Below are 72,089 nucleotides of genomic sequence, written 5' to 3'. Positions count from 1 at the left end.
ACGACTAAAGTGACTAGACTGAAAACTTTTTTCAATGCAGCGCCATATTTTTTTTTTCTTTTTATACCTCTTATCCCCCTTAAAAAATGTTGATGATGATTATCTCACCTACGATCCAATAATTTCACCCTGAGTCAAACAAACATTTCTTTAAAGATAGCATTTCTACTCTTCGCAGTAAAGAAATCATTTAATTATTAAAACAGCAGCTTCGTGGATGCAATGCTTACAACATTTCACTCAAAAAATGGCATACATGTATAATGACAGTCACCAGCCATAACTGAATAAAGATATTTTGCTACAAAGATGTCTAGAAGTTACTAAATGTTGGAATAACTAAATCAGCATGAGGTCAAATTCATAGGCTTTTAATTGGTTTAGTTGCAACATGTTCTGAAGTATGTTTATATACATATATACATGTACTTCTAAAAGTGTTGCAATATAATTCATGGACAATTTCATCAGAATATTCAGATGTAAAGATTGCCATAAATACTAGAGTTCTTTCATGGAATAAATTTTTAGACCATCATGTAGCACAGGAGGAGTTTTATTTTGAATATTTTGGCCAATTTATGCCTAAAAACAATATCAAAAATAACATTTAGTCTTTAACATTCACCATGACAAGGTGATATCAATGTTGTCTTTAAAAGTGTAGAAAAAGCCTGATTTTTATGTTCCGAACCCATAATATAGCCCATGTTTCCATGGAAATAATATACGGGGACATACATATTTTTTTAGTTCAAATTAATGAAAATGATCAAATTAATAACTTCATGGATTTTGATGGAATCGGTAGATATGTAAAACGTTAATTTTTATATTTTTGTTGCCATGGCAACGGTTTCACTTTATCAAGGAAAATTGAAAAATCTTCTTTTTTACCCATATTTTCACATTTTTGATAACGGAAAATTAAAAGTTTAAATAATAGAAGCATGAATTATACTAATTCAGGTCATTTTAATCATAAAAGTTTGATAATTTATAAAATAAATCAATTTTTTCAATGAAAATAATATTCGAGGTGAAATATGAAATACGCTAAATTTGTCGTCTTTTACTAAAAAAATGGGACGGGCAATATCTTTGAAAATCATATTAAATGATGAAGCTAATCTCCCTGAATAAATTGATATATAGCATGTGTGCATATTAAAAAAAATATGAGTTGGAGGGAGACGCAAACCTTACCTTAATCCCTGGACAGTTTTTAAAGGTTGATATGCTTGTTAAAAGTAATGCTCAATAATATGAGAACATAAGCTGTGGGTGTATGGAGGACCCTTAAATAATTAATTTCTGCTTAGTAAATAAAATTTTTGAAAATTTCTCTTGGTAAATCCCTTTCTCCTCTTAAATGCTTTAAAATATAATTGATATTTAAGGTTAGAAATTTTGATCCTAATATGGGTCGGATACCTTAAATTAATAGAATGATACTTAAATTAATAGAATGAACCTGCTCCAAGATTTTGAACCTTCTTCAAAATCATCCCCCTGATCATTTACCTCTGCAGAGTAAATGGACAGAATTTAAACTGCAAATAAATAGAATTTTCCAAGGGACACGATTCTGTCAAAAATTGTTGGATCAAAACAGAACTTGATCTGCATATTCAGATCTAATGATACATCTGAAAATGAATGGAAATGGTTGCACGACTGAGTGGCAGACCAACAAAATGATAGTAGCAAAGCAATATATGCCCCCCATTTGTCAAAGGGGGGCATAATAAGAATAACTTTGATGATGACCTTTGAATTACAATGGGCAAAACAGACCTGTTTACCCATTTTGTCATCTTTCAGTATTTTCGATTAGAATTATCCGTGAGATTTGGAATAGGCAGTAAGATTTAACTTTCCATCGATTTTACAATTATTTTAAAAGTCAGAACAACTGCTTTTCTGATTACAAAAAAATTGGTTTAACAACATGGTCTTTGTAATTTTATAATACCACAGCATTACGTTAAAGTGGTTCAGAATCAAAAGTCATACTCTAATTTGATTTCAGCTCCAGAAAAATAAAACCTTGTAAATTTATTAAATCTTGAGTTGTGTTTAATATCATATGTAATTACATAATAATTTTATCACTGATATACTGTATACAGGGAAATTTTCACCCTCGTTTTATTTTTGCCCCTTTCGCCCTCTCCTTGAGTAGGCGAATTTAAAACGGGGTTAATTCAAATTGCACAGCATAATTTCTTAAACAGAACTATATCTGGGCGAATTTAAAATGGGGCAAATTTATTCGCAAGTGGAAAAAGGCGAAAATAATACGGGGAGAAAATAACCCTGTATACAGTATTATATTCAATTTGATGGATCTACATGCAGTAGTTTGTGACTTACTCATGAGTCTCTCTCCAAAACACGTCAATAAGGATGGACCAGTCAGCTGAGTCCTCGTCCGATGAACAACTGCAAGAAAAATAAAACATTATTACATTCAGTTTTCAAAAATAATTCACAGATGGACGGACAGACAGATGCTAAATGGGCATATAAACAAAGACTGTGTCCTAACTATCTCATTAGCTCTTATGGTCTCTGATCGACAACAAGCTGACAATGCTGAACTTTTTTTAAATGCATACCGAATATGTCTTCAAAATTTTTTAACATGAAATCAAAAATTCAAACTTAAAGTTCCTTCAATTAAAATGTGAACACAATTAAGCAGTATATACTTACTCTCCATCCTCATGCCAGATGTAGTCGTACAGGGCATCCAAGTCATCCATCTCTGATGTACAAAGGAAAGACAGGCAAAACATGTTAAATAAAAACAACTGAGAGAGTCTGCGTAATAAATAATTAATTCAATCAACTGGAAGTAATGTTGTAAACCAACTATTATTCCCGTCATCTTTTATTCGTGATTCATCAGTTTGAAATCAATCCGCAGCAATTAATTTTCATGAATAAGGAAACATTTATATTCCCTGATTCTCATCCCCGCCCGCCCCAATTTTTTTTTTACCCCTACCTCGACATTTTTATGCGTCCGGATCGATAGATCTGAGGCGTATATTTTTTTTGTCCTGTCTGTCTGTTTGTTTGTTTGTTTGTTTGTCCCCAAACTTTAACCTTTGCCATAACTTTTGAACCATGAAAGGTAGAAACTTCATATTTGGTATGCATACTTCACTAACTAGGTGCTTTCAAACGACACCAAGGTCAATGACCTTGTGACCTTGACTGTGACCTACATGCTAAAAATAGCTTTTTCGTACCTTTCTCCATAACTTTTGAACCATAAAAGATAAAGACTTCATATTTGGTGTGCATACTCCACTAATCAAGGTCTTTCAAATGACACCAAGGTCAATGACCTTGTGACCTTGACTGTTACCTATGCTAGTATGCTAGAAATAGCTTTTTCGATTTTTGTTGCCGCCGGGCGCATAGTGTTTCACAAACACATCTTGTTTATATCCGTTTTTCTTAATTATGATCAGGATCTGTATTCAACTACATGTACCACTCAACTAAATCCAATCGCATCATCTCGGGTCTTTCCGTCAGAGGTCGGAAAAACAACCTCGAATGTATTAAGATAACCGCATGTTAAAAATTTATACATTTCCTGTTCATTCAAATATAGGATACACGGACTTAGAAGTCCCTTGTATATTATATTTTAGGTAATATCATTACATTGAAAAAAGTTGAACTCCATATTCCACAGATAAAAGGTCTCCATGCATTTATTTCAAAATCGTGAAAAAGGAGGGTTGTCATGGCGGCTACCATATACATTCGAGGTTGTTTTTCCGCTAGACGGAAAGGCCCGAGAAGTTGTGATTGCCACTCAACTCTTGTTGTAAATCTCGTGAATGTCGGCATGAATTTTACAACGGAAAAGACAATGGTGTGAAAGATTGGTGATTATGTGAGTAAGAGATAAATGGACCTCTACTATGACTTTTATTCGGATTTTCTAGATAAATCTGCACCTATTGACCAAGTCAATAATGAATAAAAAAAATCTGCACAATGGAAAAAAATAAATAATAAAAGCAGCCTGCTCGCCTCAATTTTTCAAAAAAATCAAATGAGAATCTAGGAATTTTTTTATGGCCTAATCAGTGATATTAATTTCATCTTGTTACCGGCCGCCAGGAGGCGGTCGGTTATATGATATGAAAGTTTGAAGTCGCTGTGCGTTTCTGCGGAGTGAAAACAATTTAAATAAAAATATTTAACATTAATATAATAGTATATTAAAAAGAGCATCTAAATGTTTAACAAGAATGCACAATAAACATAAGATTTTTTAAAATAAAGAATGAGGTAAATATTTCATCCAATCCTGATTGAAAACTTAGACATGTTCGAGGTGCGGAGAAAATTAAGACATGTGTTGGGTATAGTCTAAAGCAGAGACCACGTTATGTATATTGCACAATTTTACTTTCTCTATTTAAACAGGATTTGTTGTACGTATATATTTTAAAATGACGTGTACACATTCAAATATAAAACATTTACAAAAAATATAGTAAAATGTTAATTGTTAATTCATCAAAAGACCTACTGCTCAAGCTACAGAATAATACAAGATTTTGCCTAGCAGACGAGGATAGTGCGCATTTTACAATGTGCCAAGAATTTTCCCGCTACAACTCAAAGGAAATATAGTGGCGGATCTAGAGGGAGTTTAGTTTTTTCCTCTAAAAGACAGCAAGGAGCCCCACATATTTATTGCGATTTTATTAAATTAAAACTACACTGCATATCTAGTGTAGATAACATTAAACTTTAGTTTTAAACTTTTAGTAACGTAAATGCCTCTTAATTATACAGGCCCATCGTGACGGTTTGTTGACAAAGAGGACCAGGGGTACTTTGCTAATATATACATGTAATACTGAACATGCATTATATAATTAAGAAAATCATGCAATGTCGTGCACAAGCGTTTAATGTCACGAGGATATATATTAACAGATAAATATAAGATATTTTAAAACAGATCACCATTTCAGTCTTTAGTTGCTTCATAAAAGGAACAATTAATTGGTTTGCGGCGGATTTTTGATGCTTGCGTCAATATATGTTTCTTGTATTTATATATAGAGGAAGTCTTCTAGAGTGAATCAGAAAATTGATTGATGGGAGGGGGTCCATTTGCATTAATTAAGTTGGCGGATCCAGGAATTTTATAAAGGGGGGGGGGAGCAGAAGGTAGGTGGTCTGGGGCTGCACTGAAGCCCCCAGTAGGTCTAGGGCAAAGCCATAATGGGCAGTTGGGGGTCGAAGCCCCTGGCAGCTGACAAAGTTTTACAAGTAAGAGATGTTTTTCCTTGATTATAGGATAATAGACATAGTTTTATATACAAAAAAATGGGGGGGGGAGTAGGAAGAAACATGCAATCTTATGGAAACTGAAGATGTAATACATGTATTTGATAAATTATCATCTTATCCTCGTACGGCCATAATGAGTTCTTCAATATTTGATAAATTATTGTCTTATTCTCGAACGGTCATAATGAGTTCAGAATATATTTTGATGTTTAAAAACCACTGATTCATCAAGAGCCCCCCTTCGTCGCCCGCGTGGCGCAGTGGTTGGAGCGTCTGCTCTAAAGTAGCAAAGTAAGGAGTCAATCCTTACGTCGCGGGTTCGAATCCTGGCACTGTGGGGCGTGGAGACCAGTCCTTTGGATGAGACTGTATAAACCGAGGTTCCATGTCGCAGAAGGTGCTGGCACGAAAAAGATCCCAATGGCCCTAAGTGCCGAGTATAGGAAAAAATTTGCAGCTCTCCACCGGCAAGAAGTCGCGTCTCCATATGAGTGAAAATTTTGGGAGGGACGTTAAACAATACACAATCAATCAATTAATCTTTCCGCCTAATTTTGTTTGAATCATACAAAGGCTTTCATATATATCCTTGCCTTCATATTGTGACTTTCTGATTTGTGCATGCACATATTTATCTCAAATTTTCTTAAAATACATTTGAGAACACCAGATTAAAACAGTCATGATTTAAGTCTGCTTAAAAGTCTAACTTGTTATTATATCTCTGCAACGCCTCGTGAGCTAAATTGTGATGAATCTTGTATCTATATGTACACTGAATCAAGTGAGTCACCTGTGATGGTATCGCCGATATTACTGAACATCACTGTTGTCTTGGCTCAATGACATTTTTTTTATTCAAAAGAGAGACTGGATTATCCCCCTCCTGAAATACATTTTATTTGTGTTTTTTTTTAATTAAATATTTAAATCTTGCTCCCCCTCCCAGATCCGTGCATGCATGTTGTATATACTACTTGTTAATTCTAGCTATCGGTATTTATTTCTAATAAACTTCATAATAATTTTTGTAAGAAATAAAAAAAAATATATTCAAATGGGAAATAAGTATTTAATCTCTCAGATAAAATTTCAAGGAGATAATTATTTTTTAAAAAATATTTTAAGTATAGTATCGCTTTATTTATTTGTATATTAATTTTGTAATTAGAAGCAGATATGTACATCATGCACGTACATGAAGTATTGTACGTCCGGGAGGGGGGAAATTATTTCCATATATAACATTTGTTAAATTAGTCTGAAGATGTTTTCTAAAGAACCAGCTGTCCCAACCCCCTTATATAGCGTCAATGTCTCTATTCAAAAAATATGGCCGTTTTTTTTATTTGAAGCATTTCTTTCTTTTTTAGGGGGGGGGGGGGATATCAAAGATTTTTTTCATTTATATTCCCAACTCTCCCTGCTACATTAAAAAAAATGGAACAATGTGTCTGTGATGTCAAATAATTTTGTACTTAAATACAATGTTGACTGATGTCAATTTGGCTGTGACGGAGGCAAATCATCATATATGATGTTTACACAGACAAAATATATACGTCTCAGATGTTTACCTTGTTATCGATTGCATCTGCTTTACAAAGAATTGATCATCAAATTTTTTCAAATTCCTCGGCCTTGCTAGACCTCAGCAAAATATCAATCGTGAATGTGAACAAAGCTGAATGTTAATTAATTGTGGTAAAAGAATTTCTCTTGAAAAAAAATTCACTTGGAAAGGAAGTGTATATGATACGCGGAATTACATGCAGGTGCAACTTCTATCAAAACATAGACATGGAATAAGGCTAACACTAAAAAAGTTTTTGTTTGATGTACTCCGACCGACCCGACAAAATCGCCCCCCACCCAATCATTTTTTTTTCAGCACTTTGAATTTTTTTTTTCAGTTTCCAAAGTATAATTTCTCTAGGATGTTTTTTATTGAAATTTTTAAAGCAATAAATGATAAATCTGTATATCTATCCAGTGTGTATGAAAAATATCAATAAATTTCTAAGTCTGTGAGGTTTATGAAAGTTATCATTTTGTTCAATACTGTGAAGCAAAGAATATATATATGGTGTTATACTAGCTTGCACCCATATAACTTTTACTTGGTCCATTATCAGTGAACATCTCTAGATGTATCATCCATGCAAGTTTGGTCATCATAGGGAACATTAACCTGTTCACTCATCTAGAAAATGTAGGTCAGTTTCAGCATCCAAAGCAAGCCTGGTATAGTGTGCATCTTCCAATTACAAGTTTCAGGTCTTCATAGGGCTCATAGTTACTTGGAAATGAGAACTGCACCAAAACTAAAACCTGTTCACTCATCTGGAAAATGAAGGTCAGATCCGGCATCTGAAGCAAGTCTGGTTGTATGCATCCCTAGATATATCATCCATGCAAGTTTGGTCATCATATTAGGCTTATGTTTACTTCGAAATATTTTACCTATGTACACCATTAACTGCACCAAAAGTGTTAACCTGCTCCAAAAACATTAACCTGGTCATTCCTTTGCTGAAATTGCAGCATCTGAAATCTCATCTGGCAGTCAATGAAACACACTAGATTAAAGCTGAACAGGATTTGTAAAAGGAATGTGTCCACCATTTTTGTTTGGAGAATCGCTTATATACTTGCAAACCCTTATATAAAGGGCATACAGGACTTGGTCACTGTTCTGTGTAATCAGTCGACACTGGTTAAGACAGATCGACGTATGCTATACAGCATTCAGTAGCGACAATAATATTACATAATAGTCTTCATCTACTGCAGATACCAAATAAACTTACAATTAAAGTTGTACAGGTCAGTGCAGTATACAAACAAACACAGATACGGGTCACCATTCCACGCCAATTTCCATGACAATAAAGCAGTCAGGTGTGACAAATCTGAAGAGTATACCCTGGTGTTGATTTTTAGTAGATAATGATATTGAAAATGGCGTATGCTTATTTATGAGTCATGTTCAGCTTTAAGCATATGTTCCCTGCATGTATGATCAATATAGGGCATAGAACTGCTTACAAAGAAAAAAGCTCCAAAAACCTTATTCTTGGACGCTGAGGGTACCACATAAGTTCCTCCCCCAACTTTGTTGAGGTGAGCTAAAAATCAAAATGTTAATGTATTGAGAAAGATCTTGTCACAGGCTTTATACACATGCTTTATATAAAAGCTTTATCTCTTTTCATTCAAAAGTTACGTCTGATTCAAAGTAATTAATGCTTTAATTTTTAAAAAGTAGGTCAAACTTCAAGGTCTTGATATCAAAGATCATAGTGAATTTAGAAAGGTCTTGTCACAGGTAATTTATTTGTGTAATATGAAAGACCTATCTTTTTTCATTCAAAAGATATGGCCAATTCAAAGTAATGTTTAAATTATTAAAAGTAGGTAAAACTTTAAGGTCAAAGAGTCAAAAATCATAGTGTATTGAGGAAGGTCTCATCAAAGGTAATACACTGTTAAACATGTGTAATATGAAAGCCCTATCTTGTCTCATTCAAAAACTATTAGCAAGGTTAAAGTTTTTGTGACGTACCAACAGAACAACAGACTTGAGGACTGACAGACAGACAGACAAACGAGATCACTAGCGGGGGACAGATACAGGAATTGTGATCCTCCACTTTCAAGGTCTCATTGGTTTAGGGGTCAATAATTGTTATGCAACCCTGCCTTGGAGGTCAGGTGCATGCGCATTTAGATTAAGGAGGAGTGCCAAACCAAAATTTTATTGAAGAGCTCCTCAAGACCTGCATTTTCAACTATGCAAGGTTTCAGCCTTGTAAATCACCAATTTCAGCTCTAAATTAATTTATAACATTTTTTTGTATTTTTTTTAAGAGAAAGTAAAAAAAATGTTTTCTTTTCATAAAATATTTTTTATGGTTACAATTTTGATATAAGTTGCATTAAGAGGCTAAATAAAGCTACATGTTACTATATAGCTAAACATGTTAATTTTAAAAAATCTACACAGTGGTCAGGTGCATGCTACTGGACCTGTTGAAAACACTTGACATTTTAAATCAAGATTCTGGCAATTTCAGACGAGATACTATAATTTAAAAGAGTGGTCACAAAAAAGTAAACTTCTCTTCCAAACAGGATTTTTAAAAAACTTATTTCGTTTGGGGGGGGGGGGACTCTCCCCTGGCACCATGACCTCACTTCCCCACCCAACCTCTAACCCCACCACAAACACCTCGAGACATGAATCATCACATTTTAATCAAATGTCATGATATACGAGATACTTTAAAGTTAAGCTTCATGGTAAACAAAGGCTATCAGTGACTTGGCCATTTTGGCTTCATTTTTTATGATTTTAATATTGAGATGTTCTGGTAATTCTATTTATAATATTTACCTGTGTCGTCCATCTGCTGAGCTGCTGAAGAATCCAAGGATCCGTTCATAGAACAGCAAAATCAGAAGAAATCTCAAAGTCTCAATAAATCGCCAGGAAAATATGTCAATACTCGCCAAGTCTCTATATCTAAGTGATTACCAGTTCACGTGGTCAAAAACACGCACCAAGCATGGCGTGGTCACTGGGGCATGAAACTTGTGAATATAGCGAGGTAGAGGTTCTACATGTCTTGATATGGATTTCTCACGTTTACGGCAGTGGGGTGATATATATGTTGCAGTTATTGAACAGGATAGAATAGAATAGAATTTATTACCAAATCAGGGCCCATTGTTAATATAATATGCATTCTGAATTTTATCGCTCATGTAAAAGAAAATAGCATCTAGCTCATTGGCGGATCCAGAGGGGGGGTTCCGGGGGTTGGAACCCCCCCTTTATTTTTTTGCCAAGTGGAGAGAGAGAGAGAGAGAGAGAGAGAGAGAGAGAGGATAAAACGTTTTCCGAGATTATATGTTTGTACGTCTTATTTATTGGTTGAATAGATAGATTCTCACATATTTAGTAATAGTTTCCTCCAATCACCTCCTCTATAATATTTTGTATGAGAGAATGGTAGAAAATATTCTACTTATTTTTATATATCTTGTATATGATATGCAGGGGCGGATCCAGCAATTTTTGAAAGGGGGGGGGTTACAGGGCTGTGTCCCTCTAACCCCCCCTTACACACTCTCAAGCAAAGATTCAAACACACGTATTGAAAGATCTTATGTTGTGATGAATAACATCTTTGTTTACATCCCTTTTTTTCTTGAAAAGGTACCCCAAGTCAGAAAAAAAATCATTTCAAAAACTAATGAAGCCTCATAAAATTGAATGGATCTGCATTTCTGAAAAGAATTTTCTTTTAGAATTTGAAAAAAAAAATTTAGAGTAAAATGCGGATGGGGTTTAAAACAAAGATTTTTATATTTAGTTCATTCAAAAGATATGCTTAGAAAGGGTACATATACAGTGTATATAGCCAACACAGCCAAAGATCGCGGGAATATCATATCGAATTAAACGTTGCATGTTACATATCATATATAAGATATCGTGTACAGGTATAAAAATAAGTAGAATATTTTCTACCATTCGCTCATAAAAAGGTAATAATGAAGATAAATGGAGGAAACTAAATGTGTGGGAATCTATCTATTCAATACATAAGTTAGATGTACAAATATTTCTTCTCATGCAGATAACGTCTTATCTCTCTCTCTCTCTCTCTCTCTCTCTCCACTTGGCAAAAAATAAAGGGGGGGGGGTTCCAACCCCCGGAACCCCCCCTCTGGATCCGCCAATGAACTAGAAGTTCAGGCAATTTCCTATTTTTTTAATTGTCAAATTCTTTTCTCATAACTTCAAAATTTTCAATAATCTACTTTAAAAAACGATACTCTGCATAAGCATAAATTATATTGCTCATAATAAATAATAATAATAATTAAAAATTGACATTTCTTTAGGTATAAGAGGACATATCTCCTGTACCTCGTGAGTCATAACGAACGTCCACTGCTAGGCTCAAGGGCTTGCCCGCTAAATTTTTATGTACATAAGTCAGGTGTTTTTCAAAAAAAAAAAACTGTTAATTGCCTCCTGCAAAGAGAGTAATATATAGTTGGTCTTCTTTGATTTTTTTTGTATTAATTCCAAATATGATTTGTTTAAAAACAATTATACCTTATGCAGAAGTTGATGGTGGTAAAATGCACGGGAACAGCCTGTTACTAAGTTTATAAACTTGGCTCCTGCGGCAAACTTACTCCAAGATGCCCCAGATAACAGCACCATCAGTTGTATTAGCAATGCCACCAGACTCTTTCCACCATAAAATGGGGTTGAAATCCATTTGTTTTTGTGTGCATTCTGTGTTTTTTCCAGAAATTTATAAAATCAACTTTCCACCAAAATAATTTTGAAATCATTCTCGTCATGTATATTCACTTTACACCCCCCCCCCCACTTTCAATTTGCTTCCGACGCCAATGGCACTTGATAAAGCATGACTTTTTAAAAAACTGTACATGTATTATTTTTCATACAAATCTTATACATTTTATATTTTAAAGTCGAGATAAATGTAAAAATTCATTCATTTGCACTTTTCTTATTTTTCTTCCTTTTTATACAAATATCACTCAGGGAAAAATACCATGAAAACTTGCTCATATCTTGTATACGTACGATGCAGAGGTACTGGTATTTTACACCAGCCGCAACCTTCTCCCCCTCCTGTATGGTATAGAACTGTCAATGCGCTCTCCACACTCAGAACACCTGGATCTTTCTATAAGGTACAGCAATTCCTTTTCACCGACTATAAATCTCCTGTCTTTTACCAGATGAATTTCCTCGTCATCCTCTTTCACGCTTCAAACAATTTAAATAAGTAATGTAGCGTATATAAATACAATTAAAGTTTTTATCAATATTAGCTCTCTTGGAGAGAGAGAGAGAGAGAGAGAGAGAGAGAGAGAGAGAGAGAGAGCATACTTATGCCACATTGATTCATCGGTGTCATTTTCTCCCTCTGTATTTTCTTCTTCTGGATTTATGATTTCATTGGCATCATCATCTCTAGTTAGAATGATCTAACTGTGTCTCGGTACAAGCCCTAAACCGGGTCCGTAGGACAATATCATTTTAACGATAGAGCGTTCTATCTACATCATCTCCAAATATATCTCGGAGTAATTTGTCTACAGTACTTTCACTTTCCTATATTTTATTGAGGAAATTAGAATTATAAACGATGAAAGAAAATGATTTGAGAGATTATTCACCTTTAATTAATCAAAAATTGAATATGAATACATGTTTATTGTAACATGAATATTTTATTATTTGGCACAATTTTCTCGTAAGGCATAAAGCATATGTATTGTTCCAATAATTTATTAAATCTAAAAAAAAAATTCTGGTTTCGTATTACAATTATAGAAAAGGGGCTATTTTTCATTGATATTTAAAAAAAATAATTATAGTATATGCATGAACGTGAGATGTTAATAATATACCGGTAGATATGAATTATAGTCACTTAAATCAATCAGATACATGAGATTTTTTGTTTGTTCCTTTGTTTTGTTTTACCCTACTCCGTACATGTACCATTAGAACGTTACATTTATTACTTCTCTTTTTCAAAGGGGTTTGGGGTCGCCTTAAAAAAAAACAGAATTATCACCTCTGTATCTGTAGTCTCTTCCTCAGATTCCATCATGTTTCCAGAATGCTGTATAAAAAAGCGATATAAATTGTATACAAATTTCTGTGTCAAAATTTATATTTCATTTTGATTATTTGATTTTTGTACATTCTAAATTAATATAAGCATGTTATGTAACTATATTTATAATTTATATGTGTGTATGTGTGTTGATGCACATTATCATCAATAAGTTCAATTGCATCAAATTTGCGGACTTATTTTTGCCTATTAATCAAACCAAGAATTAAAAAGGCAAGAATTTATCACATTCGTGTAATATACCCCCCCCCCCCCCCCCAGTTCTTCAGAATGTCATACAGACCACTCAACATGAGTAAAACATATCAGAAATATAGATAATTTTGTGTTTGTTTTTTAATACTTCTAGAATTTTTTTAAAATGATACGTTGGAGGTTTACAGGTATTTGAGCTATTGAATAGATACAAATAGATTTTATTGAATAAAAATAATAACTGATCCTTTCCAGAGGCATGCGCGCAAAAATGGAAAATTTGCCATCTATTTTTAGAAAACTGGATTGTCAAGTGACTTTTCAACATGTCGGAAGGGCGTGAATGTACTCTGTGTGTATTTCGTAAAAGACTTTGGATACTTTATTCTGTTTGTTTTTATATTTATTTCTACTTACCGTGGGATCCATCAATCCTGTACTGTCTGCAAAAAAGTCCCTTTTGAAGCGTTCGAAGTGTTGCACTCACTGCAGTTTGATTGTAATAACGTGTAAGTTACAAGTATTTGTCAAAACATTTATTTACTCAATCGATTATGTTTTATTTTTCATTTTTATTATTTTTATTATTTTTATTTATTTCTGATTTACGATTAGTGTGAATTTTTTTTTGTATGGATAATCCCATAGACAGTACAGGTTTGACATACCTATCGATGTAAGCACTAGGCCTTTCAGATGATTGTGCAACAGCCCGTGACGGTGACCAATCGTCTTATATATGGAATAGGAACATTAGTAGAGAAGAGAAATAGTACCGACACCGTATTGAATTTAATACGCATAGCGCTTTATATTCTTGCGCGATAGCTTTAACGCTACAGATCTGCAGCTATAATCATATCATACTTTAACAAGCAAATTCAAAAAATTGTGGTCCCCCGCTTTCGGTGTCTTTGTGGATGGGATGCCATTTTTATGACATATTGTGTCAAATCTTGTCAAAGACAAAGGTACTGCACATGTCAGATACGAAAGCCCTACCTCTTCTCAATCAAAAGTTATAAGGAAGTGAACCTGATGATCCCGTATGACAAAATAGATTATATATATTGGTAGTTTTTTCTTAAGAAAAGTCTTGCCACAAGTATTACATACTTGAAGTATGAAAGCCCTTGCCCGAACCGTTCAAAAGTTATGGCCAAGGTTAAAGTTTTTTAAAAAAGTAAGTCAAACTTCAAGGTCAAGGTCAAAGGGTCAAAGTTCTTGGTATTCAATGAAAGGTCTCCTCACAATGATTACACATGTGAAGTATGAAAGCCCTAGCCCTTACCATTCAAAAGTTATGGCCAAGGTTAAAATTTTTTCATAAGTACGGAAATCTCCAAAGGTCAAATTTGTTGGTATCCAATGAGAGGTCTTGCCACAAAAAATATATATGTGAAATATGAAAGCCCTAGTGTCAACCGTTCAGAGGTTATGGCCAAAGTAAAAATTTGGAATTTTTGTGTAAAAGTAGGTCAAACTCCAAGGTCAAGGTCAAAAGGTCAAATTTGGTGGTACCCAAAGAAAGGTCTTGTCACTAGGAATACACTTGTGAAATATGAAAGTCATAGCTCCACTAAATCAAAAGTTATGAGCAAGGTTAAAGTTTTTGTGACGGACAAACAGACTGACTGACAGACTGACAGACGGACAGACTGACAGACGAATGAGATTTAATGTCCCCTCGCTTTCGCGAAAGCGGGGGACAAAAATTTTAAGTGTGTGCGTCCCTCACGTCCCCTTAAATCAGCTAGCCAAAGTGTTATCAAACCCCTGTCTAAGCTGAATGAGAGGATTTCAAATAGTGTTTTTGAAGTTGATTGACATTCATCACAGGTATACCGAAATCAGAATCTCCAATAAGCACAGCTATCTTGTAGAAATTACTTATTTTGATGAGATTTGGATTGACTAGAATTCTATAGTACATATATGTAAAAATAAAAGAGTGCTAATGAATCAGCAAAATTAAATAATTAAAAATCCGGAAGTTTGAAAAAACTTACTTTGTGACTATGTGTTATACACGAAATGGGATACAACAAATATACTCTTCAAAAAAGAAACGCATCGTAGAATTTTAGTGATACATTGAACATAAAGATTATTTAGTAAAATGATGCACTGATAAAACAGAAATGTGGTAAGCAACAGGAATACCATCTAAATGTCATAATTACTCAACAATTTTAAAATTATAGTCAGTTTAAGACCATTAAAGCTCAATATCTGGTATGCCCCCCGCAGACACTAATGATAGCCACAAACGGCATCAAATGGAAGCAAATGTGTGTAATAAAACTGTATAGGAATACTCTCCCACTCCAAATGCAGAACTTTAGTCAGGTGTTGCTGAGTCTGGGGATGCGATTGTCTTTGGCAAATCATGTCAATCCATTTTGTCCAATGCTGCTTAATTTGGATTAAATCTAGCGATTTAGATGACTGTGACTGAAACAGGTTGTTGTTTCTTTGCAAGAATAGGTGTGTCAAACGAGCCATATGTGGCTGTGTATTGTGAGATTGCAATACAACTCTAGGATGCTGCAAAATTGATTGGGTATGTGTTGGTGGAACATGGTTAGAATACCTTTTTCCATCAAAGTCCATTGAATTCGAATCAAATCAATCTTACTTTCTTCTATTACCATTTTCCATATCATTACACAACCACCACCAACTTTTTTAACGTCCTGGAGGCAGTTATCAATCTAACATTCATTAAAAAGCATTAGCACCCTTAAACTTATAAGAGGCTTTCAGATAAACATTCTGGACTAGTCGATTAACCAAAATGTTCAGCAGTGATGCTGTGGTCATACTCTATTCATGTGAGATCATTGAAGTCGATATTTGGGGTGTTGTGGAGTCGGAACAATGGCATGAATAATCCTCTTGCAATAATCTGTAGTCAACTGAAAACGGTCTTGTTAGATGATCTGTGCAGTTCAGGGATAGCTTATGCTTTAGATGACGTCCTTGTATAACTTTCATGCAATTTACGTAATCCTCGGAAGTGATGATGTGCTGCTGATGTCACACGTAGTCTACCAAATTTTTTGCGAACATTGGGTGTTCAATGTTAATGGTTTATGTTTTATCATATAGGTTAGATATGGTCTGTGTGTAACATTAAAACCTCTTGCAAATGTAGATTAAAGTACCCCTGCTTCCAGTCGCCCATTTTCCTTTTTGTGCCACGCAACATTCAGATGCAGCAATTTTATAAAGCGTCATTTTTCAGATAAAACCAGATTCAAAATATCGAGAACCCCCGCTTTTGATAGCCCCTTTGTACCTGAAGGAATTGCATCGGAATTCAACAAATGAAAATTGTGATCAAAATTTTGGGGGAAATTTTGCAAAACCAGGTCTTTTTGTCTGTGAGACTTGTAGAATAGCTGTAAAGTTAACAATTGCATAAAAAAATCATTCATTTCAATACATCGTGTCCATACAAAAATAAAAGGTATGGCAAAACTATCATACATTTTTCAGGACATTGTTTCTACTATGCGTTTCTTTTTTTGAAGAGTATAAATAATGACTTTCAGATGTCAACCCAAGGGGTAACTTGTGATTCTCATTTAATTTTGTAAGATAACAGATGCTGAGTGAAACAGAAACGTCAAACTTAAATTTATGACCCGCACTCCCTATCCCAATCTAGCGAACACAAGAGGTCTTGACAGATTTAATTACTATATTACATTACTACATGTATATTTATACAACTACCGGTATTACTTCAAGAGAAATGCATAGTCAGTTGTTGAAAATAAAAAAAAAATTGCCATAAAACGAGGTTTAATATTATTTCAACAAAGCTGTGATTTATTTCTTCATTAAAAAAGGGGGGGGGCACAGACATACGCTTGCCCACCCAGATCTGAAAGGGGGGGGGCTACGCTGCCCCCCCCCCCCCCCCCTCGTGACTACGCCTATGTTGTGAAAAGCTGCTTTATTGGCGACCAAGAACCTTGACCCATTGACTATGATCTTGGAGTTTGACTTACTCTAAAAATACAACCTTGACCATAATTTTTGAAGGGTTAGTACTAGGGCTTTCATACTTCACATATTTATTTCTTGTGACAAGACCTTTCATTTGATACCAGAAACCTTGACCTTTTGACCTCGACCTTGGACCCACTTTTACACAAAAATTGCAAACTTTTACTTTGGCCCTAATTTTTAAACGGTAGATACTAGGAATTACGTTTTTTAAATATCACTTCTTTTAAGCAAGACCTTTCATTTGAAACCAAGAATTTTGACCTTGACCTTGGAGATTTCCATACTTACGGAAAAACTTTATTCTTGGTCATAACTTTTAAACGGTAAGGGCTAGGGCTTTCATACTTCAAATATATAATCCTTGTGAGAAGACCTTTTATTGGATATCAACAACTTAATTAGACCTTGACCTTGGAATTTGACCTTCTTTTTACAAACTTTAACCTTGGCCATAACTTTTGAACAGTAAGGGCCAGCGTTTACTTACTTACCATATGTAATCTTTGAGACAAGGCCTTTCTTTAGAAACCAACAATCCTGACTCTTTGAGACTGACCCAAAGTTTGTCCTTCCTTTAAAAATGTTAACCTTGGTCATAACCCTGGAACAGGTGGTGCTAGGGTTTTTTATTTCACATATATACAGTGTATATTTCTTCTGAAAAGGCCTTACTTAAGGTACCAACATATTTGATCAGCATTAGAGAATGCTTAACCTTCACTATGTTGCCATACGGGGGCATCAGTGTTTCACAAACACATCTTGTTTTTTAAATGTATTCTTGTTGTTATTGGTAGTTGGGTGGGGGCGGGGCGAGGTGGGTGTGGTGTTAGGTATGCCCACGTAAATTATATACGTTAATAAATGAAGATCGATGCAACTATATAACCTTTTAGAGGCGTTGCATTTAACTAATATAAGTAAAAGTTAAATCATATTAAGTGAAATTTTAGTGATTAAGAAGGGGCGGAGGGAGCGAAGAGTATTTTACTTAATATGATCTAACTTACTTAGAACCTATCGCGCTTTTTCATTGGCTAATAAATCAGCCCTCGGAGTTACTGCATAGACATAAAATCTTAAGATCAACTTAATAGGAAATTTAGCAGTTGGCTAAGGCAGAGTTCAAACTTCATACGCTGAAAGTTAGTCAATGACATGGTCTTAGGAACCAAAAGGGGGAGGGAATAGGGGGCCGTGCTCCCAAGAACTTTGCCGATATATAGCATTACATAAAACAGGACTCACATACACATGTGTCTTGTTAATATGAACTTTTGATGACCTTCTTCCTTTTCGCTTAAGTTGTCAAGTAATTTTAGTTAGTTGATTGTGCCCCAACTAAAAATGTATAACCCCCCCCCCCATCACATGAAAGGGAGACTGTCACCCATCCCCTTTTTTCAAGAAAGATTTTTATGCCCCCGTAAACGAAGTTTCGGGGGCATATATTGTTTTTGTCGTGTCCGTCTGTCTTTCTTCTCTCTGTTTGTCTGTTTGTTCGCAAAAACTTTAACCTTATCCATAACTTTTGATTTAGTGGAGCTGTGACTTTCATATTTCACATGTGTATTCCTTGTGACAAGACATTTCTTCGAGTACCACCAAATTTGACCTTTTGACCTTGACCTTGGTATTTGACCCACTTTAAGACAAAAAATTTACAGTTATACTTTGGCCATAACTTTTGAACAATAGATATCAGGACATTTATACTTCACATATAATTATATTCTTTTTGGCAAGACCTTTTACCGGATACCACCGACCTTGACCTTTTGACCTTGACTTTGGAGATTTACGTACTAATGAAAAAACTTTAACCTTGGCAATAACTTTTGAACAGTAAGGGCCAGAGTTTTCATACTTCACATATGTAATTCTTGTAAGAAGACGCTTTATTGGATATCAAGAGCTTTGACATTTTGACCTTGACCTTGGAGTTTGAACTTCTTTCAAAAAATAAACCTTGACCATATTTATCAAAATTAAGCGCTAGTGCTTTCATACTTAAAATATTTTATCCTTGTGACAAGACCTTTTATTTGATTCCAACAACCTTGACTCTTTGACCTTGACCTTAGAGTTTGACCTACTTTTAAAAAATCTTAACCTTGGCCATAACTTTTGAACGGTAAGGACTAGAGCTTTCATACTTCACATATGTATTCTTTGTAGCCAGAGCATTCATTGGATAATAACCTTGACCTTTTGACCTTGACCTTGGAGATTTCCGGACTTAAAAACATTAATCTTGGCAATAACTTTTGAAGAGTAAGGGCTAGGGCTTTCATACTTCACATATGTAATTCTTGTGACAAGACCTTTCATTCAATAATAACAACCTTGACCTTCTGACCTTGATCTGGGAGTTTTTGTTTAACCTTTGCCATCAGTTTTGAATGATTAGGGCTAGGGATTCCATACTTAAAATATGTGATCTTTGTGGAAAAACCTTTTCATTGGATACCAATAACCGTTACCTTGACTTTATGACTTTGATCTTGAAGATTTATGTACTTATGAAAAAACTTTAGCTTGGCCATAACTTGGGAACAGATGGTGATAGGGTTTTCATGTTTTACAATTGTATTTCCAGTTAGTAGACCCTACTTTGGGTACCAAAATATTAACTTTGCATCTAAGAAAAGTTTAATCTTCACTATGTTGCCATACAGGGGCATCAGTCAGTCACAAACACATCTTGTTTACACTAACTTTAGTATGACAACTTTTTTTTAAAAGGCAGAAAGAGAAAAGCCCCCGATTCGCTTTGCTTTGAAAAATATGATGCTTCATCTTTGTAGTTCTAAAAGTTAGCCCACTTCCGAAATAAGATAAGATTTTTGAGTTTTGGACACATTTAAGTACATTTTCATTTTGGTTATCAATATGATTTATCATGCAGGAGGAAAGTTTTTTTTTTCAAATCCCCCCGCCCCCTTTATTTAAAATTTTACGTGTCTGTCTTAGAGAACAAACTGTGGATTCTAAGGAAGCAAACATAAATCTATGTTAATGTTGTTGTTGTTTCTAATCCTGTCAAATTAAAGTAAATATAGTTTAAAATTTTGAAAACTAACGAACTGACTCGTTTTTGTAAATAGTCGAGATACATGTACTAAATAAACAGTTGTTTGACCAGTTCCGAATAAGAAATAGATTCGGCGGTTTTGTAAATATACGAGGCATTATTTCAAAATGAGTTTTTTGTTAAGGTAGTTCAATAATTTGTGGAATTAAATATTGTTACATAAAAGTTCAAACCCACCCCCATATAATTTTTTTCAAAAGTTAACGTAGGTATTCATTTTACCACACATTATCCATGCCTAAGGAAAGTGAAACTACAGGTACTGTGGGCAATGAGCTCACTAAATGATACCCCCGCCTCCCATAATGTCCATGTTTTGCTACATATTGTTTTACGGTAATGTGTAAAGAGGAATAACTCGTCCTATCAAATGTTATTCAGAAGCCGGCATATGTGATATTAGAAAGAATGACTTGTTTTGCTTAGGGAGCCCAAATTGTGTGCCAGATCAAAAAATAAAATAGAACGTCTCTTTGGCACTATTTTACAAAGATTTTGTGAAGCCTCGTCAAATTCTGTGAAGCCCCATTAAATTTTATCCAGTTGTAGAAGAGGAGTTGCGGATAAGAAATGGGTACCCCAAAGCGTATCAGACGGTACAGACAGCTAGACGGGCGTACAGACGGATGGATGGAAAAACATTCCATCACTATATACCCCTTCCCAATGTTTTTTTTTCAAGTCGGGTATAATGACTCACGTTTACAACGAAGAAAACAACGAAGAATGAATTAATAATATTGTTTATAATGGGTATTCGGAACTAGTAAAATGACAACACGAAAATATTTCGATATCTTCCAGTGTTCTGAATATTTATTTTAGACAAGTTTTTAGTATTTGTCAGAGTACATATCAAACTTACTTTTGATACCTGTAATGTTGTTTTATATGCAGGGGCGTAGCAACAGAGGGGGGGGGGGGGGGGGGGGCCTGCCCCCCCCCCCCCCCCACTTTTTTTCCGAACCTTACTTATACTATAGGAAATGTTAATCGAAAACCTGGTTGCCCCCCCCCCCCACTTTTAGTGATGTACCGAAAATGTTGTATTGGAATTGGTACTGAAAGTAGTTGGGACTGAAAAAAAGGCAGCCTACTTACCACAGGTATCAATTAATTATTTTTACAACTTTGAATCAATTATCAGCTCTTAGATTAATAATTATTCGAAACTGGTCAAAATCCGGAACTGGCCAAACGACTGTAGTAAAGGAAAATCACAACAAAGTTTTAGAAAGATTATTGTCACAAAGTAATCAGTATGCACATGCACGTGCCACGAGAAATGTGAAGTTTATATTCCTCTTAACCGCCATCTTGTAGGGCTAAGTAGTGAATTTAAAGTAAAACATGCATTCAAGAAATATATGGAGGAAAATATTTACAATCTTAAAATTATGAATTAATAGAGGCTATAAGAAACGTATATTCATAAGAAAAATATTAAATCACTTGAAAGGAAGACACTTAATATGTAAAATAAATTATTTCGATAACGTATACCTCTGGACTAAAATTGGAGTATGAAAAAGAGTATTATGAAAAAGAAAAAAATACAAAAAGTAAATAAATGAAATTTACTAATAAAATTAATACAACATACCGTAAATAAATGAAATTAAAAAATAAAAAGGCTACAACAATGTGAGAGTCCCCTCCCAAAGAGAATATCTATAAATCAAGATGGCATTCGATCCCGACGCAATTACCTTTACTTCCGTTTCGCACAAGGACATCCAAAATTATAACACACACAAACATATTGCTACTTCTGGGAGGAGATAAAAATTCAATCCGGGAATTGGGACGCATGTGAACCCTTTTCTCTTCAAATTAAAAAAAACTCAGTTATTTCAATCTGGATTCTATTTGCATTCAATACCTTTATATCTATCGTACGATCGCAATGAACAGAAAAACATATGGAATGATGATCCGAATCATATCGCAAGAATTTTACGAATGATTATTGCTGCAGAGCAAACTATACATATCCGCTGTTTCGTAGATGTATTTTGTTTGTGTGTTTTACACCTTTGTCATGAAAGAACTGGGGCGTTTTAATGTGTATTAGGCAGGAATCTTGACGCACTTGAAAATTTACCATATATTATATGGGGGGAAATTTTCACAATCTTATAATCATGAATTAACAGAGGCTTTAAGGTCAAGATCTAGTAAATGAAAGGTGCCTACAGATTTATCAAACTTGAGAAATAAATTCCTTTATTGATGCCTTACAACTTTAGCTTGGTCAAATAAGGTGTTTCGGGGCATAATTTGTAGATAAACAAGATGAAAAACTGTATTTTGAACTGTTATTTTCAATGAAAAATTAAGAAAACCAGTCATGAATATGGGAGTTTTTTTCGTATTCAGCAAAGGAGATGTATCCAGATTGCCTACAGTCTCTCAGAAAACGCTAATTAGTATGTTCATGGCCTCTTCTTTAAATCAATATCAAATTTAATATAGGTATCCAGTTTACTTTTCATATGATTTCAAATTGAATGACATGTAAATACCCTATTTTCTACATAATTCTGCTAAAGCCGTAAAGTACGGGAAAAAGAAAGTTGAAATTGATTATGACGTCATAATGGATCTAGCACCAAAATATTAGTCTCAAGTTATTTACTACATCTTGACCTTAACAAACATATATTCATAAGAAAAATAGCATTATCTTTACCACAGTAACCAGTATAACAAGTTAAACTTGGTTGAATAATGAAGGAATCTGGGAATGTTGCCCTACAATATGGCGGCTAAGGGGAATAATAATAATTGCCGTCGGCGTGCGTCGACCGTCGTCCGTCCGCTAATGGGATGTACGTACCACGGACTAAAGAACTGTACAAACTGAACTTGTCATTTGAACATTTTTGGATTTTCCTTAGGAACTGCTCAACTATTTTCAACATAATAAACACCAGTGAATAAAGGGGAGATTTTTTTTTATTTTATGGCCCATGCCCCCCCTTCCCCCGAGTTCTAAGAGGAGGGGGCTAAAAGTGTCAAAATAAATGGAATGTTTAAAAACCTTCTTTACTCGCGGACATCAATTGCAAGCAGTCGAACTGTTGGCATGATTGCAGTTACCATTGAGAACTGGTGACCACAGTGTCTGAACTTATGGTACGATGGCGGGACTCATTTATAATTAGAATATATACTAGTAACAATGCACTGTTCTTTTAAATGATATCATATGCTCCTTGTTGTAAAACCGATAAACTTAATCAGTGTTAGAGTAACTACCAGGGGTCTTTTAATTATTTTTTTCCTCTGCTTCTCTGTATTGTATTAAGCAAACGAACTTAATGCAAAATTTAGAATTGTGAATTTTATATTTACCGCTGGGTCAGATTGATTGATTGATTGTATACTGTTTAACGTCCCTCTCCAGAATATTTCACTGATATGGAGAAGTCACCATTGCCGGTGAAGGGCTGCAAATTTAGGCCTATGCTCGGGACTTACGGCCTTTGAGCAGGGAGGGATCTTTATCGCGCCACACCTGCTGTGATACGGTCATTACGGAGCCTCGGTTTAAATACGGTCTCATCCGAAGGGGCTAAACCTAGGCCCGATCCCTAACGTTCAATGACTATATTATGTCTATGCAAAAAGTGGGCTAAGCCCCTAACAATCATCCCCATCCCCTCTAAAAACTCTAATGACTTACGTACATCACTAATCTGTTTCGTTTATACATGTATTCTCTATGACATCACTATATATTTGACGTCATAAAACGTCACAATAGATTATTCGTATACTTAGCGACAGTGTACAGCGTGATTAGCGATAAAATAATATTTAGCATTGGAAACAGTTAGAAAGGCCATGTAAGTAAGCTAAATTGTATACATGTAACTGTTTAGCTGTGTGGTGTGCAGACGTTTTCAATAATTTTACTGTTTATGAAATGAAATTCTATTCTCGCTGGAATTCGGTCATTTCAACACAATATAACAGAATTATATGCAATACTAGTACATCCTGAAAGTTATTTGTATTATATCTAATTTTCTGAACAAGATTTCTCCATTTGGTGGTAGTAATGGAATTATAGTCCCTCTAGGACAGACAGCTAGCATTAATATTGTGGGTGGGGGGCTACCCCCTTTTCTAAAATTAACTTTTTACTAGGGCTACCGATATTGTTCACAGAACAGATAGGTGTCCCCAGGTTTTGTTGCCGTATAGTCAAATAAGAGTAGTAAAGTAGGGCATGAATCAAATTTGGTCAATACCTTTTTTAAGCTTGTTGTTTTTTTTTTTTTGGGGGGGGGGGGGGGCTAATAGTTTGTTAAAAAATATACATATTTATTTACAAACCCTACGCATCGAATCCTTGATACACTGTCAGTGAACCTGTTCATTTTCTTTCCTTTTATTCTGTTTTTTTTTTCCATTTCAGTGCCACTGATCACTGCTCGAGCCGATTTCAACCATCCTTAAGTGCTAATAACGTAGTTTTCTGCTTCAAATTCAAATCAAGTTTGAAGAACTTTTAAAAATTCCAATTCAAAGGGGAGATATGAAAAATATATATATAAAATAAGAGAGACAATCACTGAACCGTTCAAAATAATGAAAGTCTAAGAAAAATTATAAATATATATTTTTTATGCTCCCGTTATCGCAGATTCGTTGGTATATACCACAGGCCTATAGATCGCTTAGAAAAAAAAAATTGATTTGTTGAAAAAAAAAATAAAGGTATGGAACTCTTTTCATGGGGTACCTACGTTCGCCAATAAAATTCTTTTAAATCAAATGCTTTACAATTTTACTTTCTATCCATATCTATTCAAATATAAACAATCTTCATTACTACCAAAGTTCATTCCGTAATTCCTTATACTTCTCGAGATATTCTGAAATCAATTCCCAAATTGACAATAATTTTTTTACTCGACGTCAGCTTGGGCCTTCACTAATTGTAAAGCGGGAACGACGGGACAAATTTTCCCCGGAATTTATTCTAAACTCAATGAATATTTGCTCATTTGCATTCAAGCTTTACAAGGTTTTTCTTTAATTTGAACATATGGTGTAACTGAGTCATAAACAACATTTTAGCGGTCTAATTGTTTTGAAAATCGAAAGGTATATAATGCATTCCGGGAAAAATTCGTTCTACCATGGCTTCATTCACATTTATAATCAACATGGCGGTAGTTGTTGATGTAGACGTTTTCAAATTAATTTTTCTCGAAAGGAATATTATTACGGACTTAACATTACAATCTGGAGTAAGAAATCAACTTTAAATTGTTGAAAGATATTGCGAATACTATGCAACTCTTCGCCGCACTTCAAACACCATCTGTTTACATGTGAATGGCCAGGGGCCCAAGCTAATGTCGAGTAAAAGAAAGAAGGTCATTTTTGAAATTGATTTCAGAATATCTCAAGAAATATACGGAATTTCGGAATGAGCTTTGGTAGAATTAAAGAATGTTTAACTATGAATAGATTTAAATAAAAAGTAGAATTTTAGAGCATTCGAATAAAAAATATTTTATTAGCGAAATTAGGTACCCAGTGTAAGAGTTCAGTACCTTTATTTTTTTTTTTACACACACAATTTTTTTTAAGCGATCCAAAGGCCTGTGGTATATACTAATAGTTTTTGTCATGTCCGTCTGTCTGTCTATCTTATTCTTTCTGTCTGTATGTTTGTCCGCAAAAACGTTGACCTTTCTTATAACTTTTGATTTAGTGAAGCTATGACTTTCATATTTCAAATGTGTATTTCTTGTGACAAGTCCTTTCTTGGTAACACCAACCTGGGTTGACCTTGGAGTTTGACACATTTTTACACAAAAATTCATTTTTTTTTTATTTTAGCCATAAACTTTTGAACGGTATATATTAGGACTTTCATACTTCGCATATGTATTCTTTGTAACAAGACCTATCATTGGATACCAACATCTTGGACCTTTTGCCCTTGGAGATTTTAGTACTTTAAAAATTTTTAACATTGGCCATAACTTTTGAACGGTTATGGCTTGGGCTTTCATACTTCACGTATTTAATCCACGTGACAAGACAATTTACTGGATAGCAGGAACTTTGACCTTTTGAACTCGGAGTTTGACCTACTTTTTTAAAAGTTTAACCTTGGCCATACCCTATGAACGGTTAGGGCTATGGCTTTCTTACTTCACATGTATAATTCTCGTGACAAGACCTTTCTTTAGAAAACAACAACTTTACCCTTTGACCTTGACCCTGGAATTTGACCTTCCTTTCAAAAACTTATCGTTGGCCATGACTTTTGAACAGCAGGCTCTAGGACCTTCATATTTCACAATTGTATTTCAATATTTCAAAAACACATCTTGTTTATCTACTTTACTTAATTTGAACTTGTATACAGCTGATTCTATATGGGAAAATAAATTTAACTTGACCCATAAGATTTTTCTACAGTTGTAGCTTGTAAATATTATACAAAATAACATTGCGTAAACATATATTTTATAAAATTATATTATTTTCTCTTTTTCAGATAATGGACCAAAACTATGTTAAAGTTTTCGACGGGGTCCTAAGGGAACTTATGGCAATAATGAAAGTGGTAATATTTTAATCAGCGCATAAGTTATGATTTTTCTATTTATTTGTTTGTTTATTAATTCATTCATCAATTTATCATTTGTTTAGTTTAGTTTTTGTAAACTTAATGTTCAGTATGATATAATACAAGGATACATTAAACAGTGAAACCTGCCTAAATCAATTCTTTTTGGGAAGCAAAAAAAGGAATGGGATTTTTACACGGTGTGAAAAAAAAGGGAGGGGGGTCAAAATGCTAATAGGGGACCATTATTTACAATATACATGTAAGTAAAAGTAAAGGTCGTTATTTTTTGTGATGGCGAAGCGGATTACACAGGTATTAAATTAAACAAGTTTCGTTAAATGTACAGTCAAATCTCATTCACCAGGATTCCTGTGAAATCCGTATCAAAATGTCTGGATTAAAAAGGAATCCAATTAATTTTTAAAAAATGCTGTTTTTCATAATTTTGCCTGGAAGATGGATTATCCAGATTATTGGTATCCTGGATAATCCAAATCACCAAGGGTCGACCAAATCTTAAAATTTATAGTATTGTAGGCGTTCGTATTTACGTTAAAAAGGAGATAGAAATTATATATACATGTATATATTCGTATTTAAGTTAAAAAGGAGATAGAAATTATATATATGTATAATATAATTCTTATTTCTCACCAATTTAAATTTTTATTTAATCACTTTTAATTTATTTTTATTTTTATCTGACTTAGCTAAAGGATGAACAGATGGATATCTTGTTCCAGGTGTGTAAACAATCAAAGAATTTATCAGAATTTATTACTATTTGTTACTTTACCAGTTAACTATGATTAATTAGGAAGTAATCAAATAATCTTCATGTAGAGGCCTTGTCTCTCATCTCTTGTGGTATTTTTAGAACATAGTCCTGGACATTTTCGCCCAGGAAATTAAGGCTGAGGAAGCGATTATAGGGGATGATATCAAACGATCAATATATGGGATATTATTGGTAAGTATAAATGAAAGCATGCAAATAATTATACCCTCGCTCCAAAGGTGAGGGGGATAAACTGTTTTACCCTTGCGTGTCTGTCTAGCTGTCTGTCCGTCTGTTTAGGTAGCTGTCTGTGTGTCTTCGTAAGTTTTGATCGCACTTTTCTCAATAACTTATCGCAGAAGTTGATTGAATTTTTAGCAAACTCTTTGCTGAGGCATGCTATTTATATGATGTGATTTATTTTTGTTCAAAGCCGATGTCAACTTAATGTTTATCCGTGCGTCTGTCCGTACCATACATAACACATGCGTGGACCTAGAGGTGGGTCGGGGGGGGATTTGCAAGGTTATTAAATTTATATACTGCAGCAAGAAAAAAGTGACCTTGGACCTCCCTTGGAAAACGCGAGCCCTCCCTGGTAAACGCGAATTTGTGTTAAATTGGTTTGAAAAGTCTTTTTTGCTTGTCAAGAAACTTCTGGGTTGGATATTTTTTTGAACTGAGGTGGAACCCCCCACCCCCTCCCCCCTTTGGAAAAAAAATTCTGGATCCGCGCCTGCAAATACATTTTTGTCGCAGATTTTTTTTTACAACTTATTGCAGATGGTTGAAATCTTAGCAAATACTTTGTTTAGGCATTCCAACCATTACAAAATACTATTGTAAATTATAGTTTACTATAGTTAACTAAAGTAAACAACTGTCAAAGGTTTCGCCAAAGTTTATCAAAATCTCAAAGTTTATCAAAGTTCAAAGTTTTCAATTAAGTTTTTCAAAGTGTGAAAGTTTTCGCCAAAGTTTTTCAAAGTGTCAAAGTTTTCGATAAAGTTTTTCAAAGTGTCAAAGTTTTCGCCAAAGTTTATCAAAGTGTCAAAGTTTTCGCCAAAGTTTATCAAAGAGTCAAAATTTTCGCCAAAGTTTATGAAAGTGTCAAAGTTCTTTAAAGTGTCAAAGTTTTCGTTAAAGTTATTCAAAGTGTCAAAGTTTTCGATTATGTTTTTCAAACATGTCAAGTTTTCGCCAAAGTTTTTCAAAGTGTCAAGTTTCTGATAAAGTTAATTAAAGTGTCAAAGAGATCACTAAAGTAAACAAAAGTTTTAAAAGTGTCAAAGTTATAACTATAGATAACTATAGTAAACTATAGTTAACTATATAGTTTATTATAGCTAACTATCGTTAACTAGTTTTTAGCTCACCTGAGCAAAAGGCTCAAGTGAGCTTTTCTGATCAAAATTTGTCCGTTGTCTGTCGTTGTCGTCGTTGTCGTTGTAAACTTTTCACATTTTCATCTTCTTCTCAAGAACCACTGGGCCAATTTCAACCAAAGTTGCTACAAAGTATCCTTGGGTAAAGGGGATTCAAGTTTGTTCAAATGAAGGGCCACGCCCTTTTCCAACGGGAGATACTTATGAATTAGAGAAAAATTAATGGCATTTTTAAAGTATCTTCTTCTCAAGAACCACTAGGCCAGGAAAGATGAAACTCATGTGGAATCATCCTCAAGTAGTGTATATTCAAGTTTGTTCAAATCATGACCCCCTGGGGAAGGGTGGGGCCAAAATGGCCAATCAAAGTTTTACATAGGAATATATAGGAAAAATCTTTAAAAATATTCTTCTCAAGAACCACTGGGCCAGGAAAGATGAAACTCATGTGGAATTATCTTCAGGTAGTGTAGATTCAAGTTTGTTTAAACCATGACCCCCGGGGGTAGGGTGGGGCCACAATGGCATATCAAAGTTTTACATAGGAATATATAGGAGAAATCTTCTTCTCAGGAACCATTGAGACATGAAAGATGAAACTCATGTGGAATCATCCTCAGGTAGTGTAGATTCAAGTTTTATCAAATCATGACCCCCGGGGGTAGGGTGGGGCCAAAATGGCCGATCAAAGTTTCACATAGGAATATATATTAAAACCTTTTAAAATCTTTTTTTCAAGTACTTCAAAGCCGTGCTTAGTGATATTTATAGGGAATCTTCCTCAGGTAGTGTAGATTCTAGTTTGTTCAAATCATGATCCCTGGGGGGTTAAAATTCAAGCCCCCCCCCTCAGTAAACTTTCAGGTCTGATCTCATATGTGCTTTTTCCTAGCCACTTGCTCAGATGAGCGATGTGGCCCCTGCTCCTCTTGTTTTTGTTAGGGATATAAGATGAGATTTATTTTTGAATGAATCTGATGTCAATTTTCTATTTATCCATGCAACTGCCCATAACTTAACTTGTGCATATTAACATGTATAGTGTATATTCACATCAGAGCAGGGGTATCAGACTTTTTGTTTGTGATTTTTCTAAAATAACATTTATTATTATGAATTATTCTCCATGATTTACCCAAAATAAAAGACGAGAGGCGTTTATTCAAAACGAAGCTCACAAATATTTGAGCTATAAAGCTTAATAAAATAGTAAGTAAAATAATAAAAAAAAAATGTCTGGCTTTGATTTATTGTCCATTATTTTTCCCAGAAGAAAAATAAAGAGCCTTTTAACATGGAGCAAATGCTATTTCAAGAAAGAGCTATAGTAAGTGAAATTTTCCTACCAATATTTGGAAATTAACTATTTATACATTGATGTTAAATAACAATGAGTCAGGAGTAAAATTTTTCTCTATTATAACTCCGTACACATGTATTCCCTTTCACGTCATTAATAATTTCTTTATCATATGTAAAACGTGACATTAATATTTGAAGTTACTGGTAATCTAATTTTACATTTTTCTAATCAATCTGTAAATTAACTTTTCTGCTAGATGATGTTGCAAAATGTGAAAAGAAAATGTAAAGAAGAACTAAAAAAGCATATTGAATTGCGGCGATTTATTGTAAACAGAATGAAGGTAACTTGACGGATTTTGATTTCACTGAAAAAAAAGTTTTAAAACGAAAGTTAGCAATTGTACTAAATACATATGTAAAAGTCTTTGAGATAACATTTTTTACAGTGCAATTTTGTCAAAAGTTATCTCAACTTATTTGGATTATTACTTAAAATCTAAAAAGGAAATTTGATTTTTTTTTAATTTGACAGAAAGAGGAGTTCATCTATGAAAGAAAAGAAGTAAGTTTTTTTAATCTTGACCTCTTTAAGAAAATATAATAATGAAAAGTAAGAAGGATATGGAGAAAACGAACAGTATTCAATCTCAAAGTCCATAAAACAATACAAAATAAGAGCAGCCGTGTGCTCCTTGTCATGAAAATGTGAAAATTTTGTTGTGTTTATAAGAAATAAGTATTTTGAAACAATGAATCACTTAATTGTATTTTACACAATGTATTTGTCCCAGAGACATGTTCATAACTCGGATTAGATTTGAACCTCGGACCACTGGTATGCCAGTCCAAGGCATAAACATGTCTACATTGTACATAATTTACTGGTTAGCAAATCTGCATTTGATTTTCATACCTAATTTATAAAAAGCATTTTTTATTTGTTGAATTAGGAAAAAGAAAGACAAGAGAACTTTGAACAGAAAGAACCTTTCAGAATACAGGTGAAGGTTACAAATTGTATAAAAATGTCTTTATCGAGTATCATAGATTAGGAGATAAAGAATGCATGCATGTTGTTTAAAATACGGTGCCAAAATACTGTGGTCAAAGACCAGAAATGTTTCTGTGATAGTAAGGCGTCCAGCGTCTTTCTGTCTGTCTGTCTGTCTGTAAACAATTTTTCAAAATGCTACTCCTACCACAGTTTTGGTCTGATTTCAATATAACTTGGCACACAGATAGATAGACTACACTTATCCTGAGGATATAACTCATTGGGTATTGATTTGCATCCAACATTTAAGTACAAATTATGACGTCACAATGGTTTTTGCGTTAACGTGATGAAGTAAAAAAGTGGAGCCCGTTATAAAAACAGCGTAAAACATCTGTTCACTAGGGCACCTTACCCACACTGCTTCTACTTTACAAATAAAATTACAATTTTTGCGTTTTTATGACACGTGAACGTAGCATTTTTTGTATTATGATTTGTATGTAATTATACATGTATAAAGAAAACAACACTAAAGCTCTAGCTGGGATATTAAGTACAAATGTAGTTCTTACACATAATTTTTGTTTCTTTTTAGTATGAACCATTTCGTGATAATCAAGATATCTATCTTGGTCAGGATCAGGGTGTGAGGAATAATGCACAAGGCAGACATCTAACAATAACGGCAGAAAAGGAATGTCGAAAACTTCACTGCTCCCTACGAGATTTTCCCTCACTGTTTCAGGCACAAGAAAGATTGGCTGAACATTTTATAGGAGAGATTCTCACTGCTTCAGGCTCTAGGAAGATTGGCTGAACAATTTATAGGAGAGAGATTGTTACTGCTTCAAGCTGTAGGAAGATTGGCTGAACATTTTATAGGAGAGAGATTCTCACTGCTTCAGGCTCTAGGAAGATTGGCTGAACAATGTATAGGAGAGAAATTCTTACTGCTTCAGGCTCTAGGAAGATTGGCTGAACATTTTATAGGAGAGAGATTCTTACTGCTTCAGGCTCTAGAAAGATTGGCTGAACAATTTATAGGAGAGAAATTCTTAGTGCTTTAGGCTCTAAGAAGATTGGCTGAACATTTTATAGGACAGATATTCTTACCAGAACGAATCAATGATGGCACAATGCTCTTAGAAAGGTAAAAATATACAATTGCTGCTGTAAGGCAAAACAAAAATATGCGATTATTGTAAACGTATTACACTTGGCTGTGTATTCTTTTTAGCACTGTTTTGGTTAGTTTAATTCTTTGTAAGGATTTTATATTTAAAGCTATGAAAATTACTAGCATGGATGCTGAAATTTTAAATGTTTACATTTAAATAACAGCAGCTTTTTCTTTGATTTTTTTAGATCAGTAAAAACAGATGCTTATGTCTCCAAATCACAGTTGTTTAGTGTTACATCAACTATACAAAATGTTCTTCATAGAGATTCTGTTGAAGTGTAAGTAAATATGCACCAATCAAATTCAATAAATTATTAGCATTGAAAAGTTTTTGAGAATTTCACTATAACTGCTTGGTTGTTTGCAGTCATGCCCAGGCCATTCCATCAGTGAAGGCCTTCGCTTACTGGTTGTCCCAGTGTTACACTGAAACACAGAAAGTCAACTTGGACGGGGATAAATTTGTATCTTTGATATCTTCACTTCTGGATTCTATTGTTCCAAAGCTCTCAAAAGAGGTATAAGTTGAGGATATCATATCATTGAAACTTGCAATATTTTTTGCATGTAGTTAGTATAAGTCTTGCTATTTGAATGAAGGAAATAAGCACAGAAATGATTCTTTAGTACAGAAGCAATTAATAATTCTTATTAATATTCATTTTTTGGGAGGCCAAAGTTTTTGATAAGGATTCAGTAAAATTGATGGCAAAGCTTGTTTGTAATAATTACTGTATGCATGATTCTATCATCTAAAACAAAAACAAAATCTTAAGATCAGATTCAATTTTCAAGGTATGAGGACAAATAGAAGTGTTTTTATCTGTAGAATTTTCTGTACTGTTTTGTTTGATTTATGTTAGATACCAGAGAAGATGGTTCATTCCAGTGCTCACGTATTACTGTCCATCACCACCACTGTCAAGCCAAAGTTCCTCTTACATCTGTCCAGTACACAGACCCTGTGTAAACGTGCTAGTCAAGGAGCTTATGATGGACGCACTGTTGAAGTATGCTGTGATAAACACAATGATTGGAATGTAAACAATAGCTATAATTTAGTTCTAATTAAGAAAAACATTTGGACAATTTTTGGACTGTTTTTTTTTTTTATAAATGCTTTTAATGAAAATTTAAATATAGACCAAGTTTCCGTCAATAATTAGATAAAAAATTATATATTAAAATTTAAAATCTGGTATCTTCTTCCAGGTGGAGGTATACGGAGCCTTATCACACTCTTATCCTCCCCTGGCCAAACAATAATGACATGGATCAGAAATGGGCCAGTAGAGCTGCAGATCACCAGGTGTTCTTTAGACAGCTGGCCAGACATTTCCTACAGCTTAAAGACACCAGGACCCTCACAGCAAACAAAGGCTTTCAGGAAGAAGGTGTTGTATTTCAAAATAATTTTTAGTTTGCAAGAAATTGGTTAAAATTCCATCTAAAGAAGAGAAGTGCCAAATTTGTTCAATATTCAAGCAACCCATGCTGTGTAGGTGAGTAGATTCAAGTTTATTCAAATCAAAGTATCAGGGTTAGGATGGTACCATTATAAGTTGTCAAAGCTTTGCAAAGAAAGGATGACGTCATAAGTACGTATACTCCACATAAGGATCTGTGATTTAAATTGTTCACTTTATAAATGCATGTCCATGACTACTTGTGCGTATAAACGAGATTTTTAATCCAGCACTATACTTTCAGGTAAATCTGTAATAAAGAGGACTGCGCACACCTCTAGGAATTGGATTAAGAATGTTGCTAGAGAGGTTGTAAAAAGTGAACGGATCTGTTACCAGTCATTACAGGGAGTTTTAGATGTGACCTCAGCTGTGTTTCCTGTCTATCTACATCAACCAGGTGAGAATTACCTGCCAAAAATTCACAGGTCAAAGGTCATCATTTTAATGTAGATTATTCTTGATTGATGTCTTGTGAAATATTTTTAAAAAATTTAAATTTAGATGTGGCGGACTCCTTGATGAGTTTCTTCTTAGCCTTGTTCCAGGAACTTAGGGTTCAGATGGGCGTGGTCTTCGCAAAACAAACTAAACAGACATTAAATATGACTCTCTGTACACAGTGTGTATTCATATCATATACCAAACATAGCTTAGTTTATATTATCACTTCTTCTATTTAGAAATATTTTGTTTTGTGTGTGTTTGTGTATATTTTCGCATGTATAGCATCTTTATTTATGTAATTTTATTTTAACCTTTCTTTTAAATACCCTTCACTTAATATTGTTCTGAATTGTGAATCAATAAATCTTTTAGAGAGCAGATAGCAGAAAGAATATGTCATGAAAGCACAGCTTACCACAGAGTTGTAGAGAAGTAAGAACATATTTATATGTTGAAGTTTATAGTCTCTTATAGAAACAAATCACTGGATAAAGCCTCATGTAAGAATTTTTGTTTTGCAGGTTGTTTAAGATTTTAGAACTTATTGAACAAGAGCCTGGGTCAGCTTTCAAAGCATTTTTACCAAATGTGATATCAATGTGTATGGCTCAGATTTATCCGATAATAACACAGGTAAACTGTCTATATAATAGGAGAAAAAAGGAGAAAAATTGTAATAGACACAAATGTTTTATATTCAGAGGAATCTTTATACTTTTGCTCACATCATTTGAGAAGTCATCATTTGTAAAATTTTTGTCAACGATATCATGTTTCATTCTTACTGTCTATACAGCTAAGTAGAATTTCAAAATTTGACTCTGAAAATAGGCAATTTTGATTTATCTTTGTTTTCTTTTTTTTCAAGGAATATGATTTTAACTAATTCGATATTCAGTTTTTATAAATTTCTTACTATAGTGTCCATCACCTGACATTAGAGTTAGTATATATAGATTAGCCCATGAGTTACTGATGAACAACTGGAGATATTTCTTCAAGGGAAGTGTACTGAAGACAACAAGTGTACAGTACACTCCTCAGAATGGAAAAGGAGAGATTCAGAGTGGACACAGAGAGATTCCGAATGGAAACAGAGAGATTAAGAATGGACGCAGAGAGGTTCAGAATGCACTTGGAGAGATTCAGAATGAACATGAAGAGATTCAGAATGGACACCGAGATATTCAGAATGGACACAGAGAGATTCAGAATGGACACGGAGAGATTCAGAATGCACAGGGAGAGATTCAGAATGGACACAGAGAGATTCAGAATGCACACGGAGAGATTCAGAATGGACACAGAGAGATTCAGAATGCACTTGGAGAGATTCAGAATGCACTTGGAGAGATTCAGAATGAACATGAAGAGATTCAGAATGGACACAGAGAGATTCAGAATGGACACAGAGAGATTCAGAATGCACACAAAGAGATTCAGAATGGACATGGAGAGATTCAGAATGCACTTGGAGAGATTCAGAATGGACATGAAGAGATTCAGAATGCACTTGGAGAGATTCAGAATGGACATGAAGAGATTCAGAATGCACAAGGAGAGATTCAGAATGGACACAGAGAGAAACAGATCGCACATGGAGAGATTCAGATCGCATATGGAGAGATTCAGAATGGACAGGTAGAGATTCAGAATGGACAGGGAGAGATTCAGAATGGAAACAGAGAGATTCAGAATGCACAGGAGTTTACTGCAATTATGCAGGTGAAGGAATTACAGGTTTCCTCATTTTTAGTTCTACTGGTTAGAGGCCAGAAGAGCTTTTGTGATAGTAAGGTGTCCGTCATCTGTCTGTCTGTCTATCCGTCTGTCTGTAAACAGTTTTTCAAAATGCTACTCCTCCTACAGTTTTGGTTTGATTTTAATATAACTTGGCACACAAAGCATAGTTACATCTTGAAACTTGTGGCAAAACATCCGTAGGTAGGGAAGATTCAAGTTTGATCAAATCATGACCCCCAGTGTAGGGCAAGGTCACAATGGCAGATCAAAGTTTTACATTGAAATATATAGGAAAATTCTTTAAAAATATTTTTCTAAAAAAAAGCAAAGCCATAATTGATCATACTTATATGGAAGCATCCTTAAGTAGTGTAGATTCAAGTTTGTTCAGATCATGACCCCTGGGGATAGGGTTGGGTCACAATGGCCGATCAAAGTTTTACATAGAAATATGTAAGAAAATTGTTTAAATATAGTTAATTTCTTAATGAACAGCAAAGCCCTGATTGGTCATATTATATGGAGGCATCCTCAGTTGGTGTAGTTTTAAGTTTGATCAAATTATGACCCATGAGGGTGGAGAAGGGCCACAATGAATGAGCACATGTTTACTTAGGAATACATGTATATAGGAACATTTTTTTAAGATAGCAAAGCAATGATTTGTCATATTTTAGTTGGGCAGGGAGGGCACAAGAAAATTAAAATGTAAAAGGCAATAAAGCCACAGGTAGTCAAAGAAATATGCAAACATCCTAAGTTAGTGTAGATTCAACTTTGTTCAAATCAATTGTTGTAAACTGATGTCTGACTTTTTTTACCAAGCTACAGTGCTAAACTTTGTCAAGCTAAAAATGATTAAGAAATTTTAACGTCGTCGTATTCTAAGTTTTTTTTTTTTAAAATTTATGTCCCCCCCCCCAAATTTTTAACGAATCCATCGTTAATCCATCGACGAATCCATCTAATCGTTAGTTGCTCATGAATATTAATCAGAATATTTGGTAGGGACACTGAGTGAAATTTATATAACCTTCTTTTGAACCCAGAAAATTTTTACTACCGGTATTTAATCTCCTTTCAAGCACTTTGGTGTAATTTGTGTCACTATTGGGGTTTACGTACATTGTATTTTAAAATGTCCCTGGAATTATAATGCTATCATTATAATTCCATTAAGCTGAAGAAATTGAAAACCTGAATACTCAGTTAAATTTACTGTTTCCGATTTTTAGGAGGAAAAGGAAGAGAAGTTCAAGGCAGAAAAAATGAAAAAGCCTAAAAAATTAGGGGTATGTGTTTAAATTATAAATATTTAAACTTTGTCAAACTAAAAATGATTAAGAAATTTTAACTTCGTCTTATTGTAAGTTTTTTTTTGAAAAAAAAATTATGTCCCCCCCCCCTTAATTTTTGACAAATCCATAAAAAATCTTTGGAAACTTGAGGGAATTTAGAGTTTTTTTTTTTAGACGCAAACAGCCTTCCAAAAGCAAAGAACTATTGCCATTTTCATTGTTGTCAGAAATCAAAGTCACAAACTTTCTCCCAGGATTGCCAATTAAAAAAGTGGATACTAATAGAAACTTTCCATTTATAGTATTTCATAAGAAAATGAAAAGAGTTTTGATAAAACAAACTAAACAGTTGTAAGTGTCTGTTTTAGAATGACCATCACATTATCATTACAAACCTGGATTGAAATTGTTGTGTAATACATGTACATGATGCAACCATAGCTAGCCTTAAAGAGCATCATTTTGTGCATCTGTAATATGTGGAAAATATGAGTCGGAATTACATGCGTTTTGATCATATTCTATCATTTTTCTACCTTTCTGATTGTTGGCATTTAAAATAAGGCTATGCAAATTGGCTTATTCATAGAATGTAGAATAAGGACTAGGTGTACATGCTCACGAATTCGTAGAATTTTGTCATTGTAATGGACAAATTATATATTTTGAAGCTATGTTGATTTTTATTGATAAACGAAAAGCCGATTGTCTTTAACAATCCCTTTTTACCAGCTTTTTCTTGCTTGTTTCCTTCCTCCTCTCGTTTCTGTTTGAATTGTTTTTGATACAGTGGTTTTCTTTTTCAGTTCAAAAATGGACGCCCCAAACCACCTGTACTAATAATTATGTGAATTAAGTTTAAAAAATTGTAATTATTATCTATTTCAAAGAATATTTGGGACCCAGGAGGGGACACCCGAGCTATTTTTACCGGTTTTTATTTCTTGGCTGTTAAGTTAGAAGAATGAGTTTTCCTATTTAAAAGCACGAAATTGTAAATTCATCTATTAAAGCTCCGTTGTCCTCTCCTGTCTAAATTCTTGTAAATATTTTTTTGCAATGCATACTGTATGTAAAGAAAAAATGTTATCATTATTTAAAAGTTTTGAATAAATAACAATTGTATTATAGAACTATCGACTTTGTTTTTTTTTTATTTTGCTTATTATTAATTCAAAGAGCTGAAAGTCGTCCTGAAAATCTAGCTTGTGTCATGATTATTTATTAGATCTTCTGAATCCTCTGATATTGGTTAATTTATCCGATCAGTAGAGGAGAGTCATGTGCTCTCTACCTGTAGAGGACACAGGTCCAATACAGGTTAACTCCCAGTGTTAGCCGCTACCCATTTAAGCTGGGTGGACTTACACAATGCAGATAAAATGCCTTTTTTAAGGACACAACACACAGCCACTAAATGCCTGTGTCTCGGTCGTGTGGATGTCTTTGAGTAATCGTTTTCTCATTGACAACCCTTCAGTTTTTTAATGGTTCCCGCTTTTGAATCGCAAATTTATAGTTTCTGGAAGTGTTTGTACTTCCGTTCATGCAGATGGGGATACCCATCTCTAATTATCTACAACTCCTCCTATATCACTGAATATAATCTAAAGAGACTTTTTCACATAGTCGTTATTTCACAGTTTGTAAACTGTGCGTTACCCTTTTTCATTTCAATGGGACAGGTATTTGGATAATCTCGATCGCTGGAACACGGACACTAGAAATGGACCTATTTCAGTTGGGAACGGAGGGGGATACAACCAAAATACTGTAACATTTAATAAATTTCGGTCCTTGAACATTTCTTCTCCGTCAAAAGAAATAATATTCAGACAGTATTATTGATGGGACACAACTATCCAATATGATTATTTTCCATGGTTTAGTATGTATACCCAATGCACCATATTCGAGGGAAAAGAAAACTAGCTCCTGTCGAGGTTTCGGCATCTTAACAACAAAACAAAGTCAAAGAATTTGATTTTTAATATAAAAAGTACAGTAACCTATAAATATAAAATCATTTCATGAACAAATTACATTTTAATACAGAAGACCTGATCTTAAATTACAAATTCCTAAACGACAAGGAATAAAAAAGGACTTTACATGCATAAAATATATAACACAAAATTCGTTTACGTTTATACTTTGATAACGATACCTGTACATTTTATTTTCCATGCATCTTTTCAGTATAACAGGTAGAGATAAGCCATATTGTATAACATGACTTCCTTGTCTACATAAAAATAACACTAATGAAAACGAATTAATTTTTTTAAAAGTTAGAATTGCTCTATTGGACCACTAGTGACCAAGAAAGATAAGGGCAATGCTATTTTACACACGGAAATTTTTATAACTAAGGCTATTTGTTCAGCGTATAGAAACATTTGTTATCATGAACTTTAAACTGCTGTTCTCAATTTTAGAGTTAAATGGCATAACTCGGATTAAAATGATTTGAATACATAGAAATTTGATTACTCAATCAATGAAAAAAAGAACAAATATTTCCTTCTCAGACACTTGAGAGGAAGAAATATTTTCAAAGTCCTACAACTTATGGGGATAAATTATTTTTTATCAAATGCGAGTCGAGCGTTTCTTCCAGGACTCATTATTTATTTTAGTGGAGTATATAACCCACTAATACACAGTCCACCAGCAAGATGAAAATAGTCAGCAACGACAAAATTGACTCACTGCAGAAATGTTGTTGGATGTATTAAATTGGATTTTTCTCGTACACTTTGTATCAAAAACAAAATGTTTTGGTTAGTCTCTATCTTTGACTTCTATCCCTATATAAAAAGCAGATAAAACGGAGTTATCTTTCTAAAATTTGGCCTTTCGGTTAATATCTTATTAACAAGAATGTAATGTTTTTCAGCGCTGGTTATTATTGATGTTAACGTTAAGATTTGAAAAAAAATGCACAAGTGTCAAATCTGATTTTAGTAAATCTGTCACATACACCTGGGCAACATCTACAGGGAAATGCATCATGGAATGTCATTGCTCACCAAGACGACTGGGAAGCTGATAAGGCAGTTGATGGAAATACAAATCAGACATACCAACCATCATGTGCTATTGCTCAATATGCTAAATACTACAAAACAGTATGGTGGAAAGTATGGTTACAAAGAACATTTAATATAGCGTATCTGGAAATATTTGAGATCTGGCAGTAAGTATCTTCTGACGAAGCATTTTTTTTTTTTTTAGAAAAGAAAGTTCTTCTACAGACTGATGATTTTGATTTTTTTTTTTTATTTTGAGTAACTTTTATTTCAAAAAGGTAAGAGAATACATGGACATTTACTTCCTTTTGAATATAGGGTATGTGTCTTTTTATCCAGGAAAAAAATTCTTCAAAAACAATGAATAACTAATAAAGAATATTTTAATAAATAAAGTACGCGATACCAACTAATCCAATAGGTCATATTATATATAGCTAATTACATAGGGCCTATTCATTTTATAGTAAGTGATATATATAGGATCTCACATGATTTATAGTTGGTGTAACGGTATCTTATAGTATTATTCTGTTTTATTGTTACGCAATGTTTGTTTACATGTCATTGCTCCGCGCGAGCAATGTCGTTACATAACTGACCCCGTTAAAAAAGATTGCTCCTCATGAGCAATGCATATTATGTATATATATAGGTCGAGTAAATGCTTAGGGGCAGTCAGTCTTATTAATTCTATTACGGGATATACATGTAGGAAAAAGTGCAGTCCGGCCAGTGATTTATTATGTGTGAAACTTGGATATATTTGTGATGTAAATAAACTGTAAATAATTTATTTTGCGTTTCATTTAACCTAAAGCGTATGCTTTAGAGGTTGGAGAATTAAGGTCACATGGATTATTAATAAAACTGGAGTTATCTCGCACTTGGATTATTTAAATAGAGCCGTTTACCGCTCGACGGCGTTACAACTGGTGGCAACGGTGGGATTTTATTCCAGTTGGATATTATTTCGGTGATTTTATTTATTTATTTTTCTGTGACATTTATTTATTATGTGATTTCTACCAATGAGGATGGATAGGATTTCGTTCATTACGTGTTATACGATTTTCAAGAACGGATCTGGATATCGTAAGTCTATAGTTGATCTGGAGAACTACAAACTTGTGTGTGAAAAATGCAGAAACGAGTTTCCACGGAGTCAGGCCAAAGAAAAATGTTTATTTGTTGTGAAAACTGTGAACTTTCTGTGTTTAAATACCGATGCGTAAATTGTGGCCATATCAACAGTTGCTAGTGTTTGGAAGGAAAACGGAATAGAGTGATACTGCTCGGATTATTATTTTTATGTGTGTGTTTACTAATTATGGATTTCAGAAATACTCCACCCCAAAGACTGGCACATATTTATGACTATGATGACTCTGGGAAATTAGTACTAGTGCGAATTGAGAATTACTATTTACGCAAAGAGTGTCCGAATTGTTTTAATATGTTTCTGAAAAGTGAAAATCAACATATTCTGGATAATGGAAAAACTGTGAGGAGATTTTACAAGTGTCCGTCGTGTGCATGCCGGATTAGGATGAATAATTAGTGATTTCTGTGAATTCGCAATCTGGATCCCTTTGTGATTTTTGTGCTTTTGACGCACTGTGCTCTTTTCTTAAAAATGTTTCAAGGCGGTAATCGCACTACACATTCGCCAGCAGATATGGATTTAACTTTTACTTCGCCTAGTAGTTTCCACAAACTACTCCAAGACCAAGAACTTCTGTGAGGCGGAATCTATTACAGGATTTTGAAAGTGAATTACCGTCTCCGATTGTTGCCAATACGGAATCACCACAGAATAGAATTGTGAATGGAGAGAACTGCACGGAAGCGCAGAATGAGAGTACGTGGTATTCAGGGATAACAATTTGGATAAGTGGAATACTTGCCCTCGTTTTGACTGTGTTAGGAGTGTTTCGCTACATTCCTCAAAATTTACTGTCACGCTTGACACATGAGGCATTGGGAAATATTGGAATATCATTATTAGGCTTGATTGTGTGTGCTGTTGTTTGGAAAATTTGTCAATCTACTCAGAAAAGGACTACGCGTAATGGTGGACGGATAACTAGCACTGTGCGGAATAATTCAACGGATAGAGCACCAGATCAGGAAGCCGGAAGTTACAATGAGGAAGTTGGATTGCCAGGACGGGGATTAAACATTCAGGTCAAACGCACATTCAAAGGAGAAGGAACAGAGGTGTGGAGTGAATTTGTGAGATATTTGGAGAATATTGCTGCGTTAAATAATTGGTCCATTGACATGAGACGAAGAGTTCTTATTACTACATTCCGTGGACAAGCGGAAGCAATCGCATATGGACTACCAGATAATATTATAGGGAACTATAACCAACTTAAACTACAAATGGACAACAGATTCGGACATACTGCGATGAAGGAGAGCTATATCGTGGAGGCAAAAATGCGGAAAAAGCTCCAGACAGAATCGTTCCGAGATTTTGGCCAAGCGATAGCTGATTTGTATAGAAGAGCTCACCCTGGAAATCGAGACTATGTGGAAGAAGCTAGTCTTAAAACTTTTATGGACAACTGTAATCATGATGACGATTTCCGCTTAGCTGTGAAGCGCACTAGACCAAAAAGCCTACAGGAAGCAGTGACTGCTGCGATGCAGGAGGAATGCATTCGTATGACAGAGAATCGGAATTTAAGAAACAGGGAAAACAACCCTGTAAGACCCATTTATAGAGTTAGCGAGTTCTCCCCTCAGGGAAAAGTCCCAGTGACCAGGAAAACGTACCGCGCTTATCCAGATATTGAGGACAAAAGAAAAACTTTGAAGAAATGTTATGGCTGTAATTCTTCATGCATTTGTATAAAGACTGTCCAAAGCGAAAAAATGCTGTTAGCCAACCCCCCCCCCAGAAATCTTTAAATTTAAGAGTGTCGAGGCAGTAGGCCATGTGTCGGCACAGCAGTTAGTTAAGCGGCCTAGTACAGGAGAGGAACAACGTCAGGATGATAGCAGTGTAGAAATGCCTGCAGTATCAACTCAAACAGATGTTGGAAATTTGCACTTGAATTACGAGTCTAACGAGAAAAATCAAGGAGTTATAGAAATTAGAGGAAAACCAGGAATGAGATTAGATGGCTTAGTGGAAGGCACATCGTTAGAATGGAAATTTGACACTGGTGCAATGAACACGTTCATAACAGAAGAGGTTTATTGGAACATTCTTCCAGAACACAGACCTGTGCTGGAGCGCGCTAAAAAGCAATTTAATACAGCCGACGGAAGAAAATTGAAAGTTACGGGAACTGCAAAAATGATACTTTCTTTTCAAGGACTTCAAGTGATATTTTGAGTGTTTGTGGCAGACGTAAAATGTAATTTACTGGGCCAAGATTTTATCACTAAATTCCAGTGTCAATGGAACTATGTATCTAATGTGTGCAACCTTAATTCAGATGCTGAAGTCTTGCGGGGATATTATATTATTAGCATGGAGGACAGTGTTGTTCCAGCTCATCATGAGAGTATTATAAAGGCTACATTCGATAGTAGTGTAGATGCTTGTGATGGGGTGCTGTTACCTCTAAAATCATTTGTACATAATCATGGGTTAGCTGTGGCAAGAGAGTTAGTGAAATCTACACGTGGTGAAAATAATATTTTTGTGCGCGTGTTTAATCCGAATGACCATGACGTTTATGTACAGAAGTGTACCGACATAGCTGTGTTTGATCCTGTAGAAACTGTGTCAACATTGAAAACCCCGGAAGTGTGTGGTGTAATGTCAGGAGGCGACAAATTGCCAGAGCATCTAGAACAAGTTTTTAAAGAAGCGAGTGAAAATCTAACTGAAGAGCAAGCGGCAAAGTTTAAGAACTTTCTCTTAGCTCGTGTGGACGCGTTTGCAGACCCAAACAAACCAGTGGAGCGTGCAACGATTGGGGAACATCGCATTAAGTTAAAGGAAGAAATTCCCCTTAAGGAACCAGTGCGCAGGGTACCTATTTTCAAGAGGGAAATAATGGATGAGGAAATCAAGAAATTAGAAGAACAGGGATTAATAGAGAAGTCCAACAGTCCCTGGTCCGCTCCTATTGTATTAGTCCAGAAGAAGGACAAAAGCTGGAGGCTTTGTGTCGATTATCGGAAATTAAATGCGAATACCATCAAAGACGCTTATCCGATACCTCGTGTGGCAGATGATCTCGATTCCCTCGATGGATCTACATGGTTTTCTTCATTAGATCTCAATATGGCTTACCATCAAATTCCTATGAGTGAGGAGGATAAGGAGAAAACAGCGTTTGCTACACCTCGTGGTGGCCTTTACCATTATACGGTTATGCCTTTTGGATTATGCAACGCCCCGGCAACGTTTCAAAGAGTTATAGAACAGGCGTTAAATGGACTACAGTGGCATATAACAGTCTTATATTTGGATGACATTATTGTGTACAGTCGTACTTTTGACGAACATTTAGATAATCTTAGTTTAGTATTAGATAGATTGCGGAGTGTAAACCTAAAACTAAAAGCGAAGAAGTGCAATTTCTTTAGGCGGGAAGTGAGCTTTCTTGGACATATCGTTTCAAAGGAGGGTATTAAAACAGATCCTTCAAAAATAGAAGCTGTGAAAAACTGGAAAACACCGAGCAATGTAACGGAACTTAGAAGTTTCTTAGGACTAGCAGCGTATTACAGGAGATTCATTCAAGACTTTGCTAAAACCGCAAAATGTCTGCATATTCTTACTGGGAAAAATCAAGAATGGAATTGGACGCAAGAATGTGATACAGCGTTCGAAGTTTTGAAACAGAAATTAATATCTGCACCTATTCTTGGATATCCCGATGTGAATGCTGGTGATTTTATACTAGACACTGATGCTAGCAACGAGGCTATAGGCGCTGTGTTATCGCAGATTCAGAATGGAAGAGAAATTGTGATTTCCTATGGAAGCCGTGTGTTGAATAATTCTGAAAGAAATTATTGTGTTACACGCAAGGAAATGCTAGCTGTTGTGTACTTTGTTCAAGACTTTAAGCACTATTTACTTGGTCGAGAGTTTTTGCTTAGAACAGACCATGGATCCTTGGTGTGGCTTCGTAGATTCCGAGAACCGGATGGACAAATTGCGCGGTGGCTACAGCGACTTGGACCGTACATATTTAAAATTGAACATAGGGCTGGGAAACGACATGGAAATGCAGATGCATTATCTCGTGTTTCTTGTGAATCGAAATGTAAACAGTGTAAACGTGAGAAAAGTGAAGGAAGTGAAATTCAGAAATATTCACGTTTCCGAACTAAGGAATAATTCAAAAGGAAGTGTCAATCACGTGTTTGATTTAAGTGTATTGTTTAAGGATAACACGAACTCTGAAAAATCAAGTGATTGTGCCGTTATTTCTCCTGTGAAGAAGAAGCGAACAAATAGACCAATGCGAGCAAAGATTCGGAAACAACCGGAGGAGTCATTAAACCGAAAAAATATTCGAGAGAAACAACAGAATGACCCTGGAATGCGCGTTATTCTCCATTGGATGGAAAAGAATGAAAAACCGCCATTATCAGCTGTGTCATGTGAAAACTTCGAGTGCAAATATTGGTATTCAAGATGGGATTTATTGTGCATTGATCAAGGTGTTCTGTGTATTCGCTGGATTTCAAATAATAGTGAGGAACTAAAGATATGTCTACCACGGAAACTGCGTCAAGTTGTGTTATGGCACTTCCATGACTCTAATGTTGGAGGTCATATGGGTGTCAAAAAGACTTTAGAAAAAGTCAGGAATTCCGATTATTATTGGCCTAGGATGCGACAATTCGTTCATGACTACGTATTATCGTTTGATGTGTGTGAAGAGAGGAAAAATCCGCCTCGGAAAAAGAGATCGCGTATGAAAACTTTCCTGAGTGGTGAAACCTTTCAAAGAATAGTACTGGACTTAGCCGGACCATTCCCAAAGTCAGATAATGGATATTCTTACATTCTGGTAGTGATGGATTATTTTACAAAATTTGCTGAGATATTTCCACTCATGAACATGGAAGCTGAAACGGTAGCCGAGGTCCTGTTTAAAGGATGGATTAAGAGATACGGATGTCCTGGAGCTATTCACTCAGACCAAGGAAAACAATTCGAAAGTAAACTTTTCCAGGAAATGTGCCGATTATTTCAAATTGACAAAACGCGTACTTCATATCATCCCCAGTCAGACGGAATGGTAGAGAGGATGAACAGAACGATAAAAGACATGCTGTCTAAGTACATTAATGCAAATCAAACTGATTGGGACCGTTTTGTGGATGGCATCGTTCTCGCGTACAGCACTACTCCGCATGAAACTACACGGATTTCGCCATATAGACTAGTTTTTGGTAAAGAAGCCAAATTACCGATAAATGTTCTGACTGAAAATGAAGCGATGAAAACGCCCGAAAAAGATGCGAACAGAGCAGTTTATGTGCGCGATTTAGAGGAAAAACTTTCCACAATTCATGATTACGCAAGGGAAGTTACGAAAGAAGCATCTCAGAGACAGAAAAATTATTTTGATCGTAACGTGCGTGAAGCTAATTATGAAGTTGGAGATTTAGTACGGAGAAGTCAACCAAAAGTTGATAAGGGACAAAAGTTAAAACTGTCGAGAAAATGGACTGGGCCATGGATAATAATGAGAAGATTAAGTGATGTGCTTTATGAAATTAAGCATTCAAAACAGTCGAAACCCGTCACAGTGCACGCCGACAACATCAAACCCTACCGCGGAGAGCGACAGCAGTCCCGCTATACAACCAGCGAGACAGCGGAATACAAGGGTGGCGAGACACCAGACGGTCAACATTGGCACGCGTCTGGACCAGGCCGGTGGCGTTTGAAGTTACCGCTAGCTCCGCCCCCGAGAACAGACAATTCGGAAGCTGACCAATCAGAACCAAGAACGAAGATGACCCGAGGAGGACGGACTATAAGAACCCCCATCCGTTTCAGAAAATAAACATTCGACAAATGTTGTGCGAAACTTGTGGACAGACATTCAGCACCAGCAGTAATCTTCACCAGCATACCAAAGAGAAACATAGTGATCATGTAAATAGTTTACAGTGTAGTTATTGCCAGAGACCCTTTTTGCGAAGATTTAATTTGAAAAGACACTTGACTTCAGTTCACAAACTGAATTGTGAACAATTAGAAGCAGCCATGCCCTCAAAGCGGAGACGAGTCGAGCGTGATGACTTCTTTGAATCCAGGAAAGGTGGCAGAGGATAGTTTCGAATAAAGTACCGGTCAAAAAATAGAAAAAAGAGAGAAACCTGAGGTTTGAATGCATATTATAGGTAATTTTATAGGTAGAATATTTTATGGGTGCATTTGGAGGGAATTGGTGACCTTGTATATTTTATTGAAATATGACACTTTAATGTCACTACTACTGTATAGGGGATATGGACTAGAAATACGAAACTAAGCTCAAAACTCGCTCTACCGGTTTTTCACCAGAAAAGCGGGGTGGGTTCACAGGATGAATTGTAGCTTGAAAACGAGGTGGTTGAGCCCATATCTCTTGCTGTTCATTGGTATGTACAAATGTTATTCTGCAATTTGTGTGGTAGCTTAGGTCATCAGCACGGGCCTGGAAGCAGATGCGACTGCGGCGAAATAGTGAAAATAGGCTTGATTCACATGAAATTTTGAGATTATCCCTGCGCTATCTTTAGGGCTCATTATGTAAGTTGTACATGTTTTATTCCTAAAAGCTTCAAATTTCTCAAGGGACTACATCATACTATTATTACATGTAGAGGGAATTTAAAATTTTTCAATGCACATTTTAAAAGCAGCTCAATATTAAGTAAACCGTCAGTCAAACGTTTTGATTGCAAAAAAAACTATCCTCTGCCACCTTCAAGAATGCATCAATTTTTAGAAATGTGAATTTTCGTCTGATTTTTATACAAAAGGGTTTATTTATGTATGCCAAATTAAAAGAATACTTTATTTCTGTTATTTAAAATCTGTACAATTGGGTATATTTACTAAAAAGCTAGGGGGGTTACTCTTTTCCAGCATACATTTTTAAAGACTTTGAACCATCAGCATAATAAATCATATAAGATTTAGGCATTTTTTGCCAGAGAATAAATTAATTGTTTGAATTTGATACTTTGGGTATTGTCGCATAATTAAAATCTTGTCTTGCTTTAATTAATTTAATCTAATTAAAATTTAAGTGTATTAATTAGTGCGATATCACTGAAATTACATAAATTTGCCATTTTTTTAACCTAATTTACTAAATATAATTATTTTGAAAATAAAAATCTGTCAGCATACCTAAATGTCACTAACCCTAACCATATATAGTACAAAAAAAACTTTTTTTGCTTTATTTTTCCAAATTTAACCTATTCTGTTATTGATATTTTCATGAAATATGCCCCCCCCCTTTCAATTTTTAAATTTATTTATATTTAAATGTGACAGAATCTAAATTTTTCAATGGTTTGCTATAAAATGACTATTTTTCTTTGAATAATAACAAAACAAAGAGTTTGTATTGCATATTTATTGAAGTAATAGCAAGAAAATGTGCATTTTCATGTAATTATTGAATTCTGCTAGGCCCATATAATCTGCCCACAATTGCCCAGGATGGACAGAATAATCACTTTTAATTTTCAGGAGAATGAAATGTTTGTATTTGATTACTCATAACTGTTAAAAGGAAATATCAGACACTTAGAAAGAATTCATTTAGGACAAACAGATTTTTACAGTGCATTTTCATTACACTGAAGAAATGGCTGCAGGGGTAGGTGTTGAACTGCCATTTCCTGGACACTTTTTCTTTAGAATGTGGTGCAAGGGTTTTTTTTGCATATCATGATAAATATCTTGAAAGTTGAAAGGGGTTTTAACTTTGCAAAGAAGTTATAGGTATATAAAACCAAGTGAAAAAGGGATAAAATGGAATTTCATAGAACATGAAAAATAGGGGAGTATGTGATACATGTGAGTACATTTCACCAAGATGTGCTCTTTGTATTTGACTTTTTACATATAAATGTATTTGAAATTGATTAAAATTACTATTTAACACTTTTTTGATGGTATATTGATCATCTGGAGTTGTAAGAATTGCATTTGTTTTATGTGTAAGAAACAATATGGGGTTAAGGTGGTTGGCCGAGAACTGGTGAGGTCTCTTATTTGGCCATAACTTTTTTATTTTTCAATGAATCAAGACATATTTGGTATATTTTTACTCAGAATTGCATGTTCTTTTTGAATTGAGCAAGGTTTATTACTTGCAAGACAAACTTTGAAAGTTAAAGGTGGCAGAGGATAGTTTCGAATAAAGTACTGGTCAAAAAATAGAAAAAATAGAGAAACCTGAGGTTTGAATGCATATTATAGGTAATTTTATAGGTAGAATATTTTATGGGTGCATTTGGAGGGAATTGGTGACCTTGTATATTTTATTGAAATATGACACTTTAGTGTCACTACTACTGTATAGGGGATATGGACTAGAAATACGAAACTAAGCTCAAAACTCGCTCTACCGGTATTTCACCAGAAAAGCGGGGTGGGTTCACAGGATGAATTGTAGCTTGAAAACGAGGTGGTTGAGCCCATATCTCTTGCTGTTCATTGGTATGTACAAATGTTATTCTGCAATTTGTGTGGTAGCTTAGGTCATCAGCACGGGCCTGGAAGCAGATGCGACTGCGGCGAAATAGTGAAAATAGGCTTGATTCACATGAAATTTTGAGATTATCCCTGCGCCATCTTTAGGGCTCATTATGTAAGTTGTACATGTTTTATTCCTAAAAGCTTCAAATTTCTCAAGGGACTACATCATACTATTATTACATGTAGAGGGAATTTAAAATTTTTCAATGCACATTTTAAAAGCAGGCTGGCTCAATATTAAGTAAACCGTCAGTCAAACGTTTTGATTGCAAAAAAAACTATCCTCTGCCACCAAACCTGTCTACGTTCATAGCGACTTGTACGAAGACATTTCGTCCGATGAGAACGATGAGACTTACTGTGACGTGCAAGAGACTGATGTGACCAATGTGAATTATCTGGATGATATTTCTTTTGCATCAGAATTGCCGGAGATCGACGAATCTCTGGTAGAAGACATTCTCCATAATTGTGCAGACTTTACTAGTGACCGAATAGTCGAGATGTTGGAAGACGAGTCAACGGACACCCGGGAAGTTATCTTTATAGACGAGGACAGCCAACCAGAAACGAGTGCTTGTGACAGTGATCGTGACAGTGAACATCGGGACACTGATCTCACGCAGAGATCAACAATTTGTCTGGTGTTACATAAGACAGTGAAACGTAACCTAGATGGTACGGAAGAAATAAGCAGAGACTCTCATATCGTTTATTCAGAAGACCTTAACCCCGATGATATTGACTTTCCAAATGTGGCTAATGAAATCCTGAAGGAGGTACCGAAACATTTCGAAGACGGCCATGTTCGGATTGTGAAAGGCGACATTTCCGTATGAGCAGAACTTTAATATTTTGATGAACAGACTTGTGAATATTTGAAAATTTGTCATGCTTTAATTGTATATATTGACTGCTTATTATGCGTAAAGTTTTATTGATTTGTTTGTGTTTATAAAAATTGCTTATAATGAACTGGCTGCACTTAGAGTTATATTATTAAGTCGTATGTTTGATATTTGAATTTAAATTATGTCTTAATTGTCTGTTTTACATGTATTATAATAGGGGTAATCATTTCGTATTTTATATTGTACATAAATTTTGATCGGAGTCAAAAGCTTAAGTAGGGGGGAGTTGTAACGGTATCTTGTAGTATTATTCTGTTTTACTGTTACGCAATGTTTGTTTACATGTCATTGCTCCGCGCGAGCAATGTCGTTACATAACTGACCCCGTTAAAAAAGATTGCTCCTCATGAGCAATGCATATTATGTATATATATAGGTCGAGTAAATGCTTAGGGGCAGTCAGTCTTATTAATTCTATTACGGGATATACATGTAGGAAAAAGTGCAGTCCGGCCAGTGATTTATTATGTGTGAAACTTGGATATATTTGTGATGTAAATAAACTGTAAATAATTTATTTTGCGTTTCATTTAACCTAAAGCGTATGCTTTAGAGGTTGGAGAATTAAGGTCACATGGATTATTAATAAAACTGGAGTTATCTCGCACTTGGATTATTTAAATAGAGCCGTTTACCGCTCGACGGCGTTACATTGAATATGATTTTTATCCAACGCCAAGGCTCGGGGATAAAAAAAAAAACAAACCACGCAACTCGTTGGATAAAAATCATATCCAACTACAAATCATGGGAGATCCTTTTTATCCCATGTATAATACTTCACAATCAGATAGGATTTTTATCCAACGAATTGCGTGTTTTTTTTTCATCCCCAAGCCTTGACGAGGGTATAAAAACACACAACGAGTTGGATAAAAATCATATCCAACTACAAATCATGGGAGATTCTTTTTATCCCATGTTTATTACTTCACACTCAATGTTTTACACATTTTCTGCATATTTTACTTCATTACGCTAACGCAAAACCCATTGTGATGTCACAACTGTGGGATACGAAAACGATATATATCACATGAGCTATACCCACGGGATAAAGAGATAAACATGGGATAAAACATATTCGATTGTTATACCTGAAAAAATTTGTTCGTATACAAATCTTTACGAGAAAAAGACCGCAATTTCTAATGATTTGCTGAGAGGTCATAAAAAAAAATCGATGTTGGACCGCTGAGTGAGATCTTGGACCGGTCGATGAGATGTTGGACCCCCTTCGTCACAGATTGGACTTACTATCATTTTCATTCGTTTGTGTTCTTGAAAAAGTGACGGACCTGAGGTGAAATCATGGAAGACAGTACAAAGTACATGTATGTCAAAAAAATTAAAATGAAAGGTATAACAAAACATTTATTGACTATGTTCTCAAGAAAAATGCTAGTGAAATTTATATAATTATATATCAATAAAATATGGTATGAAGAATTCTCGGGAAATGACAGTCCGAAGTAGGAAAAATGGAAATCTCGGTAGTTTTACATTATTCGGAAGGCTTTTTCTATGGTTTTTCTTTTTGTGTACATACAAATGTACAAAAATTGCCTAGCTCCTACCGTCTTTGTGATAAAGATTGATCTTAAAGTAAAACAATAGGTTTTTAAATCAATAAGTTTCCAAATAGCCGGGGTATTTATATATATGCATTTGTATAAAAAAATGCAAATAGGTGATGTCACTGATTCAAAACGAACAAGTTAGAATCTCAGAAAAATTGCACAAAATCTGTAAAATGTTCGCAATGTAACGGCGTCCCTAAGGCGACCGACGCGTTTCTACGGCGTTCTCGTGGCAAATTGCGATTCAACAAAATCTCGCGTTCACGACGTTCTCTTTGCGATGGATGCGTACAATTTTTGTCTTTATTATGAATGTAAAAAATGAACACACTGAAAAATTGTAATCAATTTGAAGTAATAACACATTTACTCCACTGAAATAATAGAATAAGTTCTGGTGTAAGAAAAAGATATTTGCCCTAAAATTCAATGTTATTGAAAATTTATGAAAAGGGTTTTAACAAAAGTTTAGTTGATAGATATGATAAATCTTAAAGAATATTAAGGAAGACCATTATGGAAATTATGGACATTTTTAAGTTTTATGCAGAAAAGCTTCAAAATGACTCATTTCTGATTTTTCCTTAAGATACTAATGTCTCTGTGGGCGATGCATGTACTACATATGTTTTCTGAAAGAAAATTCCACCGAAAATTGATGTCTTCTGCAACTTTAAAAGAAAAAAGGAGAAAATGAACAAGTTTATGGTGTAACAATTAGCATTAAGGATGTCATATTGGAAGAATAGATCTGTATGTTTTTACTGTATGGAATTTTAATAATTCAGAAAAGATAAATTTTAATTTCTTACGTTACTTCTAAAAAAAAAATAAAGGACCGTTTTGTATCGAATCCGTACCTTGTTCTTTCCATTTAACAATTCTACTTAAAGACTCCCATGCTCTTGACCATTGCTGATCAAATAAGAGGTCATTGCTCTTGCTTCGTGAGCTGGCTGACAACGCTTCAACAACGCCTTGTGATCGCCAATGGAAGAGATAGAAACGCAAAGAGAGTGCAATGATTTTAGTGACAACTCCATGTTGTCGTTGTCTTATCGCAGTCTAAAAAATAAGAACATTAATCTCATTAGAAGCGCCGCAAAACGCGATAGAAACCTCCAAGGTTCTGCAAGGTTTCCTTGGAAGCGCATTCCACTATCACTGCGTTCTTGCTGTGATTATGTGCGTCTTCAAGGCGTGCATACGAAGCTCCCATTGCGTTGTTGGATATCTCACCGCGCTTCAACGGCGATCATACTACGTTTCCTCTTCGTTTTTATCAGACTGTCTTCACACGGCGCATACCTTGTGCATGCTCGAAGTGCGCGCCTCCTTCTGGCGTTAAGGAGATCACGTGCGAATCTATTTCGTTTAGTGGAGATCTTGCAGCGTTGTCAAGGTGCTGTAGGAGACTCTACTGCGACCACCTTTGCATTTTTATGTGACAGGGATGTAAATGGTCTTTAATACCAAAACTCATTGTAAACGACAATGTCTTTCTGTTTTAGCAACAGATAGGGAAACTGGTTATTCTATTTATATATATGACGACATATTGTTTGTTCCTCCCTCCGGGAACACAGGGAGAGAAGTTTATCATCATTACCCCATGTCAGGCTGTCTAAACTCGATTCAGAACATAACTGTGAATAAATTGGCACAAGGAGTAGCCTTTTTTAACGAAAGACCTAATGGATTTATGTCAAACTGTGGGGAAAAATTTAGGACATCTGTAGAAATATGCGAAGTGAGAGTAATGGGTAAGTTGCACTTTCTGGTTTTGAGAAGTAAAAAAAAAAAATAAATAAATAAATAAAGAGTATTTGATTAATTCAACCCCTCCGGGGTGAACTGTAATAAATTTACTTCCTTCCAAATTAAGATAAGAAGTATGACGATTTTTAGTGACATTTATTCGTGGTGTTTTAGATTTAAATATATCTGCGACAAAAATTTACATAAAGGAGAAGCCAAAATAAAAAGTTTATGGCAAAAATACTAGTAATTCACGAGTAAAAGAAGACCATTAACTAATCTTTAACATATTTCTAGCATGCGAATAATAGTTGGCTTGCAGTGAATTCGACTTTAAGAAATTCTATGATATATAATGTGGAATTGAAATATATTTTTGATAGATCTAATTGGGCTTCTGTATACATGTATCTTATAGGTTGTGAACAAAATAAATACAGTTTTGGATGTAGTGACGAATGCAGTTCTAAGTGTAAAGACAAACATTGTGATGTTTTTAACGGATCGTGCATTTATGGCTGTTCTGATCCAAGTGATGTATCTCTTAGTTGTGGTGGTAAGTTTGATTTGGATAAAAAAAGAAGTATTAAAGTTTTAAATATCAAAACAAAACGTGTTTGTGAAACACAATGCGCCCGGTGGCAACAAAGTTCAATAAAGCTATTTTTAGCATACAGGTCACAGTCAAGATCACAAGGTAATTGATTTTAGTGTTATTTCAAAGAAATTAAAATATTCGAATATGCATATTAAATGTGAAGTATCTATCTTCTATGGTGCAAAAGTTATATTGTGAACGTTCGAAAAAACTATTTTTAGTATATAGGTCACAGTCAAGGTAAAAAAGTCATTGACCTTGGAGTCATTTGAAAGAGCTTTATTCGTGGGGTATGCATACCAAATATGAAGTCTCTATATATCTCTAGGAGTTTAAAAGTTATTGCGAAGGTTAAAGTTGACAACAGACAGACAAACAAAACGGCAGGACAAAAACAATAAGCACCACGAATCTATTGATCCAGGCGCATAAAAATGGAAAGTGCATTTGTTAGACCTTTTAAAATTATGTCCTAATAAATATGCATTTCCAAAGTTTTACTGAGCGGGCATATAAAAATGGATGTTAGACCACAGAAAGAGATGTTAGACCTCTCGATGAGATATGTTAGAACCCTTACACCGCAGGGTGGGCGGGGCCAGCTATGTTTTATTTGCACTCGTTGGATTTCGACAGAACTGCAGTGCTGGTGAACAAAATTTACATCACATTTACGATTGTTACTCATTTATCTTAAAAGAAAGTAAAAGGTACAAGTATTGGCTTTCCTAAAAAGCTTGTCTGACGTGGTTTGCTAAAATTCATACAACGGAAAAAAATAATATATTATGTTATATAATTTCTTTCGTTCGATAATTTATCTGCAATAGACCATGCGTAATCAATACTGTATACAATAATGTACAAAGAACTTTAAATTGAAGCTCCTGGCACCAGGATCATAAAACAAACTAAGACTTGAGTGAAATTTTTAATCGCCGATAAAATATTTATTAATTATGGAATTTATTTCTTCATTTGCACATAAAAACATCTCTGTGAAACAATATTACAAATATCTCTAACCCTTCTGGTCTGTTTGACTTTTACTACATTTTATTATAAAATAAAGATTTTGGTCGACTTAGGCTGAAGATGTTTCAAGATCCCAGGTCAGCTTTTTTCAAGAAATGTTTTATATGTTAAATGACCTAACTGATTTTTTATTCAACAAACAGAATAAAATTAAGGTTGTAAATGATGTCATCAATGGGAAGATCTTTGACCACTTAATGGGCGCGTATAACTCTAACCCTAACCCTGGTGATAACAATCTTGGCATAGCGTTACACATGCTGACCATTCCCCTGCTGTTCTTGAAAGCTTTTATTGCTTCCCAAACCATTTGATTTACAATGATTCTCTACTTTACTCTGTTACGTAATTGATTGTTGAAATTCTGAACTGAAGCATCTGGGAAAAGAAACAAGAAGATGTAAACTAATTTACAATGTAATATCGTCCAAAATCAAATCGTTGGATAGGAGTGATGAAGTAACATACAAATCTATTCACACAATAAAGAATTAAAAGCAAACTTGAATAAAACATTTTTTCTGTTTTCACTGCATTTTTCTCAGGCACTGTATGAACAGTTTTTAGGTCACCTGAGTCACTAAGGTGACCTATTGCTACCGTAAATCTGGAAATTTTTACGTCGATTTTATTTTGCGAATTCGGGTGTAAATGGTGTTTATTAATTTTTACGTTTCAAAATTGTGCGAATTACCACTGCTTTGTTTACATTTTCTTATTGGTAATTTATTTTTAAGAAAAATATTTTTGCGAATATAATGAACTCGCAAATTTGCTAAAAATTTATCTACAGCAAAAATTTCCAGATTTACGGTATCCGTTTTCGTCCGTCGTGTTTTAACATTTTCAGCTTCTTCTCTGCAACCACTCAACCAATTTCAACCAAATTTGGTATATAGCATCTATGGATGAAGGGAAACAGAAATTTTGAATATCATGGTCCCTGCCCCCCTGGGGCCTGAGGGGTGGGGCCAAAACCACTAAAATTAATGAAATCTTTAAAAATCTTCTTCTTTACTGCTAGACATCGAGCAGGCAAACTGTTAGCATGAATGTAATCACCATTGAATCCTCTACCAAAATTGTGAAATTCATGTCCCCAGGGTTAGGGGTTCTTGTGCTAGGGCGGGGCTATATAGATTATATTGTGAAAATGCATTATTTCATTGAAAAAATTTTTCTCTGCTCCTGGGTATTAAATAAACTAAGTAGTACACATAGTTATGATGGGCAAGAGTACCTCTTCTGAAATTGTGAATTTCATGGCCCCAGGGTCAGGTGTTCTGGTGTTAGGGTGGGGCTCTATTGATTATATAGTGAAAACGCATTAATTCTTTGAAAATCTTCTTCTCTGCTCCTGGGTATTAAATAAAAACTAACTAACTGTATAGTTATGATGAGCAAGAGTGCCTATTCCAAAATTGTGAATTTCATGGCCCCAGGGTCAGGGGTTCTGGTGTTAGGGCGGGGCTCTATGGATTACATAGTGAAAATGCATTAATTCTTTGAAAATCTTCTTCTCTGCTCCTGGGTATTAAACTAACTAAGTACATAGTTATGATGAGCAAGAGTGTCTATTCCACAATTGTGAATTTCATGGCCCCAGGGTCAGGGGTTCTGGTGTTAGGGCGGGGCTCTATGGATTATATAGTGAAAATGCATTAATTCTTTGAAAAACTTTCTCTCTGCCTCTGGGTATTAAATAAACTAACTAAGTACATAGTTATGATGAGCAAGAGTGCCTATTCCAAAATTGTGAATTTCATGGCTCCATGGTCAGTGGTTCCTTTAGGGTGGGGTGCACAACTGTTTATAAAGTGGAAGTGCATTTTCTCTTTTTTATACTGATCTACCTCTGGGTAATAAGTAAATAGAGTAAGTATGCTAAGTTTATAGTTATGATAAGCAATGGTGTCTTTTTCAAAATTGTGAATTTTATGGCCTCTGGTTTAAAACAGAACCAAATTTAATTGTTGGAAAGCTGTTACATGATACTCGGGTGACCTATAAAGCCCGTGGGCCTCTTGTTACAATACTGGGAGCAGGGCAACTAAGAGAAAATATTTGACCACGTGCCTGATGCTTAGGTACTAGTAATTCAATGTCAAGGTATAATTTTACTCATAATAAGCAATCAATTATTTAACCATAACATGTAAAATGCCTTAATCTTGATACACAACACAAAACAGTGAGATCTATATAATAAGGCATTTTTATAGAGGACTGAAGCAGACATATTGAATATCAAAATTGAAAGCACGGATTATATTACTTAATCATTACATTTACTTACACACGATCATTCAGTAATGTAAATAAAATCTCACTTCTTCCTGGGACGAACTCATGCGTCTTTGGAGATTATGCATGTATCGAAATTTCCACCATCGAACTATCTAAACAATTTCATGGAACGACTGCATAAATAAGCCCTGGTTAAATCTAGTACTGTCTGACGCCGTGACGTCAGACAATAACAAAAGGTTTATTGACTGTGTTCATACACGTATGTCAAAAAACTGTAGGGTATAACAAAACATTATACATGCATTTATTGACTGAGTTCGAGGGCAACATGCGTTTTGTTGGACCCAAGAACCAAACTGTCTGCTTGAGGCCGTTAAGCCGAAGGCAGACAGTTTGGTTCGAGTCGAGGATCGACAAAACGCATTTTGCCCTAGAACTCAGTCAGTATATGTTTTGTTATACCTTTTATATTATTTTGACATACGTGTATTTCGTACTATTTTCCATGGTGTAACATCAGGTCCGTCACTGTTGAACACCAACGAATGAAAATGAGATTAAGCTCCGCTCATTCTGTGACGTAAGCGATCCAACATTTCATCGACCGGTCGAACATGTCACTCAGCGGTCCAACATCGATTTTTTTATGCCCGCTCAGCAAAACATTAGAAAAGTTAGAATTTTTTCGTATAGATTTGTATAGGATCAAATTTTAATGGGAAAACAATTGACTATATGTTCTTGGGTGACATGCGTTTTGTCGACCCTCGAACCAAACTCACTGTCTGCCTTCTTGGGTCCGACAAAACGCATGTTGCCCTCGAACTTATCAATAAATGTATAATGTTATGCCTTGAATAAACATTTTATGCATATCTGATGAATAATAAAAATATCAGCAGCTTGCGATAAGGGGACTTATGATTTCAACGGACGATGTGAACCATGTGGACATTGTAAAGAAGACAAAAAATGTGACAAAGAAACAGGAAGATGTTTTTCTGGCTGTAAGGAAAACTGGAAAGAGGATATTTGTGAAGGTTTTTAATTTTTATAGTATCTGTCTGTATAAGCATATTATTTTTTTCTAGAATTTGATTTTATGTTGAAGAGTTTTAAGCTCGGTCTACAGTAAAACACAATTTAAAGGTGCATGGACACAGATTTGAAGTTAATATTTACTGTATATCACATATAATTTAAATTAAAATTTTTATTTCATCTGAAAGTTTTTGAAACTTAAATTTTATTTTAAATTTTTTGGATGGGTTTGATTGACACATCCTTGCACTCTCACAAATTTTACTTTTATTCTTACATGTAATACTTAGGAAAAGTGGCAATCTTGTTGTGTATTAATGAAAAATATTAAAACTTAATATGTTATACAGAATATACAGAAAATATTAACTTCAAATCTGTAAGAATCAAATAACATTACTTCTTTGGATTAATATACATCTATTTACATGTATACAGTGTTCTGCAAGATGCACAAACATGACAAAGAAACCTTTAATGTAAAAAATACAAGATCACAAATGAAATTTCATTATGAATCACAAAAAATTATTTCTTATAAGAATGGTAAAAAGGAAAAGTTTGATACCCAATGGAACAGGTGGAATCTGCTGTTCTCTTAAGTTTAACCGTCTCTCTGTCTCTGTCTCTTAAATTAAAAAAAAAACATCTGGTTTTTTAAAAGCTAAAATATGTATATAATGCTGTATGGTAAAGGTAGTCAAATACCCCTGTTTTGGGCAAAATGCAAGAACATTGCATTTTCTCGAAGCCTTATTTGCAATACCTACATTCTCAAAAAGAAATTTTATTGTAGGAATAGAAAGCACCCCAAGTGTCTACTTTATTTTGATATATGAAATTGAGAAGAGGGTGATAGTCAATTAATTGATATTAGGACATGGCCATGCATAAAGTGAAAATACCCCTTTTCCTTTGTCATTTTGTATACATAATATGCATATATATATAGGTTATGAGCCCTGGAAGCCATTCCCATTATTTATACTTGTGAAAAGTATGATTCCTAGTTTATTTTGTCCAGTATATATAAAATGACGAGGAACATATTTGTAAACTTTGCTTAAACTACTGAAAGGCTTAATTTCTATTATATTTTACATTATATAAACATGAATCGATTTGATTTAATTTAATGAATGCATGTATCATATCCATTTATCTTGCAATTGTTGCACTTTTTTGCTTTAACGAAAATAAGAAATATTTTGCATTTTTCTTAATTTCCTAATTTTAAAAATAATCAATTATGTGTGAGGCAGATTCTACTATTTATTTTTCAATCTTGTTTATTAATTGTTTTGAGATCATAAATAATCAAGTTGAGTTACTGTGGGTGTCTTTCCCGATTCTCGTCAATTTTATTATTCAACATGACATTTTAAAAGAACAACTTCTATTAATCATAGAATGCGTTGATGGTTACTATGACCAGAATTGCAGTACCGAGTGTGGGTATTGCCGTGAGGGATTTTGTGACAAGTACAACGGAAGTTGTTTATCTGGTTGTAAACTAAACTGGAAAGAACCATTATGTCAAGGTAAATGCATTATTAAGCATTGAATTATTGTTGATATTCTAGTCAGCTCTTTTGTATGGTGTATGGTCGTATTTCTAACATACATTGTTTGTAACTTTAATTGACGGAAATTATTAACATCGAAAACTGAATTACATGAGAAAAATGTTGAAGTTTTTCAAGATGTAACTTTTACTTTATACTAAAAGGATATCCTATAATAAATTACATTGAAATATGTTCAAGCGATATAAGAAAAATTATTACTAGTCTATTTAATTTATCAAAATATGTACATTTGAAAATAAGCTAAAAATTTCATAAGCATGTGTTTTAACATATTAGGAATTCAACTTGATAGACAATATATGGCTGAAATAGTGCCAAATTTGCATAAAACAATAATCAATCAATCCAACTTAAAACGCGTTTATGAGAGTCCTATAAGGAAAAGTAAGACACGGTGCAAATTATTGTAATAACGGCACCATCGCACATTTGTTTTTAAAACTTTAGAATGCATGGACGGATTTTATGACCAGAATTGCAGCACCCAATGTGGAAATTGTCGCGAAGGATTTTGTAGCAAGAAAGACGGAAGTTGTTTGAAAGGCTGCAAAACAAACTGGAAAGAACCCCTATGTGAAGGTAGAAGTTTTGTAATACATAAACATAAACAATGAATTCCTTTTTATTTATATACATCCAAAACATGGTTCTTTCTATCGTTGGTTATAATTTGTTTCACTATCCTACTTATTACTGAGAGAGAGAGAGAGAGAGAGAGAGAGAGAGAGAAATGGACGACTAATAAAATAAAATCCAATTTTGATATCTCCATTAACTTAATCTGACAAAAGTACATGGCGATCGACAGGACATGCTTACTATGGCACCAAATCCTAGCTATTTATGACGTTCCAAGAGGTCTCTGTTCGCTCTGCTCCATATTTGTATTGTTTCGATTGACTTTTGTTGTTCTTTTTGTTCCTATTTTGTGTGTGTGTGTGAGGGTGTTAGGGTGTGTGTGTGTGAGGGTGTGTGTGTGACGTAGGGTGTGTGTGTGTGTGAGGGAGGGTGTGTGTGAGAGAGAGTGTGTGTGTATGAGGGAGGGTGTGTGTGTGTGTGTGAGGGAGGGTGTGTGTGTGTGTTTGTTGGTGTAGGAACTGGGACGCTCGGGTTTTATCCTAAAACTTACAATAGAAAATACAATACACGTAGAAAACAATTTAATGCAATGTCCATATAATTAAACAAATAATCATTTAGAATGTGTTGACGGGTTTTTTGATACGAACTGCAGTAGCAAGTGTGGATATTGCCTCCAAGGAACTTGTGACAAGAAAAATGGGACCTGTAGGAGTGGGTGCTTACAGAACTGGCAGGAACCCCTTTGCACTGGTAAATATTTGATATTTATTTCAAACACCACCAACATTTTTAAATATATATGTACAATATAAAGATTAGTTGAAAGTATAACAAATTATGGCATTAAGACTTCAAGTTGGTTCGATTTATTGATTTCTTTTTTCGCTGAAACAAATGGCATGTACTGTTTGGGTTACAATTTTGAGGAAGTTAAAAAGGATTCAATGAATCGACAAAACATTTAACACTGCTAAAAATACAGAAAAAAATATACAGCTTATTTATGTAGGGTTATTTGTAACCAGCAAAGATATTACTCTTCTATTTGGTCGATTTCAAATATGATTCTTACTGGAATGTAAATCATTGTAAGAAATGATGAGGACCATTCAAAATTGCTATTGCATTGCATAATTTATTACATTCTTTTTAAAAGATTAAAACCATTGCCAAAGTAATGTTAGTTTAAAAGTTATTTGCAGAATTAATTTTTGGTCTTAGTTGTAAGTTCTGTAGTAAAACGGACCCCAGATTAACATTTTATATTGTTTAATGGACTTCTGAACTTGAAATCTTTTCGTTATGTCCACATACTTTACTGTTTTATTTGACGAATTTTTATTACTGATCGTTCCTTTTTTAAGGTAATATGTGGATAGACATATATACTTAAGTCTACAGAAATGTTAAGATACTTCAGCACAATTTAACGAATTAAAGCTTTTTATGTCATTGATAAATTGTTGATTGTCTACAAATATATATGTTAATTTCCATCAAACCTGACAGTGACTTTTGATATACTTATCAAATTCTTTAGTAATAATCCTTGCAAATTTTATTATTTAATAAAAATAATATAGTCATTCTACACTTCTTGTAATGTCGATAAAATGGAACACCCTGTTAAAGAATCATACTAGTGCAATATACATAATTCAATGAAACAAGCAGGATATTCTATAATTGGTTAATGTTTTCGCACCGTTTTGAATTAATTTTTGGTCATTTTTTTCGGTTTTACCAAGCTTATTATGGCTAATTGATCTGAAACCATGGATAAAGGAAGATAATCCATATATCCTACATTAAGGAGAATCTCTACACCTAAGAAAAATAATTGATTTTTGTTGCATGCATGTTTCTAATATAAGATTCAATATTCAAAGCATTTCCTTTTACTTTTTACATTAAACATATGGAGATAACGAACAGTATTCCAGATCAAATGTCCGTTAAACAATACAAAATAGGATGAGAGCAATCACGGACCTCCAAACATTTTAGGTGGGATCACATGTCATGGAGGAGTGAGCATACCCTGCCGACCAGTCACACCCACCGTTCGTGTGCTCATTGTCATGATCGGGAAATGACGAAAACATCCGTCGTCAATTCAGTGTATAAATAATGGACTAACTCATTAGTATGAAAAACGTCAGTCAGCATTTGAATCAATGATAAATTGTATTTGCTGACAAGGTCATTGTATCGACCATAGAACATACAAAATGGTGACTTTAAACAAGCCTTCTGAAATGCTTGTTTCATCTACTTGTTTGTCAATAGTTTACCTCTTTGCAGATATTGTTCATACGTAGATGCTCTTGCGTATCTAATCAACCGAGATATGTAAACTCCGTATGCAGGAGATGAAGATATATTGCTGCTTAAGTAAGGGAAGTTGACGATACAAAAAGTTAAAAGTCATCACGTTTACCACTGGGCTTGGTTGTTAGATTACCATTAACGTTTTTTTTAAGTAAAATATCTAAATAAGAAACAGACTTTTATCTCAAGCTCAACAGGATATATCGTTTCGACATTAGAATGGAAAATACCCTTGTTATAATTTACAATATGTCATCGATATATCGAAATGCGAAGGACCGGTGTCCACTACCCACAGTGGGATTCAAATCTCTAACTTCGCAACTAACAGATCTGTTTCATATTTTACCTGGAATACTGTAACTTCCCAATCGTCGAATTCCCTTACTTATGCTGCGTTCAGAGTTGTAAAGAATATCACACTACTATTTTGATCTGGGCCCTGGTATCAGCCCGAGCGGTTGCTATCGGCCCAAGCCCGGAGGTCGCGGGCTGAGACCATCCGATGGTTGATACCATGGACGAGATCAAGTCAGTGATGTGATGTAGTTTATATCATATATCTAAAACGAAAGAAAAGAACAAATATTTAGATATTTTTCGATCATAAAGTTTATATAATTTTGTCGTAAGAAAATTAGAGTTATCTTTCTTTATTTCGATGTATCAGAAGATGTTGCTTGATGGTAAATATTCATATAGAGAAAAATTTGCCTGGTCTGGTCATTAAAAAGAATAGTCCTGCTGTTTGAAACATTTCATTTCGAAGCACAATAGATAACAAAAATGACAAGAGTTGAAAATATTTTACTTTCACCTTGGATCGAACCTGGGGTTACAACTTCTTCAAAGAATCGTTACAATTTGTAAATCTGAGATTTAATTTAACTCTTTGTTTTGTGTATAATATATATTAAATTAAAAATGGCACAAAAAAATGACAGGCTTAAGAATTTGGCAAGAATGCCACTGTGCAACTCCTTTTGAGAAGAGAGACGAAAAGCCCGTAGAAATATAGGTTTTTCACATTATTATTATTTCCTACCTGTACATACATATATACTCGGAGACTTTAAGGTGGCTCATTACATCAACAGTTTATTTTAGATTTCAATACAGCACCACTTGTAATGTAGATGTCAAATATCCAGATGGAAGTATTGATATCATAAATTTTTTTATAGAATTTTTTAGTTTTTGTCTAATTTTAGTGAAATGTTTCATTTCAAGTTTATTATTAACAGAATTTCAGAACTTTCAGTGTCAAATGATGGGCATCTTCTTAAGATAAGTACACACAGTGAAAATATCTCATAATACCTAATAATAATTTTGTTACAAAAAATAATGTTCTCCTAAAAAACAATTAATGTCATTATCTTTTTAACCTATGCATAAAACATTAAGAAAATGAGTTCTGAAGACACAAGAAATGTATTTCAATGAATTACATGTGTCAAATTGAATGAAGAATGTTTAAACGAAATGAAAAATCCAAGTTAAAAAATATTTGGTATAAAAAGTCCACTTTCAAGAGTTACCTTTCCTAATTACCCAAGACTCAAAACACTAAGGAACGTTTGACATTACATCTAAAATTCGGAACAAAGCTTTAAATTGCCAGTGTATACATTTAAATCAATAAAGCAAATATCTAAATTAACACCAACACATTAAATAGTGCAAGTAAATAACTTTTTTAATTTCAACAAGGTTGTAGATTTTAAATCGAATTTCCTCCATACAAACATTGATAGAGCTCACTGCATGCTACATTGCATTGCTATGAAATTGACACTACTTGTTTGGCGAAGATTTGACTGTTGTTCTCTTTTGCTTCTGCTTAAAAGCCATTCTTCTTGGTTCATGCATAATGAATCCGTTACTTTGTTTTCACTGTTTATAACACCGCATGTTTCATCTATTTTTAAAGCGTTTAAAAGGTCAGGGTCATATCATAGAGGTACCTGTACAATTTGTCCCCAGAGGAAACCGGTCGACACAATGGAGGTTTATTTTTTTTGGTGTGTAGTACGTCATCAAAAAGTGGTGTAATGAGCCTCCTTAAGAACGCCAATATCAAAATGTATAATAAAACAAATTCACAATTTTGATTACCTAATATTTTGTCTATGTATTGTGTTTTAAACATTTTGGCATGTATCCATAGCATCGATAAACGAAATCACTCATCCGTAACTCAGCCCGTCTCACCCGTGCTCACTTTACTTAAAGTCACTCACGTGGTTTACGAAAGAAATTTTTTTTTCATCTCTCGTCACATATACGTGCAACTTACACCATTTCAGTTAGAATATCAAAAGTTGACGTCATTCCAAGCGTTAACTGAAATGCTTAGGCTGTCTGAGCAACAGATGTATGCAATTCTTGGTCTTGTTGACGCTGGGTTAAACCAACACGATATCGCACGACGCTTCAATGTGCACCAATCTACAATAACAAGATTGCTGAGGAAAGATCGGGCAACAGAAAGTGCCAAGGACCGTCCGCGAAGTGGGCAGCCACGCGGAACAACGAGACGTCAAGATGTATTCATTAGGCAACATCATCTGCGCGACAGGTTTTTGACGTTTGTTTCAATGTCGAAAAATGTTATAGGGCGTCATGGGAGACATATCCATTCCAGAACCGTGAGACGACGATTGACAGAACATGGAATATTGTGTCGACGTCCATTGAAAGGTAATGTCTTTACTCAACGTCATCGACGACTGCGCTTCATATGGACATAGAATATGGTTGCCAGTCGTCGAAACTCGAGTGATGTAGTGTTCAGCGATGAACTGAAATTTAACTTATCCCATGCTGATTGCAGACAACGGATTTACCGATGGCTTCATGAACGTTTCGCTGCAAACTGTGTCATTCAGCATGATGCATCATGGCGTTATGGTGTGGGGAGCAATCAATCAAAATTTCAAGTCATCTTGGATTATTTTGAGGGACACTCTAACATCCAGGCGCTATATTGATAAGGTACTACGTCCGGAACTTCTTCCACTGATCCGACGTCATCAGACTGTCAATAATCCATTGACGTTTCAGCAAGACAACGCACGTTCACACACAGCCCGCATAACTATGGACTTTCTAAACGTTAATAGAGTTAACATCTTAGAATTTCCAGCTAGATCTCCCGTCCTTAATCCCATCGAACACGTGTGGGACGAGCTGGGAAGACGGTTAAAAAGACGTCAACGCCAACCCGCAAGCGTGCCAGATTTAGCACAGGCTCTACAGGAAGAGTGAAATAACGAATTCGAGCTGTATGCCAATCCATGAGGTTCCGCTTGAGAGCATATGAAGTTGCAAATGGTGGTCATACACATTACTGATCAAAATGGGAAAAATGTTGACTGTAATTTTAAGTGCTTGCCTTGAGAACATGCTGTTAACAAATTCGTTGATTGTGTTAGAAATGAAGAGATTAAAGCCGCTTGGTCCGATTCTAATCGCTAAAAATATATATTCGTTTTTCTTCTTGAAAAATATTTGTCCATAAATTGTTTCAACTTTTGTCAAATTATATCCCCAAAGTCTTTTTCTTTTGAAAGATATCAAAATTCAAAAGTTAAAAAAAAAATTTTTGTTAGGTCACACAAAAAATAATCCTATGTTGATCATTGTTGATATCGCGAGAAATTACCTTCGAAAAATTAAATTTATCGCTTACATGTTTATCTCATGAAGAACAAACCCGACCATTTTTTTTCACAGCAAAGTACATATATTACCTGTACATGGACAATATTTTAGCTCCTTTAAAAAAATCATTTAAAATATCTGATTTCCCTTTCTCCTTTAAATATGCATATCAATATGAAAATTACTATGGATTATATTCAATTAATTTCTTAATTTTGAAAAGATGTATTCAGCTGACTAAGACTTTCTACTAATAAAGAAAAAAATAATCGGGTTTGAATTATCTTCAATATTAGATATATCCGATAAACTTATTTTTTTCTAAATTGACTTCACAACAGATTTTAACTTCCGTCAGGAACTACTGTTTGTCAATAAGGTTTTTGATCTGCGTTTTCCATGTAAGGATTGTTGTAATAAACTATTAAATCAATCTTATAATTTATTTTTATATATTATCTATGTAATGACGTACTTTTATTGTGTAAGATAATATGTGCCTGTTTCGGGTTAAGCGGCTTTAAATGAGCAAAGTATGATTTTTAATAAATTTCCTACAACATGTAACATTATGTACCTATGACAATAAAAACAATTTCAATAGGCGTTTTTAAAGTCTCTGAGTATACTTTGTTAACATATTTTTATGTTTGATCATATCAAAGTAATTAAGATATTTCACATTAAATCTATAATCGATTTGATTAATTAAAGAATTTGATTCTGGTAATTGGAATATTTTCTTTAAAAAATTGAATCTTTGACATTTGTCTTTTTTGACGTTGCAGATTGCTCCGGGTGTAAGAGAATGATATCACTTAAAATCTTATTCAAATTGTTTTCAAGTAAACATGATAAAACTTCGTAAATTATCTGCCAAGAACACGCTTTATCCATCCAGAAAATTTTATAAAGATACATTTTTTCTTTAAAAGATATGAGCTCAGTCTACGAAATGTTGGGACAACCATAGTCTAATTTTGATCCGACTAGAGAGCGATCAAGTTTCAGAAAAGTATTTCTGCCTGCCACAAAATTTAATGTTTGTAATAACTTTTATTATATCTAGAGCCTTTATACATTTTCCTTTTAACGTTTTAAAAGAATCCAGCAGTTTATAATCGGAACCTTCTTAGCCTTTCTCATAAACAAGTCTTTTTGGTAAAGCCAAGATTCATTGCCAGCTCAGAAAACTTGGCCTTCAGATACCGCAAGAGGTAGTTGAGAAACAGCAAAAGTCGGACAAGTTATTTGTTTGTATTAAAATAAATATAATAAATTGTGTTTCACTTCTTATCCTTTTATCCCTGTGTAACGCAAGAGTTCATTGGATATTTTCATTCACTTAATAGTCCCCAAAACATCTGGGGCTACTATAAAACAGAAATCAAATATGCACATCTCAAAGATCCGGATGAAAGTTCGACCGCAAAAGATTTTCAGTCATAGCTCCATAAAGGAAAGACCAAAGGCAGGTAACAGTCCGTATTACAGATTTGTACTTTTTAAAAAAATTGTAAAAGGTTATTAAAAACATTTTTTTCCATAAATTGATTTCAAATAAAACTGTTTGATTTTTAATTGAAAATTTATTTAATGTCTTACTTTACATGCTGCCATACAAGCGAGACATTTAAAGTCGGACACAATGAAAGAATGAGGTAATTTTCTAAAGATGTATATTTTTCCTTATTCAACAAGTATCTAGAAATAAATGAATATTATATTATGTATACATATACTTTTTTACAGGGAATAAATTTTATTTAAATAAAATATATAATCATCTCAATTTAAAATTATAACAATATTCCTTGTCAAATTCTGCCAAAAGAAAAGGAAAATAACAATAATTGAATTTGAAACAATATTATTAATAAATATAAACATGTCATTCAGTTTTTTAATACCGCCTTTTACCCGCTATTGCAAATTTGTCAATATCAAAAGTGAAACAAAATACTAGTACTTAGTTACTTTTAAAAACGAAAATCTTAATTACTTGATAAAACTAAATATTTCAGCTTGAAAACTAAGCTTGAAGAATGAAGAAAGTAGCAGTTTACTGCGTATATGCCATTGGGATGCACCAATGGGGTTGTCTTTAGGAAAGGATGTCTTAAGGTAGGTCACTCGTCAGCTTTTTGGAAAAGTTCACGCAGAACCTCTTACTTCAAAACTATTCATCAAAATTGAATTTTTATAACATATTTAAATTCAACAATGTTAATGTTTTAACATTCAACGAAAAAACTGCTCAATAAGCCACAAAGAAGAAAGATTTGTGAGGGACTATTTTTTTTTGTGGTGGAAGGATATTTCTACAAATCTGCACATTTAATAAATCTAATATCTTGGAACTTTAGCCTCACATACTTCTACTCTGAGAATATTTTCCATTATGATATTGCTAGGAATATTCAATATACGTCTTAATTTATATTTTTAGAACAAGTTTAACACCTTCATTCAACAAACTTTGCCAAAAAATGAAGATATGTCAAATAAGTCAATATAAAATTTACAACATTTTTTGCCTGAAAATCACATATTTTGACCACTATTTCAAAATTAACATCACTGACCCCAACTTTTTCTTTCATTATTTTAAAGTACTCGATACTTGTGACTGATCAGCACTTAAGTCGTAAAAAGCTTGATTTAAAAAAAATGTTTTATTGCCTATTTAGTTTTTTAATACACCAAAATATGTTACTTTTTAGTGCAAAAGGGTTACACAATAATTTACGAGCATTAATTTGCAAGATTTTTTCAATGATCAATATTATTCAAAGTATTTTACGTAAAATAAGATCTTTTTTTTTGCCATGGCTACATCTGATAAAATATAATTAAGGTTTAAGTAATCAACCAAAGAGTTAAATTTTAAGTGCAAAAAGGTCAACTTCATTGTACCGTAGATCAGTAAGATGAACACTGACCACCTATTTTCTCTGCGATTTTGAGTCACTCTATATGAGTACTTATTCAAAATATACTTCTCAAAAAATCCTTGATTTAACAAATTTCACGAGTGACATACCTTAAGACGAGCCAGAAAATCCACGAGACAGCAATGCCATAGCAATTGATGCAGACAATGAATTAAAGCTAAATAGGGCCTACCTATCTCGGAGTGGCGCTTTAATTATATCAGAACTGTTTTTAAAAAAATCTAATCTGTGGGAAAATATACCTAAAAGCAAAGGGTCCTGCAGAAAAGTTTCAGAAAAGATGCGGACCTAAACAACGCTGCAACATTGGGTTCATGTGCACAGAAGAAAATGTTCAAATGTTAAAGAATTGCTGTCTAAATATCAATTGAAAATGTGGTGAAAAATAAAACGAACTATAGATTTATTTAAAAACTAAATCACTTGTTATTAAAATAAATGAATATTCAAATTTAGGAATTACTGTTTTAACTTCAATTGTACAGACCAGGCACGTAAAATCGTTTAAAATTGGGAGGGGGGGGGGTCGCCAAAATAAAAAAAAAATCAGCTTACGTGAAAAGAAAAAAAAAGCAAACAAAAACTTGCCCCAAAAAAATCGTTTAGGTTAGCGTCCAGGCAGAGTTTGTTAATGAATATTAGGTCTGTTGTGCTGAATTGGCGTCGGAATTAAATTGAAAATGGGGGGGGGGAGCTAAGTGAAAGAAAAAAAATTACGTCAGCCTGCACTTCCAAAATTCATGGAAGAAAGGGTCGTTGGAAACGTCATCGAGGCGTCAAAAAGAGGGATGGGGATTTTCCGTAGACAACTCTTTGCCAGGACAGGAATCCTCTATCAGAGGATGAAAGTTGCGGCTTTTAAAAATAGGGCTCAAGGTCGGGAGTGGTGGGATGGTCTGAAGAAAAGAAGTAACTAATGTATTAGAAAACCCGAGAAGCTTGGCAATTCCCGTGCTCGTATGCTCAATCCCATAGTTGTCAATAATTACATGAATGATTTGGGGTACATCATTTCAAATCTCAATTCGAACTAGGAGACTTATTGTTCACAGAACAATAAGAGGTCTTTCCACCTTTTTAAATTTTTTATAATTTTATATTTCACTCTCTAATTTAATTTTAAGGGAAATGGCTTAAAAAAAGAAAATGAAAATGAAAATTTTTTTTTTTGAATGACCTTGACCTTTGACCTTGATCAGATCTTCAAGGTCAAAGGTCAAGGGTCACAATGCAATTGACCCATGCCTCTACGACTTTTAATTTTATAGTGATAAGTTCAAATATATTTAGTGCAAAGAAGTTAAAGGGCAATAACTCATATAAGGGGTCATTCAATCCTTTAGTACTTATACAATGAAGGTGTGCTAAAAGACCCTTAAGACAGTAGTGAAGGTTTCATGCCTCTACAGTCTACGGTTTTGAAGCAGTAGCGATAACAATGTTTTTCACATAAGGGGCAATAACTTTTGATAGGGTTAATCTTTGGGAACAAGAATGAAATCTTTGAAATAGATTT

At 34.4% G+C, this 72,089-nt stretch overlaps 2 protein-coding genes across 2 annotated transcripts; both read left to right on the top strand.

The window, feature by feature from the left end:
- The first annotated feature begins 40,522 nt into the window (after nucleotides 1–40,522).
- LOC134248424 (scavenger receptor class F member 2-like) lies at nucleotides 40,523–67,223 on the top strand. Its single transcript, XM_062730832.1, has 7 exons — nucleotides 40,523–40,748; nucleotides 54,281–54,532; nucleotides 54,946–55,083; nucleotides 59,313–59,450; nucleotides 60,861–60,992; nucleotides 61,488–61,619; nucleotides 66,790–67,223. Exons 2-7 carry the CDS (start codon nucleotides 54,382–54,384, stop codon nucleotides 67,221–67,223), a joined length of 1,125 nt encoding a protein of 374 aa, XP_062586816.1. The 5' UTR covers nucleotides 40,523–40,748; nucleotides 54,281–54,381.
- On the top strand, nucleotides 49,750–51,117 carry LOC134248423 (uncharacterized). Its single transcript, XM_062730830.1, has 2 exons — nucleotides 49,750–49,778; nucleotides 50,592–51,117. Exons 1-2 carry the CDS (start codon nucleotides 49,750–49,752, stop codon nucleotides 51,115–51,117), a joined length of 555 nt encoding a protein of 184 aa, XP_062586814.1.
- Nucleotides 67,224–72,089: the final 4,866 nt, after the last annotated feature.

Source organism: Saccostrea cucullata, unplaced genomic scaffold (genome assembly GCF_032062105.1).
Source record: "Saccostrea cucullata isolate Sc308-1 unplaced genomic scaffold, CSIRO_AGI_Scuc_v1 ctg9486, whole genome shotgun sequence".
In the NCBI taxonomy this organism is placed as follows: Eukaryota; Metazoa; Mollusca; class Bivalvia; order Ostreida; family Ostreidae; genus Saccostrea; species Saccostrea cuccullata.
The sequence above is the reverse complement of the archived record's forward strand: the minus strand, read 5'-3'. Positions and strand labels throughout refer to the sequence as shown.

Coding starts and splice junctions, on each gene's coding strand:
- LOC134248424 (XM_062730832.1), top strand. CDS start 54,382: ATGTCAGGCTGTCTAAACTCGATTCAGAACATAACTGTGAATAAATTG. Junction 59,451..60,860: donor GAAAGAGGATATTTGTGAAG/GTTTTTAATTTT, acceptor TATTAATCATAG/AATGCGTTGATGGTTACTAT. Junction 60,993..61,487: donor GAAAGAACCATTATGTCAAG/GTAAATGCATTA, acceptor TTAAAACTTTAG/AATGCATGGACGGATTTTAT.
- LOC134248423 (XM_062730830.1), top strand. CDS start 49,750: ATGGGGTTAAGGTGGTTGGCCGAGAACTG. Junction 49,779..50,591: donor AGGTGGTTGGCCGAGAACTG/GTGAGGTCTCTT, acceptor CTACGTTCATAG/CGACTTGTACGAAGACATTT.